At 36.5% G+C, this 72,089-nt stretch overlaps 3 protein-coding genes and 1 long non-coding RNA gene across 15 annotated transcripts in view; 1 reads left to right on the forward strand and 3 right to left on the reverse strand.

The window, feature by feature from the left end:
- Positions 1-357: 357 nt before the first annotated feature.
- On the reverse strand, positions 358-41,237 carry grin1b (glutamate receptor, ionotropic, N-methyl D-aspartate 1b). Of its 4 annotated transcripts, NM_001144131.2 has the most exon segments (21): positions 383-2,411; positions 5,926-6,036; positions 12,206-12,351; positions 14,918-15,027; positions 15,193-15,354; positions 18,978-19,135; positions 20,652-20,800; positions 20,939-21,051; positions 23,992-24,110; positions 25,521-25,685; positions 25,875-26,002; positions 26,093-26,228; positions 26,317-26,403; positions 27,852-27,996; positions 28,497-28,671; positions 29,387-29,508; positions 31,649-31,746; positions 32,519-32,581; positions 36,730-36,906; positions 37,265-37,399; positions 40,389-41,237. In NM_001144131.2, coding segments are annotated over 21 exon segments (2,814 nt in total). In that variant the 5' UTR covers positions 40,638-41,237; the 3' UTR covers positions 383-2,345.
- A 5,176-nt stretch (positions 41,238-46,413) lies between these two features.
- On the reverse strand, positions 46,414-48,484 carry LOC147844006 (uncharacterized). The gene is made up of 5 exons (XR_015491277.1): positions 48,396-48,484; positions 47,267-47,393; positions 47,005-47,090; positions 46,648-46,690; positions 46,414-46,550 (listed from the first exon to the last, which is right to left on the reverse strand). It is a non-coding gene; the product is annotated as an uncharacterized LOC147844006 (long non-coding RNA).
- A 4,598-nt stretch (positions 48,485-53,082) lies between these two features.
- tsc1a (TSC complex subunit 1a) lies at positions 53,083-69,199 on the forward strand. Of its 8 annotated transcripts, none has more exons than XM_087251373.1 (22): positions 53,083-53,360; positions 54,366-54,563; positions 56,134-56,237; positions 56,358-56,510; positions 57,970-58,114; positions 58,220-58,374; positions 58,461-58,534; positions 58,617-58,777; positions 59,243-59,355; positions 61,023-61,185; positions 61,277-61,389; positions 61,487-61,544; positions 61,621-61,698; positions 61,798-62,278; positions 63,163-63,233; positions 63,592-63,764; positions 64,420-64,602; positions 64,743-64,853; positions 65,518-65,640; positions 65,840-66,027; positions 67,269-67,433; positions 67,580-69,199. In XM_087251373.1, the coding sequence occupies exons 2-22, from the start codon at positions 54,455-54,457 to the stop codon at positions 68,070-68,072; spliced, it is 3,414 nt and encodes a 1,137-aa protein (XP_087107499.1). In that variant the 5' UTR covers positions 53,083-53,360; positions 54,366-54,454; the 3' UTR covers positions 68,073-69,199.
- Positions 69,200-70,403: 1,204 nt separating this feature from the next.
- spaca9 (sperm acrosome associated 9) overlaps positions 70,404-72,089 on the reverse strand; it is a 2,036-nt gene continuing 350 nt past the window's right edge. Inside the window, 3 exon segments of one of the 2 annotated variants that reach the window (NM_001045430.1) lie at positions 70,404-71,105; positions 71,296-71,498; positions 71,954-72,089. The exon segment at positions 71,954-72,089 is cut by the window's right edge and continues 27 nt beyond it. In NM_001045430.1, coding sequence (NP_001038895.1) covers positions 70,790-71,105; positions 71,296-71,498; positions 71,954-72,089 — 655 coding nt within the window. In that variant the 3' untranslated portion in view covers positions 70,404-70,789. 2 annotated transcript variants of the gene reach the window in all.

Raw genomic sequence — 72,089 nt, forward strand, 5'->3', positions numbered from 1 at the left:
ATTTTTGCTCATTGTGATAAATCCATTTGATAATATATTAGTAAACGTAGCATGAAGGAAACGGGTAACATGTAGAAAACAATCACAAATAGCAATCTGGTTGGTATTCAACCAAGAAATGTAGTCGTGCAGAAAGATGTACAGTGCATTCACTGTGTAAAAGTTCATAGTTAATTATAGAAAAAAGCCGACTGACCTTTGCTCTTAATCTTGTGGTGAATCCTCATATCAGATTTTCTCTGTTTTAGAAAAAAAACTCACCTTCCACTTCTAGGACTCCTTTATGAAAATAATATGAAGATATTGATTTGCTGAAACTTTTGTCTTTCTTATTAAAAAAAAAGAGAACACCAAGAATGAAGTTATTCAATCCAGGTTTCATTGTTTTTCAGTTGATACATACTTTATTGGCACACTGGAGTATAGCAGTTATACATTTTGAAACATATATCTTTGTTTGCATTTCAATTCAGAGTTTTCTTTTGTCCACAAACAGTATTGGAATAGTCATCAAAAGCACATTTGGTGGTTAAAAAATATGGTGAAAGCAGATTAAAATGACCTTGCAATATCTTAAAGCTCCGGAGAGGATGCATGTTAGCACACAACAGTACACAGGACAGGTTGCATTGCTTTGTATTTCAAAAAACTACTTAGGTCACACACTTGAATTCACTCCTGTCACCGTTGTGTGTTTTCACCAGATTCCAATTACATCATCAGATATTAGCTTGATGGACGTTGTGTGTTTGTAAGTAGGTCATATTTGATATTTATGAATCTTGCGAATCTGCTTCACACGCTTCATAACGAATTTCACTTTGACATAAAGAAGTTCACAGTAAATCTGAATCCCAACAGAACAGTACTCTCAAACAAAGACCACCCTGATCTATTAATCTAACTGTGTGTTATTCTATATAAAAACCTCTCAGTTTAAATCTAAAATCTATTAACGTGTTCATCTTATAAAACAGCTCCATAACTTAACAGTTACAGTACGCATAGTTCACATTCTAAACTTCTCACGATATTAGCAAAGCCCTCAGATTGATTGTTCGAGACAAACGATCTATACAGCGATCTAATACTTCGACCTATTACTGCTCAGTATACTTTGAAAAGCCCACAGAAAAAGACTCGCATTATAAATGATCACTTTTGCCAGCTAGTCCACAGAGCAAAAGCCTGACAACAAACAATGGAAACAGCATCACAGACAAAATATAATACTTCTCATATATTATAATGACATCATGATCATGAAATATATATATATATAATGTACGGAAAGGTCCCCATTGTGGTAGCAAAAAGACGCACGCTACCAGTCACACAATGATACGGGAATTATTACAGGGAATTTCAAGCAAGGTTCAAGATTGAGCTCAAAAAACCCTGTAATAATAGCTGCTTCATCACATCTACGCCACTCTTTTTATCATGAATGGGTTCCTTTCGTTTTCTTTTTTCAACGTCATAATGAACAAGGTCAGATTTGCTACATACTGAATAGCCCCTGGCTGAATAACCCCTGTATTATATGCTGATAGATCATTCTGATTCAAAAAAAAAAAAAAAACTTTTTTTTTTTTTACAAAAGATAATAAAAAACACAACTGAATAAATAACCAGAGAATTAAAAATCCACAGTATGTGTCCAAAAAGCAACCTGGACCATTTCAGGAAATGGCAGTGAAGAGAGAGAGTCAAAATGAGGAATAATACACCAAAGTGCAACGATGATCAAAATGTGCCCTTCACGACAGTCTTATTATTTATAGTACCACATTTTCTACCATAACCTATTTGATCAAATCCAAAGATATGTTCGGTGTTTGCTCTTTTCAGTTGGGAAAACATCAAAACACTGCCAAAGTGTTGAGATAAGCTACATATATCTTAGGTGGAGGTAGAAAGACGTGTATCACATATGTACTGCAACAATGTCCGTATCATAAAAGTGAAAAACTAATTCGGTATTATCTTCTCTGGTGAATGTCGACCTAATGTGGTGAAACACAAGTCTAAGTGCATATTTACATATTTCACAAAAACTCTTTTCGATATGTGCAAAAGATTGTAAAAAGTGAAGCACTTTGTGTGTATGTGTGTGTATGCATGTGTGTTGGTCTGGTGTGAACTGTGTGGCAGTGTGGATTTGCTCCAGTGTGGTTGATTTTGGCACAGTGTGTCCATAGGAGTTTCATATCCAGTGTGCATAAGCTCAGACAGGGTGGATTTTGCTCAAATGACAGTGTTGAAGGTGTTTCATAGCCCACCGCCTTCTGCTTTCTCTCTCTCTCTCTCTTTCTGCATGTCAAATTCTCTTTCTCTCTTCACTTTCACACCACTGTGCTCACAGAGGGGTCTGACAGGTTGAGCTGGCCCGTAATGTCCGTGGGATATGGCTATAGATGAGGAGGAAACAGAAAAAGGAGGAAACGTAAGAGCATATATACTTTGGCATAATCCTGCATACAGTATGCACTGTACCTCTCGTAACCGGGCTGACGTTCTTATGATGGAGACAATCTCTCCACCCACTTTGAGCCACGTTTATGTGTCATGCTGAATAATTTGCTAGCATTTTAAAAACAGACAGGCCTCGTTGGACTGTAAGATAAATAGAGTGAATGAGGTCATGGATTCATTACTGCACAATTTGCTTTCTTAAAGGATCATTGCTCACGCTTGTAGTCCGAAATGAATATGCTTGCCTAAACCGATATCATATATCAATGCGGAAATGTCAGCGCAGGAAACCTGTAATGGCACAAACGAGAGCGCTCCGTCTCCTGGCCTACGGCTAATAATTTACCTGACCTAGAAGTATTGTCACCATGGTAACTGTCCTAATGAAATATGACGGTCGGATCTGATATGCACCACAAGGTGCAGTTCATTCCAGCCTGATACAGATTTGACTCTCGATGTCTCTGTAGAATTATTGTATTGAAAGTTTATTTTGACTCCACACATGGGGAAATATTAGCAGTAGAAAGGGCTATATTTCATAAAAGAGTATTGTTCCTCTAGAGATAATCATTTACTAGCTCTAAACTTGATCGTAAACCTGTATGATTTACTGCAACACAGACAATATATTGGATTATTTCACCCATTTTTTATGTATTAAAGAAAGCACCAAAATAAGACCTATTGTCATTGAAAATTAATGTTATTTTCAGACAAATATGTTTGTTAGGCTGACTGACAATTATTTAACTCATACTTTAAATTTTGCAGCAAAATGAGGATTTACTACTGTTGGCTAAATGTTCTTCAAAAGATTTCACAGTATTAAAAAGATCACACAGGTCTTTACAGGGCCGTAGCCAGGGGCGTTTGGGTGGTTCGAAAGACCCACCTCTCACTGACTAAAGTTTAAAATTTGTCCAATACATGAGCTTATTTGTCCTGTTTTGACTACTATGCTGTCAAAACTTGTAAAAGAAAAAAAAAACATCAAAAAAGGGTCTAAGACCAAGTTTAATCTTTGTCGCTTTGGTGTGACTTAATCAGTTTTGTCCAATGGAAACACTTATTTTTCATGAGTCCAACATCCAGCTGTGCAAGTAAGCATTTGAATCTGATGTACGTGAGGTTATCTTTCACTACTGATTTTTGTATTGTGGTTAAATATATATATAAAAAAAAAACATTTTACTAGTAACTTTTATTCTAAATCTTGGAGTCTTTATTAAAATTTTAATATGGATATTAATTTTACTATTGTTATCCTTGACTTTTCAAACATTTTCAGGAGAGGCTAGAAAAATCGTAAAGTTCTACATAATTAATAATTGTATTATTATTATGCTTTTTCTTATTATTCAAAGCCAAATTCTGATCGAGGAAAGTTAAATATACTGCTCTATTTGTTATTTGCCTAACAAATGACAATTTACTACAGTTTTTAATTTAAAACAGATTCCTGTTTTTTTTCTAATGAAATATGATGTAATAAATTTGTATTTGTTAATTTTTAATATATTTCTTTATTATAAATCTTTTTTGATACATCAAAAAGTGTGGTTATGATGACCATCTGACTAGCTAATCCAGCTAAAAATAGTGTTTAAAACTAAAAAGCAGTACTTCATTTTTTTCAGTATTTAAATCTTATTCAAATAAATAAGATTTTCAATCTTATTCATTTTAAATAGAAAATGAGTCAAATATCTGCAAAAGGTCCACTTATTGAGAAAAAAGAACCACACCTTTCACTGGGCTGGCTATAGGCCTGCTTCAAATCACAATGATTGAGAGAAAATAATGACAGATTTCCAATTTTTGCGTGAATTGTTCCTTTAAGTCATTAAAAATAAAATCATGTTTACGGAACATAGATTTGAATAAATACTCAAAATAAAGTGGCTTCAGTGGGTGCTTTGATTCTCTCACTCATAACAATGTTTTTACAGTGTTCTGAATCAATTGTGAGTCATAACCACAGCGCCCCCTGTCTACAAACAGGGGAACAGTATAAGAGCTCTATTCTACAACAACCAGAAGGTTCATGCTGGTAGAGGAAGAGAGAGGCAGTGTGGCATGTGGTGTGGACACCGACATTTAAAACGCCATTCAAATCCATTTATAAAAACACTGATAGAAAAAGAAAAGGATGATTAGGACTGTGATGGGTAAACATCAGTTCAAAAAGACATTTGGTCACTGTGTAGCTACTTGACTTTGTATCTTTAGCCAAAAGTAACATTAATCTGGGCCTATTCTAAATTCATCATGTATATCATATCAAGTTTTGTGAGCACCCTCACCTTTGTGACCAACTGAAGAAGAAATCAACTGTGACCTATGTGGGTTTTAATGTTTCTCTGTAAACTGTGGAGCAAATGAACTGCCAATCAGAATAACTTTGCAAGTGGAGGTGTGTGCAACAAAGCCCCAGGTCAATCATTGCCATACCCAGCGAGCAATTGAATTCAGTATAAAACAATCAATGCAATGGAGTAGTCTGCATTTGTGCTCGCACATTTGTTTGTATTGAATCCTCAGAGCTTCTAGCTGTTTAGTTTGAGAGCTACGTCTTATTAAACCTGCGGGACCCAGGAATCACAGCGAGGAGGCGTTTGTGTGAACAAACTCATTTGGGATTCTCGCTCTGAGAGTTCAATACATTGTAAACGTCGACCCATCCGAGCAGCGTTTCCTGAAAATGAAAAGTAGGTTTTTGTATTCATAAAACTGCAAAGAAAACATTGGATGGTTAAAAATAAATGGTGGTGCAGGCCTGCCGGGGGGGAACAGCACAGGTTATTTTAGCGTCGCTCGTCTCGTTTGGCTGTTAATGGCGATACCGTGCATCGCGGGAGGCATACAGGGTGACTTTGTGAGAGCAACCACATAAAATGGGACAATAAAAAAGGAGGATGAGGGACATGGAAATAACGGTTACAGGACCGAGCGATGAGAGGAGAGACACAAAAGTACACATAAAAAAAGGAGAACAGAAAAGGTGAAAACAGAGCGTAAAGTCACATCCAGGTTAGGCGCGGGAGAAAGACCAGCACAGGCGCTAAGAAGGAGAAGCTACCTCACCCCCTCCTGCAAGGTCAAACCCAAAGTAATCCCCCCCCACCACCAAATAAAATCTGCTCCTCGGTTCCCTCTGCACACTTTCCCTGGCAGCTAGATCCCTGATTGGGCTTTCCCAACAGATGTCTGGATGTAGTATAGATGGCTGACTGACAGACATGTGGCCATGACTGTAACTCCATGTGTGAGGGTGAAGATAGTCTGAGATGAGACGTTTGTTTTGGAGAGGAGAGATGAGATGACAGGAGAAAGGAAGAGATTGAAATTGAAAGAAACAGGGCAAGCTGAGGAGAAGGAGGAGGAGGAAGAGAAAGAGAGCGAGAAGATAGAAGTACAGGCAGGGCGTCATTTTCTTAATCTCCTTACCGTGTCTTTGGACGACCTACGTCTCTTGATGTTGGAGGCCAGGTTGGTACTGATGGACCTAAAAGAGGCTTTCTTTTTGGGGTCGGGCTCTGCTCTACCACTTTTCCTATCCTAAAATAAATATACAGTATATGTAGAACAATTATTCGTGCCCTCTGGAAGAGCGTGCTTGGTTTCCAACCATCACCACCCACTGAGACTGCTAAATGGCACTGCTAACCCTGCTAATTTTGGTGCTAATCACAATTAGCAATGGCGTCTCCTGTCCATTCTCCATCTCCATCTTGGCTGTGAGTCAGAACGGTGCTTTCGCGCACCCACAGCGCTCTACAAGGAAAGAGGACACTGGCATAGACCGGGTGAGAATGTGTACAGAATATATCTTACTTTTACAGTCCTGGCACTCTAGAGAGGGGAGGAGGACCGCTGTGGATCGTGCGAGCAGACCGCACTCATCCACAGTTCCGCAACTCCATCAAAATGAAAAGCCATAGCATTAGCAAAGGAAAAAAAAGCAAAATAAACGTAATCGGATGGGGAAAAAAACAGGCTCCGTTTGGAAAGGGAGATGATGTTCAGGTGTTTTCAGGAAAAAAGGGCAACTTATCAATAAACAATTGAAACTTAACACAGTCCCTCTGCATTATAACCCATTGAGGGTATAATGGGCGTATGAAGGAAGGAGGAAGGGAGGTGTGCGCAGCTCATAAATGGAGACGAGAGCGTCAGGAAGGGGGGTGGTGAATTCAACCAGAAGACATGCAATACATGGAACCAAAAAGGGAATGCAAAATGAATGACATGACAGTTGACCTTGGCTGGCACCGTCACTCCCTCATTGTCTAGCACATTTGGAGTGTGTGTCTGATCCTTTACAGTGAGCGACTCAAAATGTAACCATCTGCAACTGCACTTTACTTGACAGCAGTGTATAGTCAACCAGTTCATGTACCAAATGACTTGAATTTTGTGGACAATTTTTGTTTAAAGTTCCCCTATTGTTTTAAGGCTTTCTTATTTATTATTGTTATTAATATTTTTGAAGTTCTCCAACAATGCATTCAAGGACTAATATCAATATAATTTTCTCTTAATGTGCGTTTGACATGGCTTCAATTGTTAACATTTGAGTGTCAAATGACTTGACTGAAGATCTAAAGAAGCCCTACTCTCTCTGTAAGCCTGATTGGTCAGATGACTTGTGGTGTGTTTCTGAACACCATCTTTAGCTTTTAAGGTCACAAGTTCCATGGTTACATGGGGAAACGATTTAATGTTTCCCCAACTAGTCGCTCCAACAAACATTCGCAAACTGGTACGTTTCCAACTACACCTCTAGAGCTGTAGTTAAAAGCATAGTTACTGGTTGTGTTCTATTCGTATTTATTTCAAACATTCCAACATTTAAACTTGGAATGATTGAAAAAAAAACTCTTTTAATTAGCTTTCATAGTATTTGTACAGTTCTGTTTAAGCGATCTTCATATTGACAATTGAGTTCGCTTTGCATTGCACTTTGAAATCATTTATGCCATTTTGAACACAGCCGTGGCTCATGATGAAAGCCTGACCTATTATTTAAAAATAAAATGTACGTTATGTCTCCAAATCTTGTGAAAAGAAAAATATATAGCATTCGTTAATGGTTTTAATTTATAGTAGCTTATTTATTAAGAAATTTATCTGTACTGTAGGCCTATATGACATGGGCTTGTTGGTTAGAACATTTCTGCAGTGGTTTGAATGTGTCCAATTGTAAAAGTAGGCTTTAAAATTTATTTACAATATTCTACTTAATAATAATAATAATTTTTACATACATTTTTATTAATCTGTAAAGCGAATGCGAGGTTTTATCAAAACCAATATTAGATTTAAAAAAAAATTCTCTAAAGAACTTGTTACTCCACCTCGTTTAGAGGGTCATTATGGATATTTTAAGTTATAACTAACATGATTCAAACAATGAGTCTGCGACAAAGCAGCTACGGTTTTGGGAAACACTCGTCACTACATTGTTCTTTTCCCAAATGATGCATCATTTTGTGATAGTTCAGCAACGTTTTATATCGTTGTTTAGGAAACGCACCTAACTGGTTTGTTATTAGTGTTCTACACCTTACAGTGCTTGTCAGAAACAACATCTATTACTGTCTATTACTGTTCTAAACCATTACAAATTGTATACGATGTATGATGGCATCAATTATATATTTTTGATCAATTTGAGCAAGTTTTGAGTCTGGAAGTACTAGTTGATCAACCCAAAACTCCTTCCACTGGAATTGCTGATTATTGATTTTGGTGGTTTAGGGTTGATTTTAATAACTTTATTTGTCATCCACCTTGATTCATAACATTTCGGACTAGGGCTGTGTGATTAATCGAAATCCAACAGTGATTTGAAAAGTTGCGATTAGCTAATAGCAAGAGGCTGTGATATGAAATATATAAAAGAAAACAGGAAATCGGTAATATGGGAATATTTTGGTTTCAAAGTCACAGACAGAACAAAAACAGGTTATTTGTAAGAATTGTTGCCACAGCACGAGAAAATACAAGAACGAGCACTTAAAAAAGCACCACAGGCAGCTATATGAAGAGTCCTGCTAAAAAGTCAACTGAAAGTATTGCCAGTGACACTCAATCTAGTAGCAAGCAACAGCAAAGTACAATTTCAGAGTTGTTTCAGCCACGTTAGTTTGCTAAGTTTTTTTTTTTTTTTTAATAATCTACATTATCTCCTAATTCAAGTTCAACTTGTTTACAGAAAGGTATGGTCATTTTATTTGTGTTTACTGATTTCATTTCTGAGTATTAAAAAAAAAAAAAATGCTTAAGTAAGTTAATATCTTTTCAGTTCATTTTTTAACTAATACTCACTGCATTTTAACACACAGTAAGTAAAAAACTACAATACAGAATATTGAGCTCAAACTTGACTACAAAATTAAATCGAAAATCAAATTAAAATCGCAATGTCAAAAAAAAAAAAAAGATCTTTTCCCTAAATCGCACTGTCCTACTTTGGACCTTTTACATTATAGGGGAACTTGTATATAAATAGTCACATCTATACAATCAGATTTCTATATTTTTGAAAACATTTTCTTTCTAAAATAATTTGAGACAATTACGGCAACTACATATGAATGAATTTTAGACCAAAACCAACCAAAATGCTTCTGTAAAGTAAAGTGCATTAAACAGCTCTTCAATTCATTTGTGAGTTGTTAGTCACTGCCTGGCTCTTTCAAACAACATCGCAAAAGAAACAAGACACAAAAAATGCCCACAATAAGATTTTCATCTGTTTTCGCATAATGCATCTTGTCATTGTTTTTTATTATTATTTTTAGAAACGGTGACCGTACGAGCTCCTTTAACCATCAGTGCTTTCATCCGTTGCATTTCAAAGCCCTGTGATGAGGTAGAGCCTCTGGAGTGGGCAGCCAGCCCACATCACACAGGCTCCTGATCTGCTTCTGGCTCTCTCCGGTTTGAAATGCAAATCCACCCTAGGCAGATCTGCCTGTTCATGCATTCAGGAAGCAGTTGTGTGTACGACTTTTGCATAGTACATCGCATGTGCACCTGGAACGATGGTGCCAGGGTTTGCATGGAATAATTGATTCTCGCTTTAAGGGAGGAATTATTCATCAACTCGTATCGGCCACCATTAGCACCAGTTAAACATCCATATTCACCATTCTGATGGGGATTACATGGCAGGCTTGTTAAATTATATAAGCATTATATTTCCTTTATTCAATAAACGGTGGGAGGAAAATCCATCAAGAAGACCTCGTCTGTGGTCAAATATAGTTTCTTGTTCAACTCGAATGATGAGGCTTCAACAATGCCGGACCTCTGACTTGACGTGGGTGGCGCTCGTGGGCGTATTAACCACACAGCATTGTCTTGTGACTCAAGTAGGCGGTAAAGCCCGAAGGTTAAAACACTTAACTCCCTATAACATGACTCTCTGATGTGTGAAGTCAATCAGATCGCTGTCGGCTTCGATACTGCACTGACACTTGATGCATTAACTAGATTTAGTCAATTCTGCCTTGTGGTGAAATATATGCCTGCTAATAATGGGTCTAAAGTAACAAGGCCACGCTCAACGACTTGCATTCCATTAGGAAAAGTAATCTCGCTTCAACAACGCAGTAACTTTCACAACAGTTTAGAGCTGCGGTCATGTGTTGTGAAGTCTCAAACGAGCTGACCTTGTTACTTTCCACCAACATCCGAGTATCTTGTTGGCCCGTGACCCATTGTGCATGGATGCAGCTGGAAGCCAGCAGTGAACAGACAGACACTGATCTGTATAGGGCGCGAGGACGCTCTGATCCCGGTTGGAGCCCAGCGGGGACATTGAGCCGATCTGCTCAGCATCTTCCTCGCTCCACAGCAGCATCGCAGGCTCTTTGTGTATGTGTGTGCACAATATGTGTGTGTGAATTTGTCAAGCTGCTCGATAAAAGCAAGGCCACTGGCAGTAGTGAGGCTGCAGGAGCTGCTTTATCATGCTGAGCATTTCGACTGGATGGTTAGGGATGTGTCTTTGCATGGAAAACCACTCTTTTTTTGGATACCTCAGTGATGTTGCATGGCCAGATGTTCATGTATTTTACCTTGAGGCATGTTTTGCACTAATGAGAGGTTAAATTAATTCAGCAGATGTTTACAATTATATTGCATTTTAAACAAAACATAACTCTTTATTATTTTTAAAAACCCTTTTTGGGTATGAATGATTTTTAAAATCATTTTAATGTCAAAGACCCTTTGAGAAATGTAGTAAGAATAATATTAAAACATAGAGTTTCTTACACTGTAAAAAAACTGATCAATTAGTCATGACAGTGTGTGTTTTTACTTCATTGTAACTTATTAAATTAATCATGTTCTAACTTAATTTTATAAGTTATGCAAACAGTTTTAAGTCAGTTTATCATCAGGGTTGGGCGATGTTGACCAATTTGCCATCGTAAGATGTCTAGTGTGAAAGTCTAGTGTGACATCGCGATGGACAATGGCATCGTTGTTGTTGGCGGCTTATGAATAAATACAAAAATTTATAACGAATTAGTTATTTGTTGCCTACTGTTTCAACTACCTGTCCCACATGGCCTTTGTTTTACCCATAACCAAGTCATAAATAAATAAAGATAAACACAAATTAACCCCTGTCAATCACTATTTCCGTGGGACTCTGGCATGAATAGGCAGAGTGATCTTTGTCGTTGTAATGGTGTCGTCAAACTTGGTTGGTAAAAAGGTGCAGAAACAACAGTAACCAATCAACAGTATCTGAGGTTTTTGTTAAAATTACAAGCATGAAAGCGAAAGATTGAAGCAGGGTACTGATGCTATGACATGTTACCTGATAAATGCCAATTCAAAAGCTAAGACATATTAGTGTAAACAGGGCCATGTGTATTTTTGCGAGCTAGTTGCTGCGACGGGCAATATGGAGGATCACAATGCTGGCTCAGCTCAGCTGGTCTATCTGCCTTGGCGATGGATGATGGCATTGTCTATCGACCCAACCCTATTTAACATAATATAAGTTCAATAGTCTCAATTGTTAATTTTATTTAGCTTAAAAATTTAAGGCAACAAGGATTTTTTTTCAGTGCAAATAAAGCAATAATCATAAACTCATCATACTTATTTTTATAATTGGTATTAAAGTAATTTGGGGCCAGGAAGAGTTCATTAACAAAATGAATACTGTTATCTGGTCAATATCTATTAAATCGATTCAAAGTTAAACTAAGACCAGCAAAACTCTATATTACAATATAGTACAATGATTTCTGAACTGAATAATAATATTAGACTTACTGTAAGTTCTAAACTTTGGTATATAAAGTCAGTCTTTACATAAATATAGATTTTTAGGAAGGAAATCAGTGGGTCATTGGCATTAAAACACACAAAAAACACTTCCTAAGTATTCATTGTACAACAGAAGTTCATTCTGCATTAACTCAGCATGCATTAATGTGTTGGCATGCTTTAATTCACTGCACCCTTAACTGCTGTTTGACTGCCTCATTTGACTGCTCTTTTTTTGAGTTTGCCCTTTTGGTAATGTGTTAATTTGTGCTTCATCATGACCTTTAAGTCACATCACGAACAGATGACAGACATGCGACCAGAAGAAATCTACGAGACTTCTTCACTCTGTGTTGAAACCCATAGGGTAGCAGCAGATTGGCCTGTTTTACTTTAATTCTTTCCGACAAGAGTTTGGAGGCGACTGTACCTGTAGGTTCTTCCTCCAGACGTTAACTGCTGCAAAGGCCAGCTGCATTTGCTTCCTGCGGGCATCCTTGTGTCGTTTGTATGCAATCTCAATGAAGATGAGGAAGATCCCGGCGACTATGCCACCAGCCACCAACATGAACACGCCTGTGTGATGAAAATACATTTCCTTAATTCTAGAGAGTCTAAACTAAGTTAGCAGTGGATAGACCCTGTGTGTGAATATGCCTACTTATATATTATTATGTTAGCTGAGTAGTATGCTGGATTTCAAAGTATTTGTAAACCAGTAGACAAAAGATGATATTGGACGATCTAGTCTTTCTAAAAGGTTCAAGATAGTTGAAGATAATTGCAATTTTACTGATTAATTTTCTGTTTTGGAAACTTATCAAGCTGAAGCCCTGCTCACACTGTGGGATTTCAGCCACAGTTTGGTGGTCTGAGACAAATTTGGGAGAGATTTTAGGCTAAAATATGTGATATTTGATCTTTAGGTTGGCATGTTCATAGACAGCTGCTTAATGGCAATTGCAATCAGATTTTTCCTCCAATGAAGTTCTGTCAGTTTCAGAAAATTTCCAACCCTTTTCTTCAGTTCTTCAGTGTGACAACAGGCTCAGCTACACAATCTGCATAACAACTTCAAATGACTGCAGGGAAATGTCAAAATAGTTTTTTGTCTTGCTGGTTTTATTATTTGAGGCATGCTGCATGCAAAATTGCTGCTACAGATTGTTTATGTTTGCTTTATGTTTGCCGTGAGAAATGACGAAAAGTGTCATGGATGGATGACGTCAAACTGCAGGAGAGTTTTCTTCTGTGTTTGGCGCATTTTTAATGTCATTCAGTCTGACATTATGACAGCTGAGATCTTACAGTGTGACATGGGAGACATGTTTGTGAAGTCATGCTGCAATAGTTTAGGATTATTAAAAATTGTGCAGTGTGATCCAGGCTTTAGTTGTCCTGTTTAGTTTTTGGTAAAAGTGATGGTTCACACAATAATGAAATCTATCTTACTATTTACTAAACTCAAAAAGGTTCTAAACATTTCTGAGTTTCTTTCTTCTGTTAAACACTCTATTTCTTTTTTGAAAGATGGTTGAAAACCTGTAACCATTGACTTCTAGGGTTGGGTACTGAAACCCGGTGCCATTAAGGCACTGGTTCCTGTGTAACTGGTATGTGACCGAATCAGTGTATAAATTTTGGTGCCACTGGTGCTGCGACAAGGATGTACAAGCATCAAGGGATACATCAAAGGCACACATAGATGCATGTTGTGTTGTGTTGTGTACCATCTCTAAACATTTAATTCTAAACAATTTTGAGGGATACGGACATCATCCGCATGTGTTCTTGTTGCTTAACACGATTCTTCAAATTTGCTTAAACTAAGCATTCTAAAGTATGGCTATATTTTACAAGCAAGGATTCTGGCACAGCAACATGAAGCAGATGCTTCACAAAAGTTGCATGTAAAGGGCGAAACACATCAAACATTAATGAAAAATTTGAGGGCTCATGGAATCAACTTAAAGGGGAGGAATGGATTACCTTTGACAGCTTGCGACGTCATCTGGCACTTTCTCTAATTACATTTACATAGACACCAATACTCTGATTTTAATTTGTTTAAGACAATACTCTAATTAAGAGTCTGCCATGTAAACAGTGATTTTTGATTACCTTAAAAGACCACAGACACCAGAGTCACGAAATGTGGAGTTTTTTTCTTTCCATTCGGCATGCAGTATCAAATTCCATTAAAACAACACTTTTCCACCAGTCCTTACATTATATTTTCATTCAATACCTCAGCTTGTGACGTGGCATTAACAATATTTTGCTGATACTGAATGAAAGTGAAACTGCAGTTAAAGTCTACAAAATAAAAATGAAAAAATGGAAATTACATGAAACTACGGCGGAAACGTGGATAGCGTGGTGGTTCAATGACGATGTTTATGAATCTATGCGCTATAATATGTAAAACGGCCCCCAACTCTAGAAATAAGGTGTTTCTTGGTTTTGATGACAGCCTTTACACAGGTTAGTAGTGAACTAATGTATTGCTAATTGCATAATCCAAATCTTAAATTCAGAAGAAATATATTAATGTAATTCAAATCAAATATACAAAATATGAATTGATGTATACTTTAAACTTTAATTATATTCTTCAATTAAAATGATTAAAATATATATTTTTGTAAATTAAAAGACTTGTCTAGAGTCATCCACCATAATTTTGTGGCTCAAAAGTATCGGTTCAGGCACCGGTACCAATTTAAAAGTATCGATTTAGCACCAGTATTGAAATAACCCTAAACAATACCCAACTCTATAGATTTCAATAGTTGACTAACATTGACTTTGTTTTTCCTACCATGGAAGTCAAGGTCAAGATGCAGGTTTTCTGCATTCTTGAAAATATCTTTGTATGTGTTTGACAGAAGAAAGAAACTCAAAAGAATAAATGATAACAGAATAAAATTTTTGTGTGACCCATCATTTTAAACAATTAAAAGGATATAATTTTTTTTTACAAATCAACTGTGATTAGCTGAAGTTTTGTGCAACATTAAAAATAACTTATTTAATTCTGTAAATGGCAGAAACAATGAAATACATGTAATGCATACACATACTGTGCATATGTATAGGTCACATGTGACAACAAGTGAAGTCGATCATAGGTGCCTCATACCTGCCATATTCTCAAAAGTGAGCGTGGCTGGGGCATTGCTTCTGGAGTCACACTCCTGATATCGAACCCAGGTTTTATCCAAGTCCTCCATGAAGCCGTTCTCATGGGAACTATTAATTCAGAGAACCGACACATCAGTCAAATAATCCGTTATTCCAGAATTAGAAACAGTTGACAGATTGCGGTAAGCCTAGGGATTAGCTGAAAGGAAAAAAGAAAAACAAGCAAAAGCGTGGCTGTGTTTGCTGTGGGTGATTCATCTTGGTGGGGTTTACCTGAGGATGGCCAGAGAGACATTTTGCTTCCAAGGGCTGTCTTTACGCATGCCGATACCGAATCCAGAGCGGAAGAACAGCTCGCCCGTAGTAACCAGGTCACATTTCTGCGAGGCCTCAAACTCCAACACTGCTGAATCCCATATAAATGCGTGGAGTTTGCTGTGGAAATATAGTCATTTTTAAAGATAGTTCTATTTCTTTGACCAATGAGACCAATGAGAGTTATTTAGTCTCCACCCCCTCATCATATAGTTTAACCTTATTGTCTGAACTTAATACACTCACCAAACACTATTAGATACACCTGTATGCTAGTTAACACACATTTCTAATCAGCCAATCACAAGGCAGCAACTCAATGCATTTAGACATGGTCAAGATGACCTGCTGCAGTTCAAGCCAAGCATCAGAATGGGGAAGAAAGGTGATTTAAGTGACTTTGAGCGTGGTATAATTGTTGGTGCCAGACGGGCTGGTCTGAGTATTTCAGAAACTGCTGATCTGGGATTTTCATGCACAACAATCTCTAGGGTTTACAGAGAATGGTCCGACAAAGAGAAAATACCCAGTGAGCAGCAGTTCTGTGGGTGAAAATGCCTTGTTGATGCCAGAGGTCAGAGGAGAATGGCCAGACTGGTTCCAGCTGATAGAAAGGCAATAGTAACTCAAATCGTTACAACTGAGGAATGCAGAAGAGCATCTCTGAACACACAAGTCAAACCTTGAGGCGGATGGACTACAGCAGAAAAAGACCACACCGGATGCCAGTCCTGTCAGCTAAGAACAGGAAACAGAGGCTACAATTCGCACAGGCTCACCAAAATTAGACAACAAAAGATTGGAAACACGTTGCCTGGTCTAATGAGTCTCGATTTCTGCTGTGACATTCGGATGGTAGGGTCAAAATTTGGCATCAACCACATGAAGGCATGACCCATCCTTGTATCAACAGTTCAGGCTGCTAATGATGGTGTAATTTTGTGGAGGATATACAGTATTTTGGACACTTTGGGCCCCTTACTACCAATTTAACATTGTGTCAATGCCACAGCGTCACAACGTCACAGAAAGATATAGAGGAATATTTCCAGTACCTTGTTGAATCTATGCCACAAAGTATTAAAGCAATTCTAATGGCTAAAGGGGGTACAGCCCGGTACTTGGAAGGTGTACCTAATAAAGTGGCCGGTGAGTGTATATCCCCTTGTTGTACTAATTGTAGTCTATTGTTACTTGTTACTTTTTTCTGTTCCCCTTGTTTTGTTTGGGTTATTTGGTAATGTATTGGTCTTTTGAATTACCAATAAACCTGGAGAGATTGCATTTGGACACTTTTTTCATTCCTTGCACCACAGGTCAGACGTGACACCTTGATTTACTTTTTTCTTCTTATGATACTTTTATGAACAAACAGTTTAAAAAAAGATATTCAAAGAGTCAAAAATTATGAAACCTGTTCGAAACCTGAATTTAGATTGGTCCCTAATTAAACTTATGAAAGTGAAAAATATTCCTGTATGGGCTATTCTGAAATAAGAGCATGAGTGCTGATTTCCCAATTATTAGCACAAGAATATGATACTTCATTTATGCAACAGTTCAACAAGCAAGATTTTAAAGTTGAGACAATTTTCAGGAACAATGCTTAGTTTTTACATTTTCAGTTAAAACAGTTAGATATTAGACACAAGAATGTCTGATTTTTTTTCATTAATATTTCCAACAAAACTAGATCCAATCAATACTTGAGAACAAAACATTTGTGCAATACTGTGGTGTTTCATTCCATTTATACAGTTGAAGTCAGAATTATTAGACCTATTATTAGTATTTTCTTTTTAAAAAATTTCCAAATGATGAAAAAGCAATCTATTTCAATAGAGCAAGAATTTTTTTGTATTTGTCTTATTTGAGCTAGAACTTAAGCAGTTTTTTTTTTTAACTATGTTAAGGTCGCAATTATTAGCCCCCTTAAACAATATATATACTGAGCAAACTATTGTATTTAGAATTGTGTTGGAAAAAAAATCTCTCTGGTTAACAGAAATTGGGGGAAAAAAATAAAAAGGGGGGCTAGTAGTTCTGACTATAACTGTATAAACAGTCATTTGCTTTGTTTCTAAATGAATAGAAATACCAGGGTGTTCAATAATAACCTTGTTTTTTGTCCCTGTTTTACTTGAATTGCAGCAGAATAGAAGCTGTATGAGCTTTGAGCAGTTTGAGCAAAACTCGATGATGATCCGATCTGATCCTACAGGATTTGAGGATGATCTATGAAGGCAATCTCGGGCTTCATTGTACGAATGCAGATCTTTTTGTACAAAGAGTGCAGACTCTCAAATATTTTGTCTTCATTTCATTTCAAATTTATTTAGGTTTTCATTTTTCAACATCGTATCCATTATCAGCAGCTCTAAATTGGACTACACTACTTTTTTACCAACAGCAGACAATTAGCATCTTCTAAGTAGATATTTCCTGAAGATTACAATTTTTAACTCCAGATGTAAAAAATTGGTCAATAGCATTATTAAACATCCTGGCAGGCTGTCATCTGTTCTCGTCTTAGCCTTGTAACAAGGGTCTTTTCTAAAATACGACTCCCAGCCCCTGCTTTGTATTCAGCATCAATACTGTACTGATTCACACTAACTGGTGTTTAGCCGCTCTCTGCTCTTCTTCGCGCACTCATTGAGATAAGAGGAATGTGTGTCACTCTTTAAACTGACTGGCTCTCTGCTGCCTGCTTCCTGGCATCAGTATCTATGCCCGGACCTTAACTATGTGCTGTAATATTGTGCTATTTAACAATTAACAAAATAAACCATACAAACAATACAAAAAAAATTTGACAAGTAATAAATCTCTTGATTGCCGACTAGTTAATACAATAATTAATTAGATTATTTTAGATTACTTTTGACAGAACCGGTTTCTCAAATAGATCTGAATCTAATTATTTTGTACCACATTGATAGAAATAAGAAAAAGAAACAACATGGTGCATTAAACATTGCATTAAATGAAGGTTTCCCAAACTGATACTTAATAAAAATGTAAAATAATTAAAAATAAATTCTAGAATATGAAAAAACAATATTGATAAAAGCATTAAATCTCTTGATTGTTGACTAACTATTAAAATAATTATTTAGATTACATTTTTAATTACTTTTGACAGAACCTGTCTCTCAAATTGATCTGATTCAAATTATTTTGTACCACAAAATAGAAAAAAGAAATAGAAAATTACATGAAGTGCATTAAACATCACATTAAATTAAGGTTTCCCAAACTGTGATACTTAATTAAACAATAAAAATGTAAAAACAATAAAAAAATAAATAAATCTAGCATAAGAAAAAAACAAAAAAACAATTATGATACAGGTATTTAATCTCTGATTGTTGACTAGTTAATAAAATAATTTATTAGATTACAGTTTTAGGTTACTTTTAGATTACTTTTGACAGAACCTGTTTCTCAAATAGATTTGAATCAAATTGTTTTGTACCACATTGATAGAAATAAGAAAAAGAAAGGATATGACGTGCATTAAACATCACATTAAATGATGGTTTCACAAACTTTAATTAAACAATAAAAAATGTTAAAAGCTATTTAATACAAGAAAAAAAAACAGTAACGATACAAGTAATTAATCTCTTGATATTATTAGATTACATTTTGGATTACTTTTGACATAGCCTTACTTTAAAAAAACACACACACCCACTTAAAAAAAAAACAATTTTGAAAGTATTAAAAAAATGACTTACTTGTCTCGCACAGCCTGGATGGCTTCAGCGGCGCTCTCGTAGTTGTGCTTTTCCATGTGGCGGTACATGGTGCTAAGCTCAACTTGGCGCCGGAAATAAATGTCCACAGAGCTCTGCTTCACTGTGGCGTAGATGAACTTATCTGATGGGTTTCGCAGCTGAAACACAAAGAAACAGTTTGGATGGTCTTGACGAACTGCTTGTAGATGTAGTGAAGTGACTGTTGATTCACAACATGCTGAATAATTCAAGTAAAATGGTGTTTGGTGTCTGCAATTCCAAAATTTGGAAGTTTTTTTTTGTCTCTGTAATAACATTAAATATTAAAGATGAAAATAGTGGTGGGAATTGAGTGTGACCTAAAAATGTTCAGTGAAGTCATATTGCTGTGTGTCTAAGAAGAAAGCTAGAAAATAAGTAACTTATGTGTGACAATGAACTATAAAACCAGATTTTTAAAATGAGATGTATACATCCCGTGTAAACTGAATAAATAGGCTTTTCACTGATGTATGGTTTTTTAGAAAGTGACAATATTTGGCTGAGATGTTCACAAACAACTAAATATTTTAAAATTCTAAACCTTTTTAAAGTTGTCCAAATAAATTAAATGTGCATATTACCAGCCAAATATTAGGTTTTGATATATTTACAGCTGGAAATTTCAAAACTATTTCCAAGAATCTTGATCTTTAATTAATATTGTAATGATTTTTGGCATAAAATAAAAAATCTATAATTTTGACCCATACAAAGATTTTTTGGGTCTAGTAACATAAGACTGGTTCTGTGGTCCAGGGTCACTAATTATAGTTTAAAAATTACATTCAGTACTGAATTACAGCAGGTGTCTGGTAGATTACTTATAATTGTCTGTTGCTGATTACAAATAACATGACCGGAGTTGTAATTATTTATTAGATTACACATTTTTTAATGACTTTTTGGTTACATTAGAATCATTTTTACCCACCCTGTTTTTCAAAGAGATTTAAATGAAAATATTTTGTACCGGGATGATCTAAATAATAAAAAGGAAATACATTTCCTACTCTGCTTTCAATAACTTGAAGTGCATTAAAGAACTCCAACCTGGAGTTGTGATCTACAGCTAATGTTTTTTTTTTTAATTATAAAAATAAAAACATTTGATAAAACTGTACATTTTATATATTTACCTACATGCCAATGGAAAGACAATTATATTAAAAAACTGCGGAAAATCCATAAACCATTAATAATTTACAATGTAAATAATGTTATTGTGTGATTAATTAAAAAGATAAACATGTAAATATTAGCATTTTAAAATGCAATTTAATCTAATTACAATTCTGGATCAGGTATTACACAGCACTGCTTCTCAAAAACCTACAGACTCATTAAAAAAATACAATTACTTGCTATTTTACATCAAATGTTTACATTTATTTCTTTGCCAATTTTCAGCCCACATCCCAGAACTGACATACTGTAGGCTGTTATGATGAAAAAAGCCACATAAAAATAACCTTTGTGAACAAAATGACCCGTAATTACATGTCCTTGACAAGCTTAATTATATGCGTTGATTTTATGCTGTGTGAAATGTGCAATCTCTAAACGTGCTAATTTTCAGCCTTATTTGATATTCTGTTGTATAACATGTAGCACTGCTTCATATTTCCTGCTCACCCTAGGGTCGTTGATGCCGGTAATGCGCTCCTCAGGCCGATCCAGCACTAGGAAGGCTGCCAAATTGGCAGTATAAGATGCAACTATAATCATAGCAAAACCAGCCCACACCATACCTAAAATCCTCGCCGAAAAGCTCCGAGGGGCACCTGTGAATGGAAGCGTGGAGGTGAGAGCGATAAAGAATATTATGCTTACTGCACAATCAATCAAACACTGAGTCAGCAATATCTGCACCTCACAGGGGGAAATGGAGCGAATAATAATTTGCTTGCTGATTTTTCTACCTTCTCCAATGCCGGAGTTCAGAAGTACACCCCAGGAGAACCACATAGCTGAGGATAAGGTGAGGGCGTCTTCTTCTTCCTCTTCGCTATTCACTTTAAACCTTCCAAATGGGCTGCAGAGCGAAGCACATATCAGTCAGAGACAGACATTTCATACTTGTTAATCTTCAGTAAACCTTTTGGAATGTTCTGCAACATATTTAATACTGAGCTTCATTCTCACATCCGTACAGTCGGTTAGCTCTTTAAAAAAATTGTCAGAGGATGAGTTTTAATGGAAATGCCCACTAAAAAAAGATTCAAATCCTGTCATTTAGAGACACTCAGTAGTGTAACTCTACAATATTCATACCGATATTGGCATTCACATTAAATTTAAATTACAGACATAACAGATACACATTAAAGGGCCATGAAACCTCCCGCTTTCGGTTCAAGTCTACCTCATAATTTAAAAAAGAAATGCTTCATGATGGGCGTGGCCAGCAGAAGAGGTGAGAAAGAGGGGAGCGAACAACTGTTGTCTGTTGGCTCATAAAATGAGACACAAAACCGTGAGGAAAGCCATGATTTTACAGTTTACAAAGTTAAAATGCAAAGAAATAAACTAATTTAATGTCCTCCTACATTTGTTATTCCTAATTTCATATACACATAACCAAAATTTGTTATATCATTATAAAGATAGTCGTGTGAACTATAAATGAGGAGGATTTCAATCCCTGGCTCTGAATGTGCCGGTAATCCAAAAGATTTTAAAAATAGGTGAACACAGCAGCACAGATATAGGCGATGTGTCTGAATAGTAGCAAAGTCAACTGATAAAAGAAGAAGCCGTTCTCCATTTCCTGTTTAGCTCTCCCGACAAAAATGCTTACTGCAAGCCAACAGCTTTGCTGTATCGACCCTGACAGCATTGCAGAGAAAAACATGCAACAAACCCTGTTGATCATGGAAACACACACATACGCCCCTTCATGTATGGCTAAATACTGTGTGCCGTGTGCGAACGCGGTCTCACCCAGTCATTGGGTCTCACAGCTTGGCAGGTCTGCCTTGCCTTCATAAAGCATGTGCTCTCAATAATAATTAAGAAGCAGGGTCTTCTCATAGGATAAGAAAACTCAGCTATGATTAATAATGAGAAACTGACGAGTCATCTCTCCACTATAGCAGATTTGCGATACATCACCGATTTAAATCCCTCCCTAACAATGGTTTTAAACCCGGACAATGAAATTAGCTGAAAAAGCTTAAAATTACCCAGTTTTCCCCACAATTAAAGCTGACAGGAGCTAATGTTGTCTTTACTAATGCTTAACACACACAAATCTGTTAAAATATCATGTGTCAAAATAACCCACTCACATATTCTGACCTGTACCTATTAAAATGTTTAAAAGAATAACACTTATGTATTGTTGGGGATGTTTTATCCACTCTGGGGTGATTTTGAGTCCTAATTTGGTAATAATTCTTTCTGTTTTTCAGCTTGCAGAATGATTTTTTGTGACAAATCTTGAGACATAGTTTTGGAAAATGCTTTGAATGAAAAAACTAAACTAAACAATACACAAACAGGCAAATTTCCAAAGGGTCTATCTAAAAGGTTAATTGTGCCAACTAATGACAACAGTAAAAATTACCAATTTAATCTCTTCCTGACAGAGAAAACCAACAATTAATATGCATAATTATATGGTATCTTGGTTTTGCAATCATAAAATGTGGTTATAATGGTAGTCAATGGGGAAAAACAGCCACCAACAGTAAATCAGAAAGAATGAAAATCTTAAGCTGCACAAAAACTAACAATGCATCAAAAGTAGTGTTGTTACTCATCTTTCATGTTCATATATTGAAAATACGTTATTTTGTGTGTTTTTTCACCAAATCAGTGACATCATTTGTGAACTTGGCAAATAAAGAGTTAAAATCCTATTAATGAGCTAAAAACATTTAGTAGTTTTGATCAGGACTGAGGTTGATTTACACATTTATGCAGAAACATTTGAAAAAAATATTTATTTAATGCATTTTTACAGCAGTTTAATTCCATGAATGTTTTCATCCTGAAAATAATGAAAGGTAGCACATTTGAACAGAGAAAATAAGAAAATGTTTTTTTTTTAAATGACAAAACTTCTAGCAGACAATAAATAAAATGTAAAAATCTAGTATTTGGTATGTAGAGTGATTTACATGCTATAAAATGATTGTTGTAAATAAGCCTGTCAAGTTATTTTGTTATATAAACTATAACAAAAGACACTTGCTGTAAATCCTGCATAAAATACATGATATTTTTTGTGTTTAAAAATATTATTAACATAGCATTCTAATGTATGAGAAACAAATTACAGCTATAATATACATTTATTGTTTTGATGCTTAAAACAACAACTTACAGTTAAAGTCAGAATTATTAGCCCCCATGAATTATTAGCCTTCCTGTTTATTTGTTCCCCAATTTCTGTTTAATGGATTGATTTTTTTCAACACATTTCTAAACATAATAGCTTAATAACTCATTTTTTAATAACTGATTTATTTTATCTTTGCCATGATGACAGTAAGTAATAATTTACTAGATAATTTTCAAGACACTTCTATACAGCTTAAAGTGACATTTAAAGGCTTAACTAGGTTAATTAGGTTAACTAGGCAGGTTACAGTAGTTAGGCAAGTTATTGTATAACAGTGGTTTGTTCTGTAGACTATAGAGAAAAAAATATACCTTAAAGGGTCTAATAATTTTGTCCTAAAAATGGTTTTAAAAAAATTAAAACTGATTTAATTCTAGCCGAAATAAAACAAATAAGACTTTCTCCAGAAGAAAAAATATTATCAGATATATTGTGAAAATTTCCTTGCTCTGTAAAACATCCTTTGGGAAATATTTAAAAAAGAAAAAAAATTCAAAGGGGGGCTAATAATTCTGACTTCAACTGTATATAGGTTTGTGCTAAAAACATCAACAATAAATTAACCTAAAAAATACTGTTTAGGTAAATGATGACAGGATTTCTACATTATAAAATGCTGTCCTTTACCTGAAACGGTCTAATAGGTAGAGCATCACCGCCACAACATGGACCGATAGACCCACCAGTAACCACAGAGTGCTCTGAAAGGGCTGCATGAACGAGTCCAGTGTACTGCGTGGTATTTCCTGCAAAACAACATAGCTTTATCCAATCCAACAAACACCACCCACATCGCCATATGGAACATCAAATGGAGTCGACGTCTGTGCTGGTCAGAGGTGTATTTATAGATTTCACTGTATGCCAGAGTCAACTGATTTACCACAGCATTTTCTCAGTGTACAAAGATAAGCCCACTTCAGGGAATTCAATTAAATCAAGAAACTGTAATACTATTTCTGTCCCAGAAAGTCATGTTCCCAGTGGATGTTTCCCAAAAAATTAATTACATTTCAGACACTTTATTAGAAACTTGAAGATGTAAACTATAATGAAACTGACCCCAGATCATTTCTCATTGGCCCCAGGGTATAATGTAGGTTTAACGAGATAGTCTTATGCAAAAATTTAAATGCTATGATTAATATTAGCTTTATGCATTGTATTTCTTTGTATGTTTTTTTTCTTTCTTTTTTTTTAAGTGTCATTTTTTTGAGGAGGTACAGTTCTGTTACTGATACTTAAAATAAAACAAAAAGTAGCTGAATATGTACTATAGTATTTTATGATATAGCTATAGCTTGAATATAAACTAATAAAACAAAAAATTAAATGCAAAAAAATTAACTAATCACAATTACTGGCATGAGACTTCAACAAAACGTAAAAATAAAAACTAATTCAAAATATTCATTTTTTTTCGATTTTCTTTTTTGGACAAGTTCTGTTACTGTTACTTAAGATCAAATAAACAGTAACTGAATATATATATATATATATATATATATATATATATATATATATATATATATATATATATATATATACTCAACGGCCACTTTATTAGGTACACCTGTCAAACTGCTCGTTAACTAAAATTTATAATCAGTCAATCACATGGCAGCAACTCAATCTATTTAGGCATGTAGAAGTGGTCAAGGCCATTTGCTGCAGTTCAATCAGAGCATCAGAATGGGGAAGAAAGATGGTTTAAGAGTCTTTGAACGTGACATGGTGGTTGGTGCTAGACGGGCTGGTCTGATGGGATTTTCATGCACAACCATCTCAACCATCACAACACGTCCAACCTTGAGGCGGATGGGCTACAGAAGCAGAAGATCACACTGGGAGCCACTCATGTCAGCTAAGAACAGGAAACTGAGGCTACAATTCACACAGGCTCACCAAAATTGGACAATAGAAGATTGGAAAAACATTGCCTGGTCTGATAAGTCTCGATTTCTTCTGCGTCATTTGGACGGTAGGATTAGAATTTGCCACGAAGGATTAAGGCAGTTCTGTAGGCTAAAGGGGTCCAACCCGATACTAGTAAGCTATACCTAATAAAGTGGCCAGTGGGTGTAAACATATAAAAATAAAAACTAATTTAAAAACTGAACACAATACTTGATAATCCAAGATTATCTGAGACTCACCTTTTTGACAAGTATTGTGAGCCCCTGGTATTTGAACGGTTTAGAGAACTCTATGTACTGGGCTCGTTCATTGTTGATTGTAAGTGGAGCCACGATCATGTCTGCCAGGCCACTCAGAAGCTCTCCCATCATGCCATTCCACTCTTTCTTGTTGCTGTTATTTACCTGGTATCAGGAAGATAACACTAAGCAATTTGTCATGCATCAATGGCCTTTACTTCATGTAAATTTCAGCAGATTCTCAACAGCCTCTGTGAAGAAGAGCTGGGAAAGGCTATGGCATGACCTTGAAAACAAAAAGACATGCAAAGCTTCAGGCAGGTGAAAAATCAATAAAGTTATCATATTACTCACACGCTCCTGAGTGCCAAATTTGCCATCAGCCACAAGATGCACTTCATAGGTGAAGTTCATTGTGAATGCAAGTTTGATCAAAAGGTCAATGCAGAACCCATAGCAGCACTGAGGCACTATGGGGCGACCTGTATTTATACAAGCCAGTCAGATCCAGACAAAGCACAACTGCAATCCAAAACAATAGCATACACTATGATATAACACATAATAAATACCTGGAATGGTCTCGTTTGGGCCGGTGCAGATCACTTTTTTGATTTTGACTCCATTTACAGTGTGCTCTTCCTTACAGGTTCCATCTCGTAAAGTCGGCTTCACGTAGACAAAGGGCTCTTGATGAATTGTTACAATCTATCAGTGGGAAAAATAAGTAAATGTAAATGTAACACCTCCTCCTCCTAAAACAAAGATGTATTAAAATTGCTGCAATGAGACGTACCTTTAATCTTGTTGACATCTGATAGCCTTTCGGCTTTTCAGTCTCTCCTCCTGGCCAAATAATCTTCCTCTGAGCGTTCATTACAACCTGGAACAATTTGTTTTTCCGTCAGTTGCCTTCATTCATCACACTACATTAATTTACTGTTGCAATTGCTGTATTGTAAAGCAATTATACTAAACAAATAATCCTTGTGTATGAGAACATGCAGTAGGTTTACTTCATGGTCTCCTGTGTTGCAAATTACAAGAGTTTCTGAGTCATGCAAGTAGTGACAAACTATAGCAGGGTGACCGCGGGGTCTTAAAGAGTCTTAAAATGTCTTAAATTTCACAGAAATGTTGTCTTGTAGTTCTTAAATCATTTTAAACAGGTCTTAATTTTAAAAGTTGTCGAAGTAATGTTGGCCAAACGGGCCAACACCCATCCTAACACCAACAATCTATTATAGTGTTTTAAAGAAAACTATAAACAATTACACAATTCTTCTTGATAATAATAGCTATATATCCCTTTACACAATCTTCCATTTACACAAAAAACTATTTACAGAAGTATGAGTGGACATCATATTTATAATGAAAATTTTGTTTTATAACAGAAATTAAAACTGAGCACTTCGCTAGTGATAAAACAGTTAAACAGACCATCTGCAGTTGGAGGATAAAGAACGAGCCTCCTCCATTTGGCCTCTTTACTTCTACTCTTGTTTACTTTTGTGAATAAGGAACGGTGTTGTATGCACTCCACTGAAGACATTTATTAGCCTACATATTTATTTTTATTTGTTAAGCACAAAGATTTATTTCAAAACAAAATTCAGTTCTAATTTCCAGCAAACTAATAAATAAACAATAATAACGAATTGTGGTCAAACAACTGAGTTATATGCAAAACATGTCCTATTCTTATGCCCACAATGCACCTTCATGCACCTTGACACCACCTGGATTTGCTATTTAAACAGTGTGGTGCAAAGCGTTGCGTTGGTCTAAAAAATAGCAACCCCCACTCACTCACTTTCCTTACTAATTCCTTGCTTATTTTCATCAGGGGTCTCGGCAGTGGAATGAACCACCCAATGCTGCCACCAACCAGCACAGAGAGTACAATTATTAGCCCTGAGGAACACTCAACTACTCTCTCGTTCACACACTACAGTCAATTTAGTTTATCCAATTCACACATAACGCATGTCTTTGGACTTTGGGGTAAACTGGAGCACCCGGAGAAAACCCACACAAGCACTGGGCGAACATGCAATCTTCACACGGAAATGCCTTCTGGTCTAGCCAGTGACCTCCTTGCTAGGGCAACCATGCTAACCACTTAGCCGCTGTGCCGGCCAAACTATAGAATATTAAAAAAAAATTAACCTAAAGAAATATGTGCTTTCATTGTGCACTGATGGCTCACTAAATGGAAAGCTTTAACCTTATGTTAAAGTGTTACAATAAGATTACAGTGTGCTGCTGTCCAAATATTTCTGCCAAGCAGAAGGACAGCTCATTAAAAAGGCTGAGCCGATTTCATACTTGCGAGCCATTGTAGACGCCCACTTGCACCAGCCGGGTTTTCTGGTAGTTCAGAATGCTGTAGTGGGCGAACCTCCTGTCTCCGTCATCATTAAACTCCACGCGGCCTGTCAGGCCATCTGGATACTTGGATGACATCAGCACTCTAGTACACCAGAGGGGCATTTTAGAAAAGGCACAAAATGCTCATTTAAACACAAAGGAGGACATTGACGATGACTGGAAGTAATGGAAGATTAGATGGGAGATGCAGGTGTGTCTCAGGTAAAGATATGACGACTAACTAGGGAAGATTATGGGGTGTTGTGTAGGGTGGGATGGCACATATTGTGCAGGCACAGACATAGGAGAACAGAAATGACACCTGTAGGGGTCTCAAATTGGTACCACCAGATTTCACAAGGCCAATGTAATCAACAACTTAACAGGCTTGTTGTGTCCTTGCACTCCAATATTCCTCCAATTGAGGAGTCAGGGAATGGTTTTAGAAGCCGAATGCTTGGGATTTCAATGTTTGCGGTGTGAAAGCTTCCACTCTTGTCAGTGCCAGACCAGTGGTAATGTATGGTAATGCATGACAGCTAATGGATGGTTGGTTGGTTGGAAAGCTAGCGACTGCTAGCCAGCGCTCATCCCTGGCCTCACCGTTTGAAGAGTGGGCCAGTCTTCCAGATGTTTGTATTGCCAACACAGCCTCGAGGAGGCTCTGTGATATTCTCCTTCTCAAAGAGCTCCTGGATGGACTGGGCCACCACAGCCACGGCATCGTAGATGTGCGCAGACTCGTTCTTGCCATTGATTAGCTGGAGGCCGAGCAAGCCTGCCCAGTTGACAACATTACATGGTGTTGGCCAGTGCCTCACAACAAGACTTTAAGAGGCATACTCATACTCATAATAATAATAATAATAAAGAAACGCACACATTGGCAGAGAAAGAAACAAAAAACGTGCATTGCATATGAGCAACGAATTGTCTCAAGACAGACAGAAGGACTGTGAAAGTCATGGGGGGTTAGGACAGGGTCAGCACTGAGCAGAATGACGTGAAGTTGAACACGGATGTGTTTATAAAGAAGCCAGGAACAAAGAAATGCGATTGTCGCTTACCATCGTATCCACACCTCAATGTGGAAGTAGCAAAGCGTCACTTACAAATAAACTCATGAAAGCCAAACCTTAAAAAATGTATGCACACTCAAACCAATATGGATTACCACAACTCTCTATTGCATCAATTGTTGTCTACTGAAAGAAAGGACAAACACTCAAAAATGAAACAAATTAAACATTAGACATAAAGCACAGTACAATGAGTAAAGAGTCACTGTGTTTAAAACCTTTAAACACGCAGCTGTTTAAACGTTTAAACACGCAAGTACAGCACAGACACTGATTCGTCGGTGGGGATTGCAAATTGTAATCGTATAAAAAGCTTAAAAGGCAAACATGTTCAAATTGTTAAACAGCCTGGGAGAGAGAGAGAGAGAGAGAAAGAGCAAGAGAATGAAAATGGAGAGGATGAAAAGTACATACCATCTGGGGCTTCACTCAGTGCTTTACCAGACATCTCCCTTTCTCCAACCAGCCACACGTAACCAGAGCCTGTCATATTGAGCTGGCGTGCCACTTTATAAATGGCCGCGGCTTCGTCTTCACTGTGATCGGATAAAGATTGGTTGTAACGAATTGGAGTCATTGCAATAAACACCTACATTTTTCAGATTATGAGAAAGTCCACTTGGAATCTGTCAGTGCAAACATCTGAGCTTGGGTTGATTGCGTGTCTCTTGTTAAATACAGTATTTGTAGACAGATTTGACCATGCTTTTAGTCACCAACTCGAGTGTAAAACATGTCTAAATCTATTACGCGGGATGCCTCCAATTTCCCCTCAAGTCAATCTGTGTGCGCCTGATTGAGTGACTCATGAAGGGCAAAGAAACTGTTTGACATTTTAATCTCATTTACAAATTAGATGTTGGCTCATTTAGCCAGACAACACCTTATGAAGTGTTTGTGCGGCAGCTGGACATAATGTTTGCTTTAACAGTAATCCTTAACCTCACAGAAATTGTTAGCTGTTTGGGTATGCACAGTAAATTGTCTTTTAGGGTGTGTTACACTTACAGATCAGTTCTCTTGGTTAGTCCTGTCCATAATGAAAATTTAAAGTCCCCAAGAAATCAAAACTAACCATATGATTTTGTTAGCTTACATTGCTAGTTTTTTTTATCTGTGCATGTCATTAAGAAAAAAAAAATTGTTTGGCCTTGTAATCTTGAATTGAAATCTGAAAATGCACTTCCTGTTTGTTTTCAGTTCATTTATTAGATTACATGATTTTTGAGGTAATGGGCGTGGCTAACGCTGCTCCAACTGTCCAATTGGTGAGCAGGAGGTGTCTGTTAGGTTGTAATAGCGCTTCTAAACTGACCTTTCTGAAAGAAATGTCTACTTTACTACATCCATTCAGCTCGTGGTAGAAAAAATAAGCCACGCCCACTGCTCATTTAAAATTCTGTTTCTCTCAGAACTGCATTACATTACGAAAAGAATAACGGTCACAGCTTGCGGTTCACAGGGACTTTAAATGAATACATTTAATCCTAGTTCCCATGGCCTTCACACAGTCATTTAAAGTAAAAAAAACTTAGGAACTAAAATGTTATCAGCAAAAAAAATATTACTTGACACAAACCTTTAAAAAAATGGACCTAAGTGAAAATAATGTATCAGATTTTAGGTTAAATTAGGGTGCTTTCACACCTAGACTATTGTTTTGGAACCTGGCGTGTTTCCCCAGTTTGCACGGTTCATTTGGCATATGTGAATCCAGCAATTGTGCCCGGATCCGCACCAAAACAATCAGTCTGAATATCACAGTGTGTTATGGATATGTAATATGCATACGGTTATATAAAGAGAGAATTATGAGTAGGGCGGGATGTCATTTCTACCGATAAATGTGCATTTCATGTCAAATACAAAAGTGAACGCATGCTAACTATTAACGAGAGCTGTTTATCCATTAGGAAAATTGACCGAACAGCAGTCTTGGTTTATCTGTTATTTCTCTCTATACTGTAATAATGCATAATTCTATCCAACGGCTATGTATGAGAAAGTCTTACTCTTACCTCTGATTTATATTTGGTGACGATGTCTGTGGGTGTGACCATTCCAAATTAAAGCACAGCTTTTCACTTATAATGTCTTATTGCTCATTGTATAAATTAAAATAAGGACACATGAAAATGTCTGGAGAGTTTACTCGCATGTGACTTGTTTTAGCTCTTTTGGTCCATTTAGAAACTTTGCCGTGTGAAAGCGAACCACACCAGGAACAAAGAGCAACACTGTAACTATTTTAATCCCTGTTTCGGAACAAAAGAATCAATCAACAGGTGTGAAAGCACCCTTAGACTCTAAAATGAACTTTGACTTGAATAGCAAGCCTGATTTTGAACTGAAGTAAATAAAAATAAAATCAACTATAATTATCTGTTTAAAGTGTATCTACTTCACAGCTATTTTAACATTTTATGATATCATTACATTTCAAAAATCCAATTCAACTACCGTTGAAATGTGGAAAATTCCGAATGAATTGAATAGAACCCAATTGCTCATTTCTGATAACTTGACCATAATACACAAACATCTTTTCACAATTTTCCAACACAAGCTTCACCATATTAGCCAGCACTATTTGTCAGCCTCAGCGTGGCCACATGTATTATTCAGTAGCATTAGCGATTAGCAGTCTGGTGGGTCAAGCGGTGGAGATGAACTCACCTTGCAGACAGGATGATAACTCGGGCCTCAAGCTCCTTGGCTTCCTGGAGCAGAGCCGTCAGATTTGTGTCTTGGCTGAACAGGAGGACTTTCTCTGCCTGGGATTAGGACACAACATTAGTCAAGAAGTTGACTCATCGCCACCATGAACCATGCTCTTTTGAGCCCTTTCGTTTTTTTTTTTTTTTCTCCATCTCTCTCTCTCTTTTTTTTATTTTTTTTTTGGGGGGGTAAGGGGAGAAGGGGTTTAAAAAATGAAGTAAAAATAAAAACGTTCTGAGATAATCTGCGTAACTCAAAAAAACTTAAATAAGCTTGGAGCAGGTAAAAAAATTCTGCATTTCACATGCAAACTCAAGGGAATCAAGATTCCAAGGAAACACGTGCATGTTAGAGGAAGAGGGAGAAGAAGATTGATGCAACCGGAAAGCAAAAAACAGGTGAAGGTGGTGGTGGTGGCTTCTTTCCCAACCAAAACCAAAAAAAAAAACCCAACAAAAAAGAAGAAATGCTGCAGAAAGGTGGGAGTAACATCTGGACAGTGCCTGTCCCACACGACCAGATCTCCACGCACTGTGTCAAAAGAATAGACTTGCAATCTTGCTGGCTTCAATACATGCATTCCTTTATACAAAAATAAAAAAGTGAGAGGTGGGGGAGCGATTCTTTTTTTTTTTTTTTTTTGTATACGCATTAACAGAAAAAATAACCCATTCTCGATTGAAATCATAAAAAGAATCCAAACAAATAAATAGACGTGCTGGCAGGATAAGGATCTCTGGAATCGGATTGTTGATTGTTTTGACTGCTTTTCTAGTGGCTACTTTCAGATAACTTTTTGGGCGGCGTGCATTGACCATGCAAATATACCTTGGGTCCTCGCTTGTTGTCAAAGGACAGTTGGTCGAGGTTTTCATAGTTCCTGTTTTTACTCTGATGAATAATGTGCACAGAGAAAATATGCAGACACAGAATATTATAAACAGTTATAAATGGTGCGCAGTAAAGCATTCCAACAAAACTCCACTTTTCTGCTTCAAATTGGGAAACTCTAATCCTGGGGCTTGCAAAACCATCAACAAATACTACATACAGCAGACAACCTTATCTAACTTTGCATATTCTCTCCTTAATTTCCCCTTGCCTTAATGCTTTTCATAAAGTTTCATTGGAATTTTTAATACCTTTTGATTTGTATTTAATTAAATCACTTGCTCTGAGAATGCTCGTTGCTGTGCCATGATTAATAATAAAGGCCAAATCGTCTGAACTGTTTTTTTTTCCCCTAATGTATTGCTGTTTGCTAATTGTGTGGTACAATCAAGCGCAGTCTAATCCAGTTCACTACATCCCATCCATCAGTTTAAATTTATTTATCAATCTACCGTAAAAGAACATCAGCTACAGTCCATGAAGCACAGCAAGCTGCGGCTACAAGACCATTCTGTCCAGACATATGGCCCACAATAAGATATTTCAAGCACTCCAGCAAGATAATGCACATTCTTCAGAGCCCTAGAATCCAGATTCATATGTTCTTTTAAATGTCTGTGCAGAGTTCATAGCTTTTACAAAGCAAAAGCTAAAGTTCAGATAGATTAAATGTATATGTGTGGATTATATTATGTTTATGTTCTTAATACTTTTCATTTTTTAAATTCATGTAATTAATATAGAGATTAAGTCTGAATTATTAAACCCCCTGAATTATTAGCCCGCCTGTTTATTTTTCCCCCAGATTCTGTTTAACGGAGAGAAGATTTTGTTCAACACATTTCTAAACATAATAGTTTTAATAGCTGATCTTTAATAGCTGGTTTATTTTATTTTTGCCATGATGACAGTAAATAATATTTGACTAGATCTTTTTCAAGACACTTTTACACCGCTTAAAGTGACATTTAAATGCTTAACTAGGTTAGTTAGGCTAACTAGGCAAGTTATTGTATAAGGACGGTTTGTTCTGTAGACTATCAAAAAAAATATAGCTTAAAGGGGCTAATAATTTTGACCATAAAATGTTTTTTTTTTAATTAAAAACTGCTTTCATTCTAGCCAAAATAAAACAAATAATACTTTCTCCAGAAGAAAAAATATTATCAGACATACTGTGAAAAATGTCTTTGCTCTGTTAAACATTATTTGTAAAATTTTTAAAAAGAAAAAAAAAAATGGGGGCTAATAATTCTGACTTCAACTCAATGCAGTGACTGTGCATGTATTTGACAGTTTCCCAGCAAAGTTTTTTTCCGTAATAGCAAACACTAGTGAAAGACTTTCATGAGCCCTTCTACTGATTCCCAGAACAGTCTGAGAATGTGCACATAAAAACAGCTGGCCTTGAGGCTGCCATTACTGGGGATGACATTGCAAGGACATTGCGGTTGTCCTAAAAATACGGTGCCATGCTAATGGATTCAGATCCCAAAGAAATGCTTCTTTTATGGATTAACAATTTTTTTTTCTTGTTCTCGTTTAGACAATGCATATCGTCACCTTAGAAGATCTGACATTTTTGTCAAAATTGAGTTATTGACATATTCTTATTAAATGACCACTTATTTACATTATGTGCTGTTTTTTATAAGTTGTTTACACTTTAAGATTTTTTATTTAAAATATAAAAAAGTTTTATCTGCAAAGTCAAACTCTTGCTTGGCTCTATAAGGTTCTTTCTGTGAGCCAATCAGCATTTTGAAAGCACACAAGAGGACCAATCAGGATCAGATTTCTTTGTCATATCGTCAAATTGCTCCATTGACAGCGGGAAAGATTAGAAAGAAACAAAAATCAGAGTTGACTAAATAATGCCGACACACACAAAATTTAGAAACAACCTGAAACTTAAAGGATGTGTGTAAATGTGATGATTTAGAAGCATTTTTTGACATTGAGATAAAATTTTACATTTTACATTGTTGAAAAACAAATAGTTTATTTAAAAAGTAATATATTAATTGTAAAAATATTTTTATTTGTATATATAGTTTATAGTCAGTGAAACATTTTTCAATGTTTATTAAACACATTTGCTCATTGTCTGTTTTCATTTATTCATTCTCTTTTTGACTTAGTCCCTTTATTAATCTGGGATCGCCAAAGCGGAATGAACCGCCAACTTATCCAGCACATGTTTTACGCAGCGGATGCCCTTCCAGCCGCAACCTATAACCTTCCAGCCTACCCAATTCACCTGTACTGCATGTCTTTAGACTGTGGGGGAAACCGAAGCACCTGGAGGAAACCCACACGAAGGCAGGGAGAACATGCAAACTCCACACAGAAACACCAACTGAACCGAGGTTCGAACCAGCGACCCAGTGACCTTCTTGCTGTGAGGCGACAGCACTACCTACTGCGCCACTGCCTCGACCCTGTTTTCTTTTAATGTCCTTAAATTTTACATTAAGCCTTAAAGGAAAAAATACTTAATTTGATTTTTGGGACATACAGTATAATTCAATTGATAGAATGCAAAAGTTCATATAAAGCATAAAATTCAATAAATATTACAATATTTATATTCATTCATTTTCCTTCAGCTTAGTCCCTTTATTAATCTGGGGTCGCCACAGCAGAATGAACCGCCAACTTATCCAGCATATATTTTACGCAGCGGAAGCCCTTCCAGCTGCAACCAATCTCTGGGAAACATCCATACACACTCATACACTATGGACAATTTAGCCTACCTAATTCACCTGTACCGCATGTCTTTGCGACCTTCTTGCTGTGAGGCGACAGCACTACCTACTGCCACTGCGTCGCCCATATTTTTATCTATATAATTAACAGCTGCACTGGATATAGCACAACCTTGTATGCTTTGAACAAGAAAAAATATTCATCTTAACACTAAATAAATGTTGCAGAAAGCAAAAATGTAACTCAAATCTCAAACATCAACATGTTGTTCCAACACAAATTTATATTTTTTGTGATTGTTTTTCTTGAAAATTAATGCTTCAATTAATGATCTGCCTGATAGAACCTTACACCCTAAAATCCAACAGTCTACTTTACCAAATAGTGTAGAGTGTAGTTAACACCAAATTCACTGAAAGTCAATTTTACTCATTTGAAAAGAGTTTTGAACTCAGTGTTGAAGGTAATAATTTAATTAAATACCTCATTACTTCAACTTAAATGGAGTAAGTTCACAGTACTCATTGGGATTAGCCTTTTAACAAAGGTTTTTTTGCAATTGGTTTTCTCAAATGATTTGAGTTACCTTAACTTATTGGGTTTTGGGTATAATTCCAAGTAGAAAATGACTTTTAAGTCAGAAGGTTCAATCTGCATTTGCTCTGTTATTTTTACCTCAATTTGCAAACTGAAGAGAATTTTAATGATGTACATTTAAGTACATTTGAGTACATTTAAGGTCTCTGTCATGTTAATGAAAGAGAATTGTTACACACATGTTGTTTGCTATATGAAATGCAAAAACTTTAAGGCTCAATATAATATGTCATAATCATTTAGGACGCAGATAGAACCTTATAATTCCAAAGTGACGATATGTGAATTTGTGTATACACACATGTACAAATGAGAACAAGGTTTAAACTTGCATTGTGCATAACTATCTTTACCATTGAATTCTTGGTGAAATACTTTATTAAATAATGTGAAATATTAAGCAGCGCATAGCTGCATGGAAAACACTCAATTAATCATATTCATAGCCTGTTGCTAAGATTAAATTCTCAGAGAAACCCAAAGTAACTAAATGCTCTGCCATTAATATTTTGGTTGATTTTTTGCACAGCCCCAGGCTAAGTCCCTCATTTTGCTCCTGTTGTGGATAGACAAATAGGAGAATCTGACTATGGTAAAAAGCAATGTGAGATGAGTAGAAAAGTACAAAGTTTTGCAGATAAACCACTTAAGACGCTGCTGGCATAAATAATGTTAGCCAATGGAAAGAAATGTGTTTACACAACAGAAAAAAGGAAACATTTAACATATATAGAGGACTTCTGAAATACTGATTACAGGAACACACGCTGACTTGCACACACACACACACACTCATGTACACGTTTGGTCCATGTAAGTGGGCAGCCCACGCATCTCACCTTTGTTTCCCTCTCCTCCAGAAGGGTTTCCAGCCTTTTCTGTGCTGCTCTGCCCTCGTGGTCGTCGCTCACGATCAGGATGATGTGATTCCACTGGAACTCGCGCATCATGTCAAACCACACTTGGGCTTGGTGGGAAAAGGGAGGCACCGTGCGCAGGAAGGAGAGGTGGATACTCTAGATGGACGGTCGGGAGAAAGAACTAGTGAATCTCAAAGGCCCGAAGCAATTTCAGTTCATTAGGATTTAATCACTTTAGCTGTAATTAATTTAGAGATGGATCCCAACATCAGTCTTCATGCCAGGATGTCATAAGGCAAAGAGTGTTAATGAATCTAAAACAGTCAATCGATTCTAATGAGATCTGAGAGTTTTTAAAGCTCTAAAAATGAGTAAACATTAATCACATCTTTCAGTTTTGATGAATGACAACAATCATGGAGGATGACCATCAGTAAAAATCAGTTGATCTGCTTCAAAAGGCAAGAAAAAATGTCTTTCACAAATATAGTAGGCTGCAGTCTCCCACACTCACCTTATCAGAATAGATGGACATGCGGGTGGTCAGGCCCACTACAGGGATACGGTAAAAGCCAGCCGTGTAGGACACCGGAGTGGGTGTCAGATGGTCATTGGACTGGGGAGGGTGGCTTACCAAAATCGCATAAACCTAAGGACACAAAGATAGGAGTGGGAAATGACATCTGAAAAAAAAGCTTTTTGTTTTAGTCACAAAATCCTAAACTGCAATGTAAATTGAGGAATTTTAATACCTAATAACAAAAACAATGTAGAAACCAACTTAACTGCTGTTTAATTTGACCACCAAGCTAACAAACATTACAAAAAAAAACAGTCCTTAAACATTTGCTAAATCTATATTAAGTATTTCATGACTTGCTGTTCTCATTAGCTCATATTTTAGGTTTTTTTTCTTAAACCTTTCCACCTTATTTCACTGCTGAACTCACAGAAGAAGGCAAAACTGTCAAAAAATGTTTTACTTGATAACATATGCTCACTCTGAACATCCTGAAATATCACTGTGTACAAACAAAACTCCAGCCAGTCAGGTTTGAAATAGTTGACTGATTGGTACAGTTCCTTGTTTGCTACTTTTGCTGTTAAGTATCCACAGAATTCACTGAGGTGTTATTTTCACATCTGTCATTTCATGTGCATTTACTTCAGCTATTTCTGTTTCCTAGAACATTTTGGAGGTGTTATTTCTGGTCCCTAGAATGTTTTTTTTCTGCTGGTTATTGAGGAAAGTTCACATAAATAACAATCCATCAAGGTTTGTTCCCTTTAAATTGTTTTAAAACATTCTCCCTACAACATTTTGAGAGGATAACTTTAACTACAGTAAGCATTCGTATTGAATCTCAGAAAACAACCAAAGGGAAACCAAACAGGGAACGTTCTGTGTTTGCTTGGCACGTTTGTAAGAAGAAAAACTTCTAATTTGCGGTGTCACAGTGGCGCAGTGGGTAGCACGATGGCCTCACAGCAAAAAAGTTGCTGGTTCGAGTCTTGGCTGGGTCAGTTGGCATTTATTTATGGAGTTTGCGTGTTCTCCCCGTGTTTAAGTGGGTTTCCTCTGGGTGCTCTGGTTTCCCCCACAAGTCCAAAGACATGAGGTACAGGTGAATTGAATTCGCTAGATTGGCTGTGTGTATGAATGCAAGTGTATGGCTGGAAGGGCATCCACTGCGTAAAACATATGCTGGATAAGTTGGCATTTCATTCTGCTGTGGTGACCCCAGATTAATAAAGGGACTAAGTCGAAAGAAATTGAATGAATGAACATCTAATTTGTATGTCAGAATGAAACATTTTAAATTAGAGTAAAGATTGTTCTACCATTTTTTACTGTATCACTTATGTGATGAAAAAGTGTTGAGATTGACCAATTAAAATCTAGTCTACCAAATGGTGATAACATGTTTGGTATTTATAATTAATTTGATTTGTTTGTATGTATATATATATTTATATTTTTTATACTTTATTCAAAGCAAAACTTCATTAGGTAAATTGTACATGGTAAAACATTAAAATTGGGCAGTATGGTGGCACAGTGGGTAGCACAATTGCCTCACAGTAAGAAAGTGGCTGGTTTGAATCTCGGCTAGGTTGGCATTTCTGCGTGGAGTCCAAAGACATCCAGTACAGGTCAATTGAATAAGCTAAATTGACCGTAGTGTACAGTATGTGTGTGAATGCAAATGTATGGGTGTTTCCCAGTGTTGGGTTGCGGGTGGAAGGGCATCCGCTGCATAAAACATGTGCTGGATAAGTTGGTGGTTCATTCCGAGTGGCAACACCAGATTAATAAAGGGAGTAAGCTGAAAAGAACATGAATAAATGTGTTTGTATCTTGTTTTTGTTGTCGACGCATTTCTAAAGCAAAGCAAGAGTCAGTTAACAGTAAAATGTCAAGTGTTGATCCAACATCTGGAGTTTACATGTTGGATGTCACGAACTGCATTGCATCTGTTAGTCTGCTGTGACTTGGAAAGTAATCCGTGTTGTAATAATCTCTGCCCCATCATATTCTACTAGAGCTTTCTCCCCGAACAAACCAGCTGTTATACGAAGCTGGCGCCATGTTGGCCTCGTTTTACGTTTTTCATTAAAATAGAGGCGGTGGGCCTGCGGGGATGCGATGGCGCTACATGCAGGGGGCCAGTGTTACCTTAAACGCTGTAATTATTCTGTAATTTATATTTACAAGACGCCATATGAATCACGGACTCACAAATGCACCTTAAATTATTTCTGGCTCAGTTCATAACCTCTGAGCACATCTCGCACAGCCTTCCCAATGCGCCAATGTACACTGAATGCTCACTCACTGGTAAGGTCAAAATGGACCCCTGGATCCTGTTGCATGTTTTCATCCGTGCAAATCGAGATTCGCAGCGTTTGACCTTGCAGAATAACTCGTTATTAGAATAACTAAGCCTGGCTAAAAACGGCTGCCCGTGAGCCACGTTTGTGATTCTGACTTTTGAGGATTGGCAAGCAGAAAGTGTTTTTTTCCCCGCGTTTGCCAGAAACACTTGTTGACGAAATAATAATACAACGATTTTAAATAACATTAAAAAAGAAAGCAATTAAAAACAAAGCTGTATTCAAACATTTAACATACAACATAATTATTTTAACTATGTATATTGCGAGAGTCACCCAAATCAGTAGCAGTAATAAATAATATATTAAGATAGATAGCCCACAAACATAGCCTACATTGACAGATATGAGCTATGTACAAATATTAGCTCTGTAAGAACATGTTTTTAAAAATTACAGTTACTTTGACTTGGCACTTTACATCCTATAAGCAAATAATTAGAAATATTTTAATATTAGACTAACATTAGTTGTAATATTGTTGATAGATAGATAGATAGATAGATAGATAGATAGATAGATAGATAGATAGATAGATAGATAGATAGATAGATAGATAGATAGATAGATGTTTTATAAAATATAAACTTTTTAATAAGATACATTTGAGTTAATATTATTGAATTTAATTATTAATATTATTGAACTATTTAATTTATTATTATTATTGTTATTATTATTATTATTATTATTATTATTATTATTATATTCAGTATGCTCCTGACCTGAACAGACTGTTTTACCTGGTTAGAGATGAGATCCTCGCACACGGAGAGTGCCATCTGGATGGCGTTTGGCTTATGGGTGACTGAAATCGCGTTCATCTTGAACTTATCTTTGCCGTAGATATTGTTGGCTTGGGTGACGGCGTCTTTGAACACTTGTTCATATCTCTTCTGGCTCAGAACAGCTCCAATGTTTACAGTCTTGGGTTCGCATCCGCCTCTCGCGCAGGAGCACGAGATGAGAAAGGCGAACAGAACCAGGCGCATTTTGCCCTGGATGGCAGAGAAGTCGAGCCGAGTGCCCCGTGGAGGATGCGTGTCGGTGTCCGTTGATGAGGCAGATCCGCTCGCAGCGCGTCCTCCTCTCCAGCAGCACCGGAATGCGATCAGCTCCGTCTATTCCGCTGAGGAATGAGCTTCACTCATTGAGCCCGCTCATCACACCCGTTCACATTCAACAAGACCATGCCAGCGCGCCTTTGGAGAAAATGACGCTCGCTCCTGTTGATAGTCGTCTCTCACATGCACTCTCTTTTCGGAGAGAGTGGGAAAAGAAAAACAGTTTTGCGTTAATGTTGTGGTTCACTTCTTTCGCTCTTGCCCTGATAGAATCGTAGTCAAGGTTTTGTCAAGGGTGACCTGATGCTCTGTGAGAGACGCTGTCCTTGGTGCTGAGAACTGTGCTCGTGCACTGATGCGCGCGCACTCGCAGATTACGCCTGATATCACGGAGCTGTCACGGTCGAATAGACTTCAAAACATTTGCGTTAATGCGAGGAAAATCTCAGACCATCACAGTACCGTGTGATTGAACTGATTGGACAACGTTGATGTGTGTAAGTCACACGAGACTAGTCGGTTGCGTATTAGTTTTGTGTAAATAGTAATTTGCATATTTGAAAATGGATTAAGCAGATGGTTTTTCGTTTATACATGTATATGTTTGTTCGTCAACAACTATTATTTTCTCTCAGAGCGCGGAGACAACTAATAAGCGGACAGGCTGATTTATTAATTTAGTCATCAATGCTTTTACATTAATCTGTTGGTCACATTTAAATCTATAATTTCTTTAAATATGACACATTATAAGTTAATTTAGTACGCATAACCCATTTCGTCTATGTGGAAGACAAATGACAAACTGATAAATCCGTGGCGTTTTTATATACTGCGCTCATTATAATCATCATGTACACGCCGTACTGTCGATATTCTTGTTTTCTTTTCATTTATACCAGAGAAAATGTTTTTTTCCTCATAAAAATAATCAATGAGAGCTGGTCTCCATCTATCACCCATAGAGAGCACCAGAACAAGCGCCTTCAAGTGCAATGGAGAAATTCAACGAGACCCCCGTTACCAAGGAAACAAGCATCTCCAGCTTGAGGTGCAAGTGTTAATTTTTTTCCACACACAGTAACTTACAATTAGCAAAACTGTGTTTTGCATGTTTAATTATGCATTTTAAGGTTTGCACTAAAAAGTAGTTTAGGAAAATTGAAATTAAATATCAAAAATAAAATATGTATTCAGGCGTCACCGGGGAAAAATGCTTCGTTTTGATGTTGCATTTAGATTACATCATTACTGCCGCCTGGAAGAACATCACTCATTATAATGGATAGAAAAACTGCAATATAAGTCAGACATGGGTGGAATGCTGATTTTAAAGGTTTGTTTGGGAACAGCAAGCATCTATCTGTAGGTTATTATTTATCTAGTTTGCTCTTGGCAACACTGTAGTTACAGGGAAAACAATAGAACAAAGTGCAGGTAGAACCAAAATGTTTGTTTGTTTTACAGTGATGTAGGAATCATAACAAACAGCTTTAGATTCTGAAACCATAAATGATAACTTATTTTTGAGGACTAAGGACATTTGAAATTTCTATTATTTTAAATTTCTGTTATAATACTAATAAATGGTAACATCAAAACCCAACTTTAGTATAAATAAGCAGCAAATTAGGGGTTTATTGAGCTAAAAGTCTCAGGTAAATATAGACATATACACTCACCGGACACTTTATTAGGTACACCTTACTAGTACCAGGTTGGGCACCTTTTGCCTTCAGAACTGCCTTAATTCTTTATGGCGAAGATTCAACAAGGTACTGGAAAGATTCCTCAGAGATTTTGGTCCATATTGACATGATAGCATTACGCAGTTGCTGCAGATTTGTCAGCTGCACATCCATGATGAGAATCTCCCGTTTCACCACATCCCAAAGATGTTCTATTGGATTGAGTTCTGGTGACTGTGGAGGCCATTTGAGTACAGTGAACTCATTGTCATGTTCAAGAAACAAGTCTGAGATGATTCACACTTTATGACATTGCGCATTATTCTGCTGGAAGTAGCCATCAGAAGATGGGTACACTGTGGTCATAAAGCGACGAATATGGTTAGCGGCAATACTCAGGTAGGCTGTGGTATTGACACGATGCTCAATGGGTACAAATGGGCATAAAAAGTGTGCCAAAAAATATCCCCCACACTATTACACCACCAGCAGTTTGAACCATTATTACAACAAGGCAGGATGGATCAATGCTTTCATGTTGTTGCACCCAAATTCTAACCCTACCATCCGAATGTCGCAGCAGAAATCGAGATTCTGCATATCTCGGTTGTAATGAGTGCTTATTTGAGTTACTGTTGCCTTTCTATCAGCTCGAACCAGTCTGGCCATTCTTCTCTGACCTCTGATATCAACAAGGAATTTGCGCCCACAGAACTGCTGCTCGCTGGATTTGTCTCTTTTTCTGACCATTCTCTGTAAACCATAGAGATAGTTGTGTGTAAAAATTTCACTAAATCAGTAGTTTCTGAGGTACTCAGACGAGCTTATTTGGCACTAACAACAATACCATGTTCGAAGTAACCTTTCTTTCACATTCTGAAGCAGCAGACTGTCTTGACCATGTCTACATGTCTAAATGCATTGAGTTCCTGCCATGTAATTGGATAATTAGAAATTTGCGTTAATGAGCAGTTGGACAGGTGTACGTGATAAAGTCCCCGGTGAAGGTATACATATACACACACAAACACACACACACACACACACACACACACACACACACACACACACACATATATATATATATATATATATATATATATATATATATATATTTTTTTTTTTTTTTTTTAAAATACTGTGTTTTTTTATGACACATGCCGTCACAGTTTTGGACCCATTCAATACAATGTTAGAAATGCACCAATACACAATGCAAAAGTACAAATCCAAGTGTAACACTTGTAAATACAGTACATCATGTCCTATTCTTTTCACAGATGGTCATCCTCTGTAGCCATACAAGTATACATTCAACCCAGCCATAGCCTGAGATTCCACCCTATAAACAATATTAGTTCACAATTAAATAGATGACATTTACACTGTCCACACTGACTGTTTGCACCAAAAACATAAATATGAAGCGTGAGAGTCACATACAGCATACTACATACCATGCTTTGCATATTAGTCACACACCCACCAACACATGCAGAGGGGGATTAAAACGTGACATCACTTGAGTGCAGGCGCAAACAACAGCAGGGCAGGATATGCACAAATCAAATAATCATCAGCCTTCATTCCAGTACAAGCCTACTGCTTTTTTGTTTTTGTTATCCGTTACCTTAGACAGGATTCACTGCACAATGAAGTTATGTGATCTGTGGACTCATTAAAAAAATTGCAATCATTAGACAGCAATACACTGAGCACTGAAGTGTGGATCTATGCAGGACTAGGGAATGTGGGTGAGAGGAGATGGCAGCTGAAAACGCTAGTGAGATGCTTCAGGCTCTCAATAAATGATACCAGCAGAGTTACTCTCAAACTGGCTCTCAGCTCCCAAAGTGTCAGTTTGGATCATGCAGTGGTGATGCACTGTATAAAACATGCTGCGCTGCTTGCTTGTTAACGTGATTTCAGTGGGACATAACCCTGATATGTATCTCTTCCACAAACTCAAATGCAAGCTCAACACAATGCATATATGTATATAAGGACAACACTTTGGATCTTTGCACACATTATTTGATGTTGAAGCGTATTTATATTTATATATTCTGAGTATAGCTTAAAAACAAAACAATAACATTAGTTATTTTTCATTTGCTGCATGCTTCATCAACTTTTTTTGGAAGCATGTGGCTCTTTGCATGCATAATTGAAATCGTTTTACCACACGCAGAAAAACCTATCCAAAATGTCTGTTTAATTATTCTCAACCGTGCCTAATGAAGAGGCTTTTTCCAGATAATTATCCAGTACAACAAAAACACACACGGCCTTGTAATGGTGCTATTAGCACGGAAGGAAATAGGATTCAGCCCAACGTTTTTATCTCTTCTGACATACACGCATTTCGATAAATCCAAAGGAGGTTGCCTGGAATTAAACCGTGAAGTGTTAGTGGCATACAAGGCAGGAAACACACTATATGTGCATGCAACATTTAAAACCTTGTGGTTTTTCTCTGCCACTCAGAATTTAGCAGAGCTTCAGGGCAGAGCCATTTGCAGCACAATGCATAATGGTTTAGAGTCTTAATTCCTAGTAAAGCTCTTTTTATTTGCAGAATGCTTGCAGGAAATTTGCAAAAGGCCGCAAGATTAATTGTGAAACTAGAAAAATATAGATCAGCCCTCCTGATAGTCTACATTAAAATATATATTATTTACTGTATTCCACTACACACTGATGTTTGATTCATGCTAGATGCATTCAAATTAATGCTGTTGTGGAGTGGAGAAACCGAGCTGTGCGGCGGAGAAACAGCTCCATCTAACGGTGTAATCAAAGACCTTCAAGTGTGTCTTGAGGATGCGAGTTAACCATTCGACAAATGTGAAACGTGATCTGCATTCTCAGGAGAGCACACTTAGCTCACGGTTGAGTTTTTAATTTTATGAAAGCAAAAATGAGATTTTATTCATTGATTTGATATTTAATACATAAATAGCCTATAAAACTTGGGCGTCACGGTGGGTAGCACGATCGCCTCACAGCAGGAACATTGCTGGTTCGAGCCCCGGGTTGGTTAGCTGGCTTTTCTGTGTGGGGTTTGCATGTTTCCTCTGGGTGCTCCGGTTTCCCCCACAGTCCAAAGACATGCAGTACAGGTGAATTGAATAAGCTAAATAGGCCGAAGTGTATGTGTGTGTGAATGAGTGTATGGGTGTTTCCCAGCGTTAGGTTGTGACTGGAAGGGCATCCTCTGCGTAAAACATACGCTGGATGAGTTGGCGGTTCATTCTGCAGTGGCGACCCCTGATTATGAAGGGACTAAGCCAAAAAGAAAATGAATGAATGAATGTATAAATGAAAACAGACAATGATGTGTTTTATAAACATTGAAAAATGTTTCACTGACTTTAAACTGTATACACAGCAAAATATGGGGACCCAAAACAACTCTATGGGTGTTAATTTCAACACTTTGAAAGTGTCTCATGGGGTCCACTCAAAACAGAGTTAAATCAACACTTTCAAAAGGGTTGGCACATTGACACCGAAGTAAGGGTTAATTTTAACTCTGGGCAGAGTTAAAAAATGTAACTATATTTAACACCGCCTGGTGTAATATATTATTTTATTCAACTCTCTTGAGTGTAAATATGGTAAAAAACTCAAATAGACTGTAAATTACAAAAGAAAAAACATTTTATTTGAAAACATTTACCACTTCAACAATTCATTCAGTTTTTAAAATGCAACAATGTCAAATATGCTTTAAATGTTTTATTAGTACAGACAGTATCAACAAAATATGTATGACCAGTGCTTAAAAAGGCTGTTTTAGTCCTTTGGTCCAAACTTGATGTTTCATCAGTTTTCTTCTGAACGCATAGTTTTCTTCTGAAATTACATTTTAAACAACTTGGCGTGCAAATCATTCACTTCTGGTGTTTCCTTGGTCCTCCATATCAAACACAGCAGTTTAAATGAAGGTATAAATGCTGGAAACTTGTGTGAAAACAAACTGGAGCTAGGAAATCTCATCAAGCATGTCCTGTGAATGAAGTGCTTCCCAGCCACAGGATGACCTTTTTATCCATGACGATGTAGTAGCTGCTGATCGCTCGTCTGGTGGTTCCTGATGCACGGATATAGGGTGATGCTCATCTAAGAACTCTTCAAGACTCCAGCATGACTAAGAAAAATGTTTGAAAACAAATTGCAATCAAATTCTATGATATATTTAAAAGAACATTTAAAGTAAATAAAACATTCAAGAAATCTAAACTCACCTTTTGAAAATCTTCATGATGATCCACAACTTGACTCTCCCAGCTGGTTGAGGTGACAGGATATGGAAAAGTAGAAAAAAACACATATATCACTGTTGGAATCTCCAAAAACAATTAGGTTAACCACTATGACTAGAACTGGAAAAACAGGCAGCTGTCTGTCCAGAATCCTGAATTTAACACAACACTTGGAGCAAAATTTAGAGGAGCTTAAAATCTTTTATATCATTTAGTGATGCTGACTTCCCCAAAATATTGGCCACAGTGTAAAAAATATTCATAAACTTACAGTTTTCTGTAAGCGTGTGCGTGTGTGTGTGTGTGCGTGTGTGTGTGTGTGTGCGCGTGTTTCTTTACCAGATTTAACTTGTTAGGCCCTTTCAGGTCCAGTATTGACGCCACCTTTCCTGGAGTCTAGCAGATGTTTCAGGTCCAAATATAATCTAAAATATTAGGATAAGCAGAAGAGGAAAAGTGCAAAGCAAAGAGCAAAACATTATTTAAGTAACAGTTCACCCACAATACAAAACTTATCACCTTCATGTCATTTGTTATTCTTTAATGCTCTAATACCCTCTCAGCTTATTGTGAAACAAATACAGAACTTTATCAAACATACCTTCATTATTATCACCACATATGACCAAGAAGGTGTGCTTGGTCATTTCACCAACTCTGGAAATACACCATCCGTCTCTAATCAGCCACCGTCACAGGGTCTTGTGTTATTTTATAGAGAACTGTGGCTGTTAAAAAACAACAACACATTAGTATCAAACACATATGCATAACCTTCAGATAAAAAAGAGAGATGAACATCACAAAGTATGCCTCACACTTTTTCAGATATCTTTTGATTCAGATGTTGATTATTGATTATAAATCTACAAATCAAACCTGTATCATCATTAGGCTGCTCAAATATGAATCAGTTGATTAATTTTACAGACAGGTGGCTGTTTACAACGCACTAAATTGTCTTTAATAAAACGGAAATGTTGGGTACAGTACATGCTAAGTTTAGCCTAGTTTTAAGCACAATATCATGCGGGAGAAAAAGCTTGACTAAGATGTTCCTGACTACAGAAATAGCCTAACTTACTAACGTCAGACATCCCGAGTTGGGAAAAGTCATTTTCGGGGGATACAGAGTTGATTTGCGGGAGGTAGCGGGAGAGATGAGTACCTGAAGAGCGGTGGGGTGACTTGCGCGCGACGTACCTAAAGAGCGGTGCGGGTGACTTGCGCGCGACGTACCTAAAGAGCGGTGCGGGTGACTTGCGCGCGACGTACCTGAAGAGCTGGGAGGGATGCGGTGGAGAGGGGTGTGCAAAGTGTTTAATGACCGGGCGGGAGACGCGCGATTTCCGGGAGATTATCATTCATTTGCGGGCATCTACTTGGGCATCTGGGAGTCTCTGTGCATTTGCGGGATAACGTTAACGTTAGTCCCGCAACTTCCGGGAGACTTCTGTAACGTCAAATGTCTGAGAAAGTGCAAACGCGGTCATTTAAAGACATTAATGTTAACATTCCGACTTTAATGGTTGTCAACACTTAATATAATTCAAGCGTACGTTATCACGCGAGTCTATGGACTAACGGTAACGTATATGGACGGCCACGAATGAACCAGTTTAAAAGGGCTGCGGTGTTTAAAATAACCAAATAAACATACACGGATAACAAACAATCATATGTTTTAGTCAGGAAGCCTTTTACAAGTAAGCATATGTTCATTTACTCACCAGATATGTTTTAGAAACTCTCCAGAGCTTATGGAAACCGTCCTGTGTTGCCGTTAGCATCCGGGCAGAGTAGGCTAGGCTGCTCCGGGAATTCCCTCGCTAACGTTAGTTTGCTTCGAATTAAAGGAGAAGTGTCGATTTTATTTTACAGATGGGTAACAACGCACAAAATGGCATTAAGCGTGACAGAAATGTGTTGAACATGTACATTTGATGTTTTTATGCACTATGTATGCGTGAGCACATATAAAAACATTCTTGAAAAGAAGTCGATAGTAATGCAGTTAAGCTAGATACACAAACGACCATGAATGAACCGCAGAAGTTTAAAATTGTCACTACATTCTAAAGTTATTAACTTAACAATATGTTTACAACTGTATTTCCTTAAAGAAAGTCAGTAAAATACCAACATTTAGGTAGTTTGACTCACCAGTTGCTGTTCTAAACTTCAGATGGAAAATGGCGTCTGGAAAATTCTTCAGTGACTGGGGCTGCATGAATTCCCGGATGTTGGAAATAACACCACCAAGTGTTGAAAAGATAACTCCTTAATTTCACACTGAATAAAATCAATTTTAACTCTTATTATATTCATTTATCAAAATCTAACTCTTTAACGTCAACACTTTACTCTGAAATGCTTCAACACCGAGAATTTAACTCTGATGAATTTGCTGTGTACACAAATAACAACAAAAAAACCTAGCTGCATTAGTTAACATGAGCTACGGCAAACATTTCTGTAACTACATTCTCATTCATTCATCATTTTCCTTTCAGCTTAGTCCCTTTATTAATCAGGGGTCGCCACAGCGGAATGAACTGCCAACTTATCCCAATAGTATGCATTCTTTATGATGAGCTGAGATTGAATCGCTCAAGGATGCAATGTCAGACACAATTTGTTTTATGCAGCAGATGCCCTTGCCCTTGCAAAATGTGTTTTCTATTTATTTAGGGTGGTAATTTGCATTATGGGAACTGATATCTGCTCTGTCGAATTTTGATGTTGAAAATTCAACTTTTTTAATCATCTGCTTGTAATTACATCTGTAATTGATTTCTGTAACTCAAAGGTCACTTAAAGTGAGTCCAAAAACAATATTTGACCTTCAGGCATAATTTCTTTTAATTTTACAACTCATCCATATAATTTTCTGTTTATTTAATGTGTTTTTAATTAACTAATGGTTAATTAAAAATTAATTCTTCTTGTATAGCAATGGAAAGATTGACTTAATAAAAAAAGCACATATTTTACAAGATTTGGGACTTCTTTCTTTATTTGTTTTAATGTGCGCTGTGTTTGTTATGACTAACTTTAATATGTTTTCCACTTTCAATGGAATGCAAGTGTTAATTTTTTTTTTTGCTTTTTATTATTATTATTATTTTATTTACTTATTTTTTTATGTGTATAAATATTTTTATGGCTCTGTCGGGATGGGGTGGGTGTTCTTTTTGGTTGGTTTTTGAGGTGGTATTTGGTTACTAATACTTTGTATCACAATATGTATCACATTTTTCTCAAACAATAAAAATATTTAAAAAGTGTGCTCAGATATTTGAGAAGTTTACATTTTGGGGATTTTTCTTTTGTCTTCATATTTTCATAGTTCAACTACTCTGTAATTTACTTTCATGTGGACATCTCCAATGTGAAGCAGTGGACAGCTGAAGATGTTGTTGGCTGTTACTTCTAGACATAATTTAAATTTGATTGTTTGCATTAAAATATGATATTATTAATTAAATTCTGTAAATGTAATTGTGATGTATATAGATTAATAAAAGTTATTATTTTTTGAAAATAGAATGTATTGTTTCATCAATAAACACATGCTTAGATTAAAACATGTTTGCATTAACAATAAATTTAAAAATGAAATTGGGAAATGGTGTTTCAAAGCACTCAAGGGGGTTCTGGTTATTTTCAATAAGAGGGTCCCTCCAGGAACCCTTGAAGTTTCTCAGAGAACCACCCCTTTTGAAAGGGTGCCTAGAGGTTCTAAAGGGTCAGAATAAAAATATTTAGTACATGTAGTACAGTATATAAACCTTTCATTTCTCTCACCGTACATCAGTCAAACTGACTAAAAAAAGTCAGTTAAACTGTAATCAAATTCATTTCACACTAAACATAGTTTAATATACTACTTTAATTAAAATGGAAAACTGATGTTTAAGTAACAAAAACATTTGTTGTCATGTGTTGTGCACGTTCTAAAAACATCCCTGGAGATTTTGACCCAAACTGACCTGATTGCATCACACAGTTGCTGTAGATTGGTTTGCTGAACATCCATGATGCAAATTTTTCGCTTGCACCACATACCAAGAGATCTCTACTGGTCTGTCCTAAAAATCTTCCAAAATCACATATTTCATGTAAGTTAAACATATGATTTTAACATGCTCATGTATTGACTTTTGAAGGAAGCAGCGATGTAAATAACAGCAGACTCAAAGTGCATTTATAATATGCACACTAAATTATCACTAAAGCTCTAATGACAATAATGAATATAATTGCTCTAAGGGTTTTGATAATACTTGTGTGAAGTGGCAAAGGGCTTGCCAGACCACTAGTGCATCACCCAAGGGATCTAGGAGTGTGAGCAGGCATGCTGAAGAAAAGCAATGAGCAGGAGAGATGGATTAATTTTAGCTCATGGCAGTGAATACAGTACACCATTATCACAACATGTCAGTAAACTTGGCACATCAGCATGAAGCTGCAGTGTTATCTGGGTTTGCACCTGGTTCATCTCAATGTCCATGTTTTTCATTATTGTATGTGTTGCACTGGAACAGGTCACTGTAAATTCTGTAAGGGTGCTAGATGTAGCTTTTTTGATATTCTCCTTTGGATAATGAATAAATCAGATATGCATTAGCAACCTCAAAAGACTAATTAATACTATTTAGCAGTCTATAATTACACTGTGCATCACTGACAAAAGAGCTTAGTACAAATTGGTTTGTTTGCACTTGGAGAAGATAGTCACAGCAGAAAGAAAATGGCAGTTCACCCAGAAACAAGCATTAGACTTCTGAATGGACTTGTTAGATTAATTCTGTAATTTTTTTTGCATTGACTTAGATGTTTGTATCTCTTCACAATTATTATAGAGTTCTTCACAATTCATACATAATTCTTACATCTTTTTTGTTTGTAAGAATTCCTATATGCTATTAATATTAGATATACACATATTGTTTCTTATCAAATGCAAACAGTAAATAAGAACTGTGAATTTGATATACTATTATAATTCTAAATATGTTACAGAATGTTTTAGCAATTAAATATAAACATAACACTAAATATAATACTTAAAAAAAAACGTTTTAACAGTTTAGTCGCATGAACAGGGCAGATTTAACCAATAATTTAACCAATAAGCAAGGCAAGCATCCACTTGGGGCCCGAGGACATCTTGGATGCCTCCTATAAATATCTAGAAGTATAAATTATACCTATAAACTATATATAACATAATTTTCTATCATATTTTGTTCAGTTAGAGTCAAACTAATATTTTTGCGTAATTAAATATTATTTAATATACAATAAAACATAATATTATTATAATAAAAGTAATGGTATGTAATAGTTATATTATTAAAAAACAATTGAAAAAACAATTTCAAATTTATTTATATTATTTTTGTAAATTCATTTTAAGACATGTAATTATTTAAAATGTGAAACTTACATTAAGATAAAACGTAGAAAAGAAGATTGAATGATAGAAAAAAAACTGCAAAATAAATAAAAATTAAATGCTGAAGTTGCTTAGGGCCCCCAAATTACTAAAGCCTCTCCTGCTCATGAGAAACAACAAACTTTTCTGTTATAATAATAATAATAATAATAATAATAAAATTAATAACATTAATAATAATAAGGTGATGCATAAAGTGGGGCTGTAAGTAGTGCTGTCGCCTCACAGCAAGAAGGTCGCTGGTTCGAGCCTTGGCTGGGTCAGTTGGCGTTTTTTGTTGAGTTTGCATGTTCTCCCTGCGTTCGCGTGGGTTTCCTCCAGGTATTCCGGTTTCCCCCACAGTCCAAAGACATGGTACAGGTGGAGTGGGTAGGCTAAACTGTCCAAAGTGTATGAGTGTGAATGAGTAGGCATCCGGAAGGGCATCCGCTGCGTAAAACATGTGCTGGATAAGTTGGCGGTTCATTCTGCTGTGGGGACCCCAGATTAATAAAGCCAAAAAGACACATAATGAATGAATTAATAATAATAATATGCTGTACCCTTTAAAATGCAATAGGATGTAGGATAAAAAACTAAATAAAATCTAAAATAATGTATTAGTGATAATATAAATAACAATAATTGTTGTAATATAACAATATATTAATAGCAATTAATATTATAAAATTATTAGTATTATTTTACGTCGTTTTTAAAATTATATTACATGTTATTAAAAAATCCATTGCAAATGTTATCATTTCTGTTTACATAGTAGCCTATTAGATTTGTTTGCCATGTCCACTGTCACTTTGAGTTGAAATAAGTTTAGGAATTAAGCAAGAATATGATATTAGGAACGTCAAACTGCTCGTTTTTTTAATGGCAATGTAAATTAAGAAAACTCACACTGCTTGCTGTTTGCAAATAAACATGTTTGTCCTTTAAAGGCCGCGCATGCGCTGTGCGATTCTGTCACGCTGAAGCCGCTACATGCTTAGCTAGCTCTCATTGCACAGCAGCACTTCACACCTATCTGCCACTCATGCCGTGATCTTGTGACAGCGAGACGGAGGAGTCGGTCAGTATCCTTTCTATAATTAAACATCAACCATAAATCCTCATCTCTGGATTGCACTCGCGCGGGGCTCGTTAGCAATAGAAGTTTTTCGTCTGCGCAAACAGCTCAGTAGTGTAAAAGGTCGTGAGGTGTTCAAGATGGCGACTGTATGAAGTTCGCACTCTCTATACGGTAATAAACTGTTTTTTGAGGCACCTGGTGATTGTTTAATGTGCTATATTTGTCTTATTAGTAAGTCAGGGTTTAGTAAAAGCAGATTGCAGAAGGTGTCATGGACGTGAAGCAGAGCTGAAGCCCTAGCTTGTCAGACTTCAGTGATAAATGCACTGCTGTCACGTAATTTACGGCGTTTACAACAACTGCTTTTTCAGTGGGTTTAACGCTTAATGCAGTTTAAGACCGAGATAATTGTGTCTAGTTTCATTACGGTGTGTATTCGCGAAGACTTACTCATTTTATTTGGCCTCAAGTCTTTATGAACGTTCGCAGTTCAGCTTGTTTGTTCGCAAGTAAGACTGAATCCAAGCATGACAGGCTACATTTGATTTTCACTAAGGCTACGTCTCAACACACAATGAGCTTACTACTTAGACAACATTTTTTGGCCTTCATGCACGACTGCATTGTCAAGATTACACTTGCAAAATATTGCTTTTGTTTTGCTGTTCGGGTATCGTGTGGTTATTCCATGTTGCTGAATGAATATCCTGTTCGTTGTATTTTGCATGATAGCATGATATTTATGTGGTAACTTACTCCATAAATCACCATACGTATATATCCAGACAGGAAACACGGTATTGTACATAGTAGTATATGTTCAAAAGTCCTGCTATTGTCTGTGAATATGCTAAAATGGTGTTGGTATTGAAAATTAGAGAACATTTTCTAGAATCGTCTTGCTAGTGCATTGGTCCAAAACATGCTATTGCTGTTGCATACATCATTAAAAACTCTGTTTCCATTATTTATGTATAATATCAGTATGTATTACTAGCACACTTCAGCATTTTCTTGTTGTATATGTTGTAAACTGTATATTCCTAATACATCTGTGTCAAATCTGTTGTCTGGGTACATACATGCCTTGCTATATTTAAAGACGGGCAGTGTGTATTAGTTGTAAGTTTGTTTTTATTCACATTAATGTTTTTATTTTTTATTTTGGGTCACCAGTTCATACATAGGCACCCCATGCTGACACCACAGGACATCGATTTCTGCTGTGACAAAGGCATCAGTCCTGCCCACTGTCCTGCACAACTATGGCCAAAGAGCAGCCAAGTGTGTTTGACCTCATCCCTCTTCTGGGGTCCACTGACCTACATGAGCTGGAACAGGTCAAAACCTTGCTGCAGGAAACTCTCAGTGCAGGTTGGTCTGTTCTTGTGTTTACAGAATACCTTGAGTGCATGGGTCAAATAGAAATTTGCAACACTGTTCTTGTTCAAACTATTATTTTTAATACTTAAATGATGGTAGGTTTGTAAGTTGTTGTCATCATCAGTGGATGCATTTAGGGTGTATTTAGAGATTAGATTAAAACAAGCCATGCTTCGATGTCACTTAATGTGGTTCATTTGAATTTGTGTGAACACTACCATTCTACCGTGATGTGTGCAACAGACATCAGTCCACCTCTGAGTTTTACATCTAAACATCTAAAGATAATTAATGATGTCATATGATATGACCATATATAGGACAGAATGCTCAACCATAGCTGTTTTTTTTCCAAGTCATGATGATTAATCATGTTGTTGGTCATTACAGTTCATAACATTACAGTTTGGAGCATGGCTTCTTGACTTTTTGAGTCTTGTCTACAAACATTGAATTCTTTTAAACTGGAACACCCCATCATTATTGACATTCTTATCAAAGCGAATGAACTACAGAGAACATTTTATAATATAGTTTTCTGCTGGATCCCAGCACATGTTGGACTGTTTGGAAATGAACAAGCGATAAAGCTGCCAAAACAGCCCTAACCGGAAAGATAAATGGAGTGCAAAATCCAACCTTCAGATTTAAAGCCACTATTAAAAGGCTACATTTTTAACAAATGCCAAGCAGAATGGGATCAGTACTCAAAAAATAAACTTTTTGAAATCCGGCCTAAAATAGGAACAAAATCCAGTTATTATTTCAGTTTATTAACTCGAGACATGATGAGATTGTTTACAGAAGATGCCGTATTGGAGACACAAGACTTCCACATGAACATTTACTCAAAAAAGAAGAACCCCCAAAATGTCAATATTGCAACAGAAGCCAAACTAGTAAACATATTCTTGTGGAATGCCCGATTTCTAATGTTATTAGACAACAAATTTATCTGGAAAGACTTTAAATATTTTTAAATGTGAATCCTTTTAATATTGTGTTTTTTTTATCAAAAGTAACCCTTAAATAACAGTTTTAGATTTTTTTTTTATCTTGTTTATTATTATTTATGTATTTTGCCTTGTTTATTATTGCTGTTGATCACTTTTAATTGTTAGATTACTTTTTTTTTACAATTATAGAAAGGTGTTATTTATAAATGTGTTAAACTTTGATTCTTTTTTTTTTGCCATGACATAGCCATAGAATCTGATATGGCAATAAACTCAAAATTCTCTCTCTCTCTTGACTTTAGTTACCATAGCACTTGATGAAATTCAAATTGTGTCAAAGCAGCTTTACAAGTAAGACAGGCAATATTCAGTAATGATGTGTGATCTTTTTGCAGAGCAATTGCTGCCACTTTTTTGACTCTTTTACACATTTTGAAGCTCTTTACAAGTTCCAAGCTGATAAAAGTATCATTACGTGCACATTCATTGATATAAATAATATATAATTATAATTTTATTATTTATATATAATTTATATATAAGTTTTGAAATATGAAAACTCCCTTAAAGTATGTATTAAATATTCTTTTCATTTCTTTCTGTAGATAAAGGGACCATGTTGCTGAATAGCCTTGTAGACTATTTCCTTCAGACAAACTCATCTCAAGCTGTGGACATCCTGTCTTCTGTCCGGGAGCCTCATGATAAGGTGAGAAAAATGCTTACCATTATAAGTATTCTTTAGCTGAATAATGTCATCCTGGATTTCAGAACATCTGTGACTGACGAATAATGGACTATTTTTATTTGTGTGTGTTTTTTTCTGTAGTATCTTTTAGATAAGATGAATGAATGCATGGGCAAGCAGAGCTGTCGTCTCTCCACCATCACCCTCCTTGGTCATGTTGTTCGCAAACAGCCACCATGGATCCACAAGATCGCACGCTTCCCTCTGCTTGTCTCGCTGCTCAAATGCCTCAAGGTACCAAAATAAAGGCCACTGAAGTGTTACTGCATAATATTATCAGTGCACGTTATTTTGATCTGAGATGCATTAGAAAAAGAATACTGAAAATTTATTAAAGGGGTGTTTCCTTCATACATTCAAACTATAATTTGTTCACCTCGTGTTATTCCCTAAGATGTATTTTAAAAAAATTATTTATGTTCAAGTCATTTTTGACCTTTAAGCAATAAAATAAATCCGGCTAGCTTGTTTACATGACATTAAACATGTAAGAAAGCATGATTGGCTTAAGAACGTGCATGTAAACATTGTTAAATAATTGTAATTAGTTAATTTGATGCTCTAGAAACATTTCTTATTAGAAATGTTGAATTACATTACTTAATTTTGAGTGTTTTTTTTTTTTTTGTCTTTTTATTATCAAGAACTTATTTGAAACAGACAATTTTAATAGTAATAATATTGTTCTTGTGTAAAAAAAAAAAATAAATAAATAAATGCCACATTTGATAAATTTAATGTGCCATGCTAAATAAAAGTATTAAATTGAAAAACATTGTGAATAATAAAGGTATAACATCGTACTATAGAGATTGTTTTTTTTAATTAAAATCCGCTGATGTAAACAATATTTGAATAATTTTAATCATTTAGTTTACTGTTTAATTTTAATAATGATTCATGGCAGTAAAATCACATGGGTGCTGAAGTGCTTGGGTTTGGTTAACATGGAGAGAGATGAGTGCATGCAAACGAGGCAGTCAGTTTCTGTGCTAAGAATGCTAAGAACTAGTTGCCTAAACTGTGAATAAAGAGCATTAAAGTTGTAAATAACTTTCAGTTTGTTGCACAGAGCTGCTTCACTTTATAAGACCTCACTGTAGTATTTTTTTTTTATGTGACACAGACATGCGCAGCAGTGGCTGAAGTGGCACTCTGTGTGAAAGCACACACATTATTTAAATGGCTATAGAGGTGTGATTACTACACTTAATGTGGTGTATTATCTCATAGCAAACCCTAAGAGTTGTTTGTTTGCTACTTTTCTGTTAAAAATCAGATTTTACCAGTAAAAAATTATCTAGTCATATGTAGTCCATGAAAAAGTGCACGCATGTGTCTACCATAATCAATAATTCATCTTCAGAATTCTGAATGGTTGTATTCTGATGTCATTGTTATCCTGTTTGTTGAGGACTAGGATCAATTTAAAGTCTATTTAAGTCCCCAACCCCAAGTTTGAGAAATTCAAATAATATAATATTAAGCATTTTTTTTTATTATTTTTAAAGCATACGATATTGAGATAATATCACATTGATTTCTGTATCGAGATGTGTATAGAATTGTGACTTGAGTGTATCTGTACATGCCTAATAAATAAATGTAAAAATAGCTAATTTAAAATCTGACTTCAAACTTTTGAATGGTGGCGGTAGTCATTCACATTTTTATGATTAATTTCTGCTTCCAGACTGACTCAGATGTAGTAGTTCTCATAACCGGTGTGCTGGTGCTGATCACTCTAATGCCCATGATTCCTCAAACCAACAAACAACTTCTTTGCGACTACTTTGATATCTTTGGACGTCTTGCTGCCTGGAACCAACGTCATCCAGGTATAAACATTACAAATCATTTTTTATTTGGCTTCAGTTTTTGGATAGGTTTTGTTTCCAGATGGCTTGATCTCACAGTACTCTTTCTACGATTGCGTCCTGTAGGCCATGCTCAGGGAGTGTTTGCAGTCCATCTACATGCCAGCGTGTACTCTCTTTTCCATCGTTTATATGGCATGTATCCTTGTAATTTCGTTTCGTACCTGCGTGCCCATTACAGTATGAAGGAAAATGTTGACACGTTCGAGGAAGTGGTGAAGGTGAGGACTGATCTCTTTCACCACGCAATTAATAAAATATTGTTAGCATGTTTTAACACTACAGTTTCATTCTGCTTTTATAACAGCCCATGTTGGAACATGTTCGGATACATCCTGAGCTCATCACTGGAACCAAAGACTACGAGGTTGATCCAATTAGGTAAAATGAAATCATTGCTCACACTCATTTTTGTTTTGTGTAGACATTTTGTGTTCTAATTACTCATTTTCATTCTGTGTAGATGGAAGAGATTTGAGCCACATGATATTGTGATTGAATGTGCCAAAATTTCACTGGATTCTAAAGAGGCGTCATCTGAAGAGGGCTACTCCTCTTTGGCGGATCACATACAGCGACGCGCTGTACACCATAGCCAATCATGTTCAGAGCTCAGTTTCCATGGTAAAATCATTTATAATGAGTGGTGTACTTTTGTTACTGTACTGTTGTCCTTCCTACTATTGAAAATAGTTGAAGGCATTTTGCTAATTTAGGGGCCGATCCCACTGAACGTGCTTTTTTTTTTATTTTTTATTTTTTTAAAGGGTGATTTTATGACAAGACGTGTTCACAGTTTGCAACTTTTTTTTTTTCTTCAATTTTTCTCCTATGTATGGCTGGTTTGTCAGACAAAATCTTGGATATCAATGGGGAGAACATAATATTGGCATTGTGATGGGTCAGATTGACCATCAAGCAAACACCTGGGTTAATTAAACACTTATTAATAGGTCTGTTTAAATCTACGTAGCAACAACTCAATTCTTGTCATAAAACTATTTAAGTTGTACATTTTTATAGGTAAATAATTGTTTTGTGTGTGTGTGTGTGTGTGAATACTGATCTTATGTACTGTTCTGTTAACAGAAATCTCATCAGTCACACCAATAGGTGCTATTTGTCAGTCTCTCTCTAAATCACAACCTTATCTCACTGTAACCCAAGACTCAGGTTCCAGCGCACAGACCCCCAACAATCAAGTAAGTGTCCTCCAAATAAATTATCCATTTTGTTTCTAAACAAATACAAGGCTATCTAATGTAGACATAGGCTGGTATAAGATTCTGACAGTATGATAACCTTGGTTAAAAAGATCACGGTTTCACGGTATTGTGGTTACTGCTCTAAAATATAATATTTTAAAATGCTTTTTTCCCCATTTGAGCAGAAAATATATATATTTTTTTTTAAACTATTGTTTTTTATTTGTTTTAACATAACGGAACAAACAGATCACCAGAGGCATCACATACAATTATTACATTCTTCTTATACAGTCGTTTTTATAGTGCAGGTTACTCTCCCATTAGCCCCCACCCTAACCCGTCAGTAAAAGGTACTGTATTATAAGCATAAACACCAACATAGTTTCCTTCAAGTCCATATGATTCAGTCTTTTACAATCTGTAATGTGCAGTCCAAACAAAATATTTTACATATATAATATACCTATATATGTACATGTATTGAAAAAAAAGTAATAATAAAAATAAAATATATAAATAAATATAAATAAGGGGAGGAGGGGGGTTCGCACTCATTGCAAAGCATTTCCTAGCAAATTATATGTTTTCTATAGTCTTTTATATAAACCATTTTGACCAATTTTTATAGCATTTATCCATGTTTAGTCTTAAAGAAAAGGTGAGTTTCTCCATTTCAAACATATTATCTACAATTGTTATCCACTCATCCTTTGTTGGTGGAATCTCTTCCAACCATTTCAAAAAATATTTTATTTTTAAGAAACATTTATAATATTTTGGAGCAATAAACATGTCAAGGTAAATAATCGACTTCTGCTGTCTTCGTTAGTTTCAGAAACACAGATTTCTTTACACTTTAAAACGGTATCTTTGGATATCTGGATGTTTTCTGCTGGAGATACTGTTGTTAGAATGTCTTGTAAGCATAACACAACATAGACTATAATCCAAAATTAATATAGCTGTCCCAGAGCTATGGACTATTGCATACAGATGTAGCCCGAGGGAGCTTTGTTCCACCAAAGTTTAAAGCCGATGATGTACGAAAGTCAACATTTGATGTGGATCAAAAAAATGTCCTTAGACAAGAATGGGTGTTCAAAATTTTAAGGCAACTTTGATCGATATACAAGTTCTGCTGTGGTGTTATATGTGCTTGTACATGTTCAGTAGTGTGAAGCAATTGTTAGATGTAGCTCTTCTTTTCCGTCATCAAACAGATCTCACCCTTTTCTGTATATTCTGTGGGTGTTAGTTATGTAAAAGATAATCTATGTGAAGTCATAATATCTAAAAAAGTGGTTTAGTCCAAACAAGCTGTTGGCTGTATTTTTGAGAAATGTTTTCTCCCATTGGAGTGGACTTGGAGCTCAGTAACCTTGCAGATATTTTCTTGCATACACAGCAACATTACACACTAACTAAGGTTGAATAATTGAACAAGCATAACAGGACAGCTTTAATCTCTTTGAAAATAAGCAGTGTTAGAGCTCTGGGTAAATTGATTTTTCACAAAAGCACAGAAATCTTTCAGGTTTAGTTAAATATATTGATTAGTATTCTGAAAATGAACAAAAGTCGTATGTGTTTGGAATGATATGAGAACATCATTTTGTTTTGATGTGTTAATATACAAATAAAATAAATGTGTCCCTCCGCAGAGTGATGAGGTCAAATCCTCAGGGATGAAGGAGGAGCTGTGGAGCCCTTCCTCGATATGTGGGATGAGCACCCCTCCCAGTTCTAGAGGAATGTCCCCAACCACAGTTTCTGACATCTCACTTAGTGCCTCACACCTCTCAGGACGGATCCCCAGCACCCCAGGTCAGCCAAATGCATTCTGATCTACATAGCTGCATATCTCAGTTTGTTTGTTCGCTGTCTCAGATGGCTTCAGGGGTTATTTTTGTTGCAGGGGATGGAAAGTGGACTCTATCTCCCTCCACACCCTCGGGGTCATCCCCTCTCCCATCGCTCTCAGAGGAAATAGGGCAGGCTGCCCAAAACACCAGCAGTACCCAGGCTAAGGTGCATAGATGTTTGAAGAATTTGCTTAGCTATTTATTTAACTCATGCTGTGTGCATTGTTTTTCTTGAAAACTGTTTTATTTTTGCGTCTGCTCAGACGTGCAAAGAGGTGAAGAAAGTCACATCCAGAAGTATTAATAACAGCAGTGAGAATGGTAATAAACAAGATTTATAGAGTCTTATTTCTTTGAGTAATCAACATTGATTAATACTTCGATCTTGCTATTCTAGGAGGTGATGCCAAGACTCCAGTGTCGTTGGCACAGCTCTCTGACATTGTCAAAAGGACAGAGGGGGAGCGAGAGGATGGTGAGAGTGATGACATAATGCAGGACAACGTTTTCAGTCATGCATTTGTTTTCAATGTGCTCTGCTCTCAAAAATGTGCAATATTTGTTTTTACCCCAGATACAATCAATGAGGAGATTTTGAGTCTAACACATGGGAAACTAGACTTTGGATCTAGGCCTGGTCTGGAATCCTCATTTTCTGGCTCCTTAGACACCCTTCTCTCATCTCATCCCAACCATGAGCAGAATTTGGTATCCACACCAGACAGGGTTGAATGCTCGGCTAAAGCAGGAGAGCAGCAGCTTCCTAGGTCTCTCTGGCCGTTCACCCCCATTGAAAATGGGAAGCACAGTAAATGTTCTCTGTCTGATCTCACAAAAGAATCCATGCCTTATGAGCCACTGTTTGACCTCGCCCTGCCGAAGGTGGCATCTCTGTTTTTGGAGAGGAAGACTGCTGAGGCCTTTCGGAGGGTTGAAGGAGAAAGAGATCACCAAGATGAGATGGAAGGAGAGGATCTTTCTGTCACCTCCCCTCTGGAGGTGTTGGACCGGGTTATCCAGCAGGGTCACGACACCCATGGGAAAGTGCTGAAGAGGTATGCTTTTGTTCTTCTGAATTCAAATATGAAGTTTGAATAGGGCTAGGCAATTAAGATCGTTATCGGTATTTATTGACCAAACACTGTTGTCAATAATGACAAAAAAGAAGTTTGGTATGAAGTTTGTGTATGAAGGCTATAGTTCTATTAAAATGTGGCTGCTGAGCGAGTGCCTTAGAAGCAATGCCAGTAAGCTTAGGGTTTAGGCTTATAGGAGCAGTGAGGACATTGTAATTAAAAAGGATGTAAAAATGTGGCCAGAGTAACTTTTTGGTTTCTTTTCTTCTGCAACCCAGCCACTAGCACACATATGAAAGAGTTTTTACCATGGGGTAATGTAGTCATCCAACTTTACAATTTGTAATGTTGCAGTATGTATTTGAATAATGATGTTAGATCCTTTACTTAAAAGCTCAAATTGGATCATCATAATTTGTTTTGTTTACAAAACAGAGTTTGAGGTTTACTGTGTCTATATTATTCACACCTTATAGATTTTAATATACCTTAAAGTTGGCTTTGATTCAGTATACGCTTTACAATTACACACACTTTGTAATATTTTATTAATCAACTTTAAGAGTGTCTTTAACACTTTTGTTTATTTTATTATAAAGAGATCAGATATTTAGTTTAAATATGTAGTTTTTGACTATTACAACTATTTGCCCTAGTAATGTTGGTAAATGAAAATAAAGTGGCTAAATAAGAAAAAAAATCCTAATATTCCTAAATGTATTGTAAAAAGATATTCAATTATTATCGATACCGAATGATATGAAACATCATAATAATTTTTTTGCAATATCGCCCAGCCCTAAGTTTTAAAGTGTATTGAATGTGATGGAACTGTGAGTATTTGTTTGCTTTTTTGTTTACAGAACTTTCTCTTCTCCAAGCCAATCATCAGACCCACACTTGAAAGGTAAACAGCATAGCAATAAAGGAAAAGGTATTTAGTCATTTTACTAATTAATTCTGTGCTCTAGACAATTGTGCCCTCCAACTGTCCTTCTCCAACATTTCCTGTTACATTTTCTTGTTGCTTTCCTTTATTTACTTTTGTCTTTCAAATTCCTTTACTGTTCTGTGCAGTTCACTATCAAATCCTCAGAGTAAGCTTTGTGTTTGTCCTGATTAGCTATAATTAAAATCCCAGTTGAAATGGAGCTGCATGATATATGGAAATAAAAATCAGTACTGTGATTGTAAACATGAAAATCTGCTTTTTAATTAAATAATATGTGAAGCTGTTTTGTTTGTAAAGCACAGGAACTTTCAATTGACCGCAACATATTATTTTTTTACAGGTCTTGTGCCTGCAGTGTCGGATGAGCTAGACATGTTACGCAGTCAATTGCTGCTGCTGCATAACCAGTTGCTTTATGAGAGACATAAGAGAGAGCAACATGCGCTTCGTAACCGTCGTCTGTTTGGCCGCATCGTCAACACTACTGCACTGGAAGAGCAAAATAACTCCATGGTAATTAATAAAACTAGAGGTATTACCAAAGACTAAAAAATACACAAGATGTGTCTCTTTCATACTTTTGAATGGGGAAAAGTGCCACTGTCAATATGGTGAAATAAAGCCCTGCTTTCTAGTTTAGGAGCCAATCAATGATAGCTATATGGTAAATAAAGCCCGTCTTCTAGTACCGTAGCCAAACAGCAATCACTATAGAATGATAATTTTCCAGGGAAGGATTAACATCATTAATTATGTTTATTAACTTGAGTAAAAGTGTAAATCTGAATTTATTCAGTTTTTATTCATTAATTTATTACTTTTTATTTAATATATTAAGATTTTAGTTATGATACTCCGCTGGATACTCCCAAAATAAATCTGCAAAAATCCGCAGATTTTTACCAAAATTCTCTGCAGAAATGGTAAAAAACGTCCGGGTCCGTCTGGCCCTGGTCATAACCCCCAAATAAGCAATAGCACTTTTAGCTAAATTCATCTCATCCCAAACCCATTCTAAAGCATTTTAAGACTCTTAAAATGTAGAAATTAATGACAATAGTCTTTAAAAACCCGAGAGGCTTTACAACTTCAATTACTGGTCAGTACTTTTTATTTTGCATGTTCATATTAATGAATATTATGTTTTGTGTCTGTGTGTGTGTGGCAGAAAACGCAGCTCAAACTTCAGGAAGTTGAGATCCAGGCTGTAAAGGTAAGCCTGAAAGAGGAGCAGCGGCGCTCTGTGCACATACAGGAAGACAGAGAGGCTGTCGTGAACCAGTTACAGACTCAAATTCAGCAGTTACAGAAGGAGCGGAATGACTACTACTCAAAGATGCAGGTGCTAAAGGTGAGCATATAGTGCTTGAGAACTTGAATAATTACATGTTTAAACTTGACCACTCAGTACACCAATATTTTGCTGTGAGAATAATAAAAGAGATTGTGACATCAGTGTTTAAAACGAGTTTTGGATTGTATAATTTACAGAGCGAGTTGCAGGAGAATCAGACAAAGGCTGGCAAAATGGAGGCAGAACTGCAGAAAGCCAATAACAAAGTGTGTAATATGGGTCACATGCTCAGCCAGCTATCTATCAAGGTGAAGTATAACACTATCAGCCAAATTACAATAATTTTTCAGTGAGGGCTGCATGGTATTGGAAAAAATTTATATTGTGATATTTTGTTTTCTGCAATATATTTTGCGATAAATACAATTTCACAAGATAACTTGAATTGCTTTTTGGGGGGCAAAAGAATTATTAAATTATAAGTTATTCTACGTAACGCATACTATTCAAATTACAACCAGAGATAAATACAAAAGAGCAAAGATGAAAATGAAATAAACAGCGTTTTCTGATTTTCTAATATAGTGTTCAGACACAGAACTTGAATCATCAAACGCATTGTTTAGTCTTCATCTGATATATGATAATTAAATATAAATAATCTTTGTTATCTAAAGCTACAAATGTTAGAATTTCTTGTGCTTTTTAAGCTCTCTTGAAATGCTTAATAACCATCACAGCTTTAAAAATGATGATCAAACTTTTACAACGTTATGGATAAACTTAGTAAAGACAAACTATTGTACCTGCTCAACTATAATGAAGACTGGACATTGCACATGCTATTATGTGATTATTGCGGATGTGTACATTGCGATAACGATGCTGAAACTATATATTGTGCAGGCCTAATTAGTCATTTATTTATATATATCTTGTTTGTTGATAATTTGTCATTTTATTTAACCTCAGCTGAACAATAGTGAAAACATGGAGCAGCAGATGGCTTTCCTAAATAAGCAGCTGCTGCTTTTGGGTGAAGCCAACAAGTTATACATGGAAGAAATTGACCGCTTGGGCCCTGAGGCGCACAAGGTAAGCGTGATACTGAGGCGTTTACCAGATGTGACCATTTTTATCCACATTGTTAAATGGCAATTTATATAATGTGGTCCATTTAATTCTATTCAATTCAAGGCATTAACACTCATTGGTAAAAACTTTAAACTTTTGGACTCAAAAATTTGTTTGATCTGCTCCGGTCAACTCAGATTTGATCTCTTGTGAATGTTAGGAGCTGAATATGCTGCAAGCATCTTCAGTGCGGGAGGGTGAGCGTTTGAGGCAGAGCTCTCTTCAGCAGAGTCAGAGACTTGAGGCTGCACAGCAGCGTATCACAGACCTGGAGAACCAACTCACCAAGAAAGAGCAAGTCATCCGGGAGCAAAAGAAACTGCTGGACAATGTCAAACGACAGGCCACGTATGTGCTTGTTATGGCCTTAATCGTCCTTTTGAAATTGAAATACATTTTCTAATTGCGGTTTGAATCTACATCTTTTAGACCAAACCTCATGGTACAATTGAAATATTTATATATTTTTACAGACTCCATGAAAATGTTAGTTAATGTAAAAGTTATTCAACACATTTACGTTTTTCTAAATTTATTTATCGATATATAAAATTAAATTGTTTTTATTTATTTATTTTTTATTTTGGTTTGATATCATTTGCAATTCAGTTTCAGGGTGCTTTCACATCTGTAGTTCGCTTCTTTTGGTCCGGACCAAGGGTAATAAATGATACATTGTTGCATCTTCTGCCGTCTTTGGGTCGTTTTCACACCACACTGCTGGCTTTGGTCCGAACCAGTTGAAACGAACCAAAATGCAGTCATCTGACAAAATCCACATCTCTCATTGGCCAGATGTTGTTAAACATAGTTCCTAAACTGCTTATTGATTGGTCAGAATTCAAAATGCCAATGAACTCCCTCAGGTAAACAAAACCTTTTACTCTGGAGGGACGACTGCGCTGGCTGATTGTATGCCTGCTTTAGACAAACTATAAATTACGAAAATGAAGCGCGGCCGCAGCTGGAAAACATTGTTTAATGCATCGCTCGTCACTTCAGGAGGAGACGTGAATTAATTTAGCTAAACTGCGACATGGTCATTTTGCGTAAATATTACCAACGATCCATCAGGTAATGTTCCCCCCTCTCTCTCTCTCTCTTGGTAAAGCGTTGTCAACAAATATTTTTCCTCTATTTCCCATAATGCACAGCGCATCGGCCTACAGCAGCTGAATTAGTCCAAAACAGATCATATTCTCACCACAAACGAACCGCTCCAGGGTTCGTTTGAATGCGCACAGAGACCACCTCTTCAAGCAGGTCTCGGTACGCTTATTTGGTCCGCTTTTGGTGCGCACTCGAGTATGATTGCTGCATTCTCACCTGCCCAAACGAACCGTACCAAAACGAACTCTAGTGCGATTCAATCGAACTAAATAAGGCAGGTGTGAAAGCACCCTCAGTTGCAGTTCGGTTTCCTAAATCTAGTTTCATGTATTTGTTTGGATGTAATGAAATGATGATGGGTATTGTAAAGTGGTGCTGTATTTATCTCCAGAATACCAAAGATCAGGTTCTATTTCATCTTTTCAAGAGTATCTTGCTTTTCGACTTCATTTATTTCTTGACTGTTTTTTTTTCTACAGGGAGCAGCTGCAGGCTTCAGAAAACAGGTATTTGGCTCAGAAGAACATCACTCAGGCATTACAAACTGAGCTGCTTGAGCTCTATAGCAAGATAGAGCTCAAAAACCTGAAAACTAATGCACCAGCAGAGCCCATTTCTGATCCCAGCAGTCCCACCAACCAGAGGTGCGTTTCATTGAATCACGCACAGCTGTTTCTCCTCCAAAGGCTGATCATTTAATGCATTTTAGACTTCGCAGAGCAAAATATAAGAAATAAATATGATTGATGTCTGAATCGTGGAATGATTCTATTTCTCTTTTCCATTTCAGGCCAAATGGCAACAGTGCAGGCCCATCTGCTCCATCTCTACCGGCTGACCTGATGAAAAGAGAGGAAGGGGCGCATGTGTGTGTCAATGGTGAAATATCTGCAGCGTCTCCTCAAACACCCACAGCACTCATTAATGGCAGTCAGGAAGAAGATCTTTCCGCCCTTACTCATTCATTTCCCTCCCTCCCCTGCCAACCCTTTGCAGTTGGCTCTTACCCCAGCACCAGAAGCTTTTTGGGTAAGAAAGCCAGAGAAATGTTCCGCAATAAGAGTGAGAGCCACTATGATGGCGACTCGCCCACCCTCACCTGCCTCTCAAAGGATCTTAAAGTTGAGCCAATCACAGACCCCACAGAGAGTTTGGAGTCCGAGGAAGCTGCTGACCAGTTTGACCTGCAGCCAATGGATAGACCCCGGGCATATAATGTTCAGAGTAGGAGGCATCAGGATCTGCGGATCATGGACTATAATGAGACCCACCATGTGCATTGATTGTACACTGCTGACATCATCGTCTGCAGATAAAAGAGGATCATTTTGGACCCAGTATTAGTATGCACTACTCTTTTTGTTAGAGTGGTTTGCAACATTTTAGTTCATTTTAAAAGCTCTTGTACTACAAAACGGCCAAAAAAAAAAAAAAAACATTTTCGCTTGGCAGTTGCCATTTAGTCACCACAGTGGCAAGAGATCCTCTTGTCTTCATAAGAAAAAATGGCTTACTTTTCTCCTGTCTAATATGAATTCATTGAAATTCAGTATTTTTTTTTTATAATGGGTATTCAGAGAGCAGTTGTGGTGATTTAACTGCGTGGTGGTTGGATGTTATTTGGGCCTTACTGTACTTTGCAGCAAATGTATTGATTTAATCACTGTATTTGCTCCTGTAATGGTATCGTTCAGTTTCCAGTCCTCCTAAATTTGTCCAAGCAAAATGCTTAAGTCACTTCTTCATTTAAGCTAATGTGACTTGCACAATACTGAGTATGATCATTGCAAGCGGAGCACTGTAAATAGATTATGCCTCTGAAAAACCAACCAGTCAGTCCGATAAAAATGTGAAAAACAAAAAAGAAGCTATGTGGAATAGGTGAAGTAGAATCGCAAAAGACATTTCATCATCGAGGCATATGCCATAGCAGTGCTTTGTGCGCTTGGCCTATAGAGAATGATCATGTCTTGTGTTGTACTTCTAGTAATAGATTTTATTTTTATGCATTTAACGTTCTTTGCTGGGATTGTAGCGCCCAGTCACCAGTGCAATACTTCGCTAACACTTCATGCCAGCTCGAAGGTATGATGATGGGGAATATATAATAAACTGATTTAGATTGCTGCTTTGCAGGACCGTCAGAGCCTTGAAGAACACGGGGTCAGGCTGCTGCTGAAGCATTTGTCCAGTTGAGACCTAATGAGAAATCCGAATGACTTTGTGGTCTAAGGTGTGTCTGACGGGTGAATGTTCTTGTGTTAATGGTATACAAACACGGCCACTGCAATACTTCAACACACTAAACTCTGAAAGGAAGCTGCTCGCTGTAAGCCAGAAGGCTTATTTTCTCTCTATTATGTTCTTTCATTTCTGTCTTACGCAGGTCAGACCCCATCTGCAAGAAAAAGCTTCAGATAATGGGCTGCAGCTGGCTGAACTGAAAGCACTTCTTTTTTAATTCAGCCCTTCTTAAGATTGCTGAACTCTAGCAGAGCAATATACTCATCTCTTTCTAAAACATTGCTCTAGGAGTTTGTTTTCAGTTCAGAGTATACTGTAGATAAACATGTGAAGTGCTGTTACGAAGAAAATAAAATCTTGGCTTCGAACTGCCAGCTGGGGAAATGGCTTTGAGAATTGAAATCTATGGAAATCCTTTCAGTTTTTTTTCTTTCTAGACTGTTCTTCTCACAGGTTACCATAAGTGTGATCGTACAGCTTGTGCTTTGTTTCCCTTTCACTCAGACTTTGTTTTTATACAAATATCCCTCTCAAACATTTTGTTGTTTCACGTAATGCCTTACAAAAAAAAGTAGGAAACCTGTCTGTCACCTGAAGTCGTTTTGGAAAGTTATCTTAACTATGGTACAATCAGGCGATGACGGGTGTAACGGGTAACCAGGGACTCTATTTTGAAGTTGAGAAAACAGATTTGTGTTCTCCTACTTGCTATGATCAACAAAAAAAATAAAAAAATATATGTTTTGCATAATTTTGTTGCTGTCATCAATTTTATAATGGCAATGAGGTATATGCACATGGGCTTTTTATTTCAGTTAGCCAGCCCCAGGGCTTCCGGTAAATTGTCACCCCATACAAAATCGCCACTTTTAAGATCTGATTTCTTAAAAAAAAAAAAAAAAAAAAAACAGCAATCTTCACTTGCCTGGCTGAAGATATGATTAAAAAGTGGGTATCGGACCAAACAAGATGTACATCTTTCCGCGCCATGTCTTTTAAAATATGGAAATTAATTTTACCCCAGTATTTTTATTGGAATTTCTGTGCTAGCCAGCGGCTTTTGATGGCGCCAGCATTTAAATAGTCTTTTTAACTCTTTTTATGCTTTAACAAACAAATGGATGCATAAATCTATTTAACTGATTATATTTAAATTAAGTTACAACACCAATGCAACATTAGGAACATTAGTGAATTGAAAATAGCTCTCAACGGAAGTTCATCATTGGCAACACTATAGGCATTGGACGATAACCGTGTTCAAGGTATAACGTGGTTTGGAAAAGTCAAGGTTTTAAAACCGACAAAATTCTGATAAACTGTTCCTAAGGTATGAATAAGATTTAATTTTACTTTTTTTTTTTTTTTTTAGGACTGCAGAATCTCATGCAGAAAAGAAAACAAAATCTGTTTTTGAAACTAATGAAAACAGCAGAAGTCAAATCATTTGAATCATTTGAATTAGCCTAACATGTTTACTGTTCCAAAATATTTAAAAATGTTTCTTAAGTTAAAATATATTGTGTACAAAAGTTAAAAAGGATATGTTTTTTTTACCCAGACATGTAAAAAAAATAGATTTGAGAGCAGTAATTTTGAAACCGTGAAACCGTGATATTTATACCCAAGGTTATAATACCATCAGAATCTTATACCGGCCTATGCCTACAACACTAGCTGTGCATATAGCTCATTGTGAATTTTATAATACTTGGTGTGAGAACTAAGAACAAAACATCTGTAAATATCAGTTTTTTTATCTCCTTGTGTTTCCGGGTGGCTTCCAGGCTGGTTTTCCTGCATGCCAACCACCAGATCCTTTTTTCTTCTCTGAGGACTTACTTCTCTGGTGCTTACTGGTGTCTTTTTCAAGGCTAGCATCGATCCCGGTTACAACATTCTTTGTCAACGTTTGATTAGGTGTTACTGTAGATGCTGAACTTAGACGTTTTGCACTTCCTCTGATGTAGGCAGCGAGAAGGTCCAAAGTCAGTGGAATAATGCTCACAATCCCACCATAGAAATTTCTTGCTTCATCACAGCTCAGCCGGTTGATCACATTGTGTGGATAGCTGTAAAGAAAGGGGATTAAGTCAAATAATAAGCAATGATTCTTGGGAGCCTTGAGCATTATGTTACCATCTGATTTTATTTAATGAGACTCCCGCATCCTTAAAGTGGGTTAAATTCTGAAGGTTAATCATTCAGACAGCAATTGTTTATATTTATGTAAGAAGTAGTGTAATTTTACTTTTACTTAACTGTGCCCTTTGCTGACTGATGTTGCTGCTGGGGTTCAGGAGCTCTTTGCAGGTCTCCAATCCCTCACATGAAGTGTTTCTGCTGGACACTGAGGACTCCAGTTGTTTTAAAACACCTCCAAGATCAGAAATAATTTCCAGAAAGAGTAAAAAGATGCTCCTGTCAGTTGAATTGCTGCAATGGTGATTCATGTACTTTTGGACCTGCGGAAAAACAATGTTTTTTATTTGTTTAAATTTTACATTATTGATACATGCAATACATATTATTTAACAGTATTGAACCAATAATATATACACTACCGATTATAATTACACAAGTTTGCTGTAAGATTTGTTTAAAAAAAAATTAAAAACAGATTTTAATAATCAATTCTTTACAAATTCAAAAATGAACTAATGAATAAAATTTCAGTGTCTTTAAAAGTATGCATAGTTACTGCAACCAACAATAAAATAGTGGGTTGTTACTTGAAAATATTTGCAGTTTAATTTCCACCAGGTTAACATGATAATAAATTATGCTTAAAATATTAACATGCCATTCTTACAATTAACAACAGTTCGCTTTGATTACTCCCATTTTTCAATAATCACAGCTTTACTGGGTGCCGTGGGAACTGTATGACTTTATAAAACTGTTAATAAATCATAATGACCTGTTTTATGGTGGAGACAGGCTCTGTTCTGTCCCTTGCATGTTTTCTTGAGCGCTCCAGAGCATTTATAAATATAAACTGTTGTTGTTTGAAACGTTTATATTTCTGCTCGAGGGAAAGTAGCTGCTGTCTGACA

The sequence above is a fragment of the Danio rerio genome, chromosome 5 (genome assembly GCF_052040795.2).
Source record: "Danio rerio strain M-AB ecotype USA chromosome 5, GRCz13ab, whole genome shotgun sequence".
NCBI lineage: Eukaryota > Metazoa > Chordata > Actinopteri > Cypriniformes > Danionidae > Danio > Danio rerio.

Bases quoted from the DNA above. Each gene is read 5' to 3' on its own strand.
- grin1b (XM_087250902.1), bottom strand. From the start codon at position 40,637: ATGCGCCTGGTTCTGTTCGCCTTTCTCATCTCGTGCTCCTGCGCGAGA. The intron at 26,404-27,851 runs GTATGAAATCGG...AAATTGTTCCAG, and splicing joins GCGTCTACAATGGCTCGCAA to GTTGTAATGAACGCTCAGAG. The intron at 24,111-25,520 runs GTGAGTCTCAGA...GTTGTTTTGCAG, and splicing joins TCACAATACTTGTCAAAAAG to GAAATACCACGCAGTACACT.
- tsc1a (XM_087251373.1), top strand. From the start codon at position 54,455: ATGGCCAAAGAGCAGCCAAGTGTGTTTGACCTCATCCCTCTTCTGGGG. The intron at 58,535-58,616 runs GTAAAATGAAAT...CATTCTGTGTAG, and splicing joins TACGAGGTTGATCCAATTAG to ATGGAAGAGATTTGAGCCAC. The intron at 64,603-64,742 runs GTGAGCATATAG...TATAATTTACAG, and splicing joins CAAAGATGCAGGTGCTAAAG to AGCGAGTTGCAGGAGAATCA.